The sequence below is a fragment of the Ipomoea nil genome, unplaced genomic scaffold (assembly GCF_001879475.1).
Source record: "Ipomoea nil cultivar Tokyo-kokei standard unplaced genomic scaffold, Asagao_1.1 scaffold2926, whole genome shotgun sequence".
Lineage (NCBI taxonomy): Eukaryota > Viridiplantae > Streptophyta > Magnoliopsida > Solanales > Convolvulaceae > Ipomoea > Ipomoea nil.
Genome location: NW_017619354.1, coordinates 78,095 through 146,812, shown reverse-complemented (window position 1 = coordinate 146,812; position 68,718 = coordinate 78,095). Strand labels below are relative to the sequence as shown.

Below are 68,718 nucleotides of genomic sequence, written 5' to 3'. Positions count from 1 at the left end.
CACTGGAAAGGAAAATGTTTTCCGGAAAATGACTCATTTTCCAGAAAACATTTTCCAGAAGTCATTTTCCAGCTTTCCAAACGGACCCTAAGAGTTAAACCATGTATATTATCTTTCAAAATATCCCATCTCTTGGTAGATTTAGAAAAAATTGTATATATGCGTTGTATAACTCCAAAAAAATCTTTGGCTTTACTACAAGCATTTGCCATATCACATAGGACTAAATTAAGACTATGGCAACCACATGGAGTATAAAAAGCTCTAGGATTTTCATCTAAAAGTCTTTTTTGCACACCTTGATGTTTACCTTTCATATTTGCCCCATTATCATAACCTTGTCCACGTATATCAAAAATATTAAGATCAAGTAGGCGCAATTCATTTTGCAAAGTATTAAAAAGACCTAATCCAGTTGAATCATTCACATTCAAAAATCCTAAAAAAGACTCCTCAATGTTAACTTGATGTGTAGAGACATTCACATATCTTATTATTAATGACATTTGTTCTGTGTGGCTAATATCAGGAGTACAATCAAGTGTAACACACAGGTCACAGGTACAGACTACAGAGCAAACACATTACACTGTACAATTAAAAATTTAAAGTAAAAAGATTGAAACAACCTGATTGGAAAGCCATTAATCCTTGAATCTTTGGAACAACCTGCTAGACTGCCAGACTGGTACAGTGCTATGGAATTATCCCAGACTGCAAAATCAAAGAATTATCCCAGACTGCAAAATTATCCCAGACTGCGATCGTGGCTTCGTGACTCGTCTGTCGGCTCCGTCCTGCTGCCCAAAGGGCCAAACTCAATCGGCTCCAAACTCCAAACTCCAAAGGGCAAAACCGCAAAAGCTTTAGATTAGAGGCTCTAAATTCTAATTTCTAAAATTCTAAAATCAAATATTTGATTCACTCATGACTCATTCGGTTGATTCCTATCAAGTATCAATCTATCAACCTATATATGTGGCTATGTCTACAGATTTAAGATTTTAGTGTAAATCTTCTACACTTCTACTGCTCTCAGAAGTCTCAGGTCAAAGAAATTCAAGGAAAACTAAAGCTTCTTTTTTTTTTTTGTTTATTTCGTATGATATGCTATATTTGTGGACGGTGGTTAATGATAACGTTGGGGATTTCGGGAAGCGGAAGAGTTTTGCATGATTAATTAATGGCGTTTAGAGAATTGATGCGTTAGTTTTAGATATTTAGCCGGTTAGTATTAATTGAATTTTTTTTTTTTAATTTCTTAAGTAAAAATTAAATATTAGGGCTTGGGCCCCCTAAAAATTAGGGGCCCTGTGCTGTTGGGCTGCTTGCACAGCCCAAAATCCGGCCCTGGACTCTCTAGCTTGGGCATTCGCACAGTTGGGTTGGATCGCCGGACCCATTTCTCTGTTGGCCTTCGCCATCATCACCTGCTATACTTCTATCTTACTCGTCGATTGTTACCGTTCCCCTGATACTACCAGAAACTACACTTACATGGCCGCCGTTACCACTTACCTAGGTACTCAAACTTTGCTTTCATTATCACAGAAGTTAGAAAGACCCTGACCACAATATGTGGTTTACACCAAAAAAAAAAAAATTTATTACAGAAATTAAAAGAAAATGTTGGGCGGATAAGGTTAAGTCTCGCACCATATAGCTAAGGGATTATTGGGCGAAAACCTGTAAAGGGTCAAGTCCAGCACCCTGCTGCCTCTCAAAAATATGATTGTGTCTTCATTCCATACTAGCTATAACTTTTGTTGGGTATCTAAGGTTATTGGTGTTAGTTGGCCCGGAAATGTCTAATGAATTGAAGCATATATGTGTTCATAATCTTTGATATGAGATTGACTCTGATTTCAAATTGAACAGGAGGACCAAACTCGAAGCTGTGTGGAATAGTTGGAATATTTATAATAAAATATGAAATAGTTGGAATAAATTATATATCATCGTTATTAATATTATATTCATAAATACTTTTAAATTTAATTAGATCAACTCTAAATATTTTATATTAATTTAAATATGATAATACACAATTGAAACGTTTAAATAATATTAACTACATAGTTCATAAAAAGGAAATTTTCCGTTAAAATATTAACTAAATAGTTCAAATTGGTCATTTGACTTTTAATTGCACCCAAAATAGTCCTTTGACTATAGTGAAGCCCCCTAAATTATCAGTTTTACCTCTCATTTTAACACCCACTTAACACCAAAACTAATGAATGACCATTTTAGCTTAAAATTCAATAGTCAGATGACCACTTTAGGTACAATTAAAGGTCAATGAACCAATTTGAGAAAAGACCATAGTCGGAGAATCATTTTGGGAATTAACTCTTTACTAAAATGTCAATTAATTTTTAAAATGCATAAGTATATATATACTATCAAGTGTAGGAATTTATACTATCAAGTGATCGAATAAGTATATATTATCAAGTGCATAAGCTTATATATGCTACAAAGTTTGAATTTTTTTTCCCTCATTTTTTAGAGTCATTGATCTGGAAAGATCAATGGTTCATAGCTCACCCCATATTTTTACTTGTGCTTCTAGTTTTTACATTCCAAAAGAAAAGTCTTAGGTTCGAATTGAACCTCATCCCAATCAAAATTACATAATTTTTGAACATATACTACTATGAATTTAATATGTTAAAGTGCATTAACATATATATGTACTGTTGGCATCACATGTTTTTTTTTTTTTTTTAATGCTCTTTTTCCATCTTCTCTCTCCCTCCTCTCTTTTCTAGTTGGCAACTCAAAAACTATCCCCAAAACTCAAGGTTGCAAAAAACTTTAGGCCCCAAGGGGGCGCCTCGGCACCTAGGCGCCGATTTTTAATTTTTTTTTAATTTTTTTTAAAAAAAATTAAAAATTAAAAATTGTGAAATTCACTAATAAAACATAAGGTTTCCATAGTTGTTTCTTACAAACTATTTACGTAAGTGGTTGTAAAAGTGTTCAAAAGATTGTTTAAACTATCTAAATACATTTAAAAAAAAATTAATATTAAGAGTAAAAGAAGCATTTTTTTTTTTGAGAAATTAGAAAGAGGTTGCTTTGTCAAGAATCTTGTGCATAGATGGCACTTGGGTTGGACTCCCATATGGCAAGTTGTGATTTCAAGCCTCATTGGAGGCGTTATTGGCTCTTTGTGTTTCACAGATACTACATTGTAATACAGTCTAGCTAGCATTCAAAATGACCTTTTTGTCCACATCTTAAAGGTGATTGGAAGAAAGACCACATTGGGTACACTTTAAAAAGTAAGAGGATTAAAGTATTAGCTCAAACTTACCATTTTAGGTATTAACTCTATTTTTTACACATTAATTTTATTTGTAAAGAAAAAAAAAATTAGTTAAAAATAAAAATATATTGGGTGCATATAACTACAAGCACCTTGGTGTATGATATAACTATTGTTCTTTGTCATGTAAGAAACATATATTCCAAGGCAGTTAATTGAAATTGTTTTGATTCATGATATCTTATACACTCGAATTAGACATAGCATTAATTCTTCCAAAAGGCTGAATCCCAACCTTAAGCAGACATAGCATTAATGTTAATAGCGTTAGGAGTTGTCTTTAACCGCTACAAATGTTGGGGATGTTATCAATAGTGTAATTTTGACACCTGGCCTCACAGGAGATCAGAACAAAGACGATACAAAAGCTTGAGATGTGGTAAATCTCTTATATGGGGTAGAGATTTTTTTTTTTTTTTTTGAAAGCAACCATATGGGTAGAGATTTCAATGTATTGCATCATGCTAAAATTACAAAATATGGGTAGAGATTTCAATGTATTGCATCATGCTAAAATTACAAAATATAGGAACTAAATTCATTATAATTTAATATAATTTCACAAGTCATTTTCTAGATTGTTCCATTATAATTACACGAATTTATGAACTAAATTCACTAAATGTAATTCATACATAATCCCTGCAATTCCGTAGGTAGGTTCCCTATATTTAATTCAGTGTATAATAATAAGAATTATGTTTGAAATTTTAGCTAGAATGACAAATTTAAGTGCTTTTTGGTGGTACAAATATATCTGGGGTTTATTTTTAATTTGGATTAATTTAAAGTGGATTTGAGTTTTTCGAAGTGAAACGAAACAATTGATATGTTGGGTGAATGAGAAATTGATTCTTAAAGTAAATCAATTTGAGTTGGAAAATGGGGATGAGAAGGCTTGGAAGTAACTTTTGTCTCACATTGGAAAGGGATGTGGGTTTGCACTAGTATAAAATTGTGAAGTCTTTTTAATGGTAATTTATATCGTGCATCAGGGCGCACATTGTGCATACATTGTGCGCCCTGGTGTAAAACGACGTAGTTTTGTACTTTTTTTTTTTTGGAAATTTTGATTTCTGTGTCGGCTGTTAACTTCTTAAAAAAAATCTCATGTTTCGAAAATGTATATAATTGTATAATAAAATGTACATAATTGTATAACAAAATACAAATACTCTTTTTTGAAAAGATAATACACATAATCTAACATAATTCATAATACACATAAACTCTTAACATAATACACATAAACTTTTAACTCTTAAAAAAAATCTATGTTTCGGATGTACACAATTGTATAAAAAATGTACATGATTGTATAACATAATGTACATAATTATATAACAGAATACACATACACTCTGTCGCGTCAACTTCCCACACAACTTAATAAAACGACGTCGACTTAATAAAACGACGTCGTTTTGTGAGACGTGAGACACACATTGCTATGTGCGCCATGGTGCACGGTATAACGATTGATTTTTAATAGCTCTCATATTAAACATACTTTAAAAAGGTTTCAAGCCAGGTCAGGCCAAATGTAAGCTTAGGCTTGAACCTAATAAAAGTCTACATACAGGTGCAGGCCTAGACCCAGGCCTTATATTTTCGTAATATGCACAGACCTAATTTTCTAAAGTTCGACTCGGCTCGACCTATTTCTATCTCTATCTAAGTGAGGTCATGTTCCATGTGGTCCTGCCCAAGTTAAGCCACAAGACACTACCTTGCCTCGAGCACAACCATGTAATTGTACCTTGCTGCTTGGGGCCACGTGTCCCATTTCTAACGGTGCATTTGGCCAATCTGAAATGTGTGCCTCTGATGTGTTTTGCGATAGGTGGCTGGTGTTTGATTATTTTGGGTCCCACTATTATATGGGAGTTTCGACAAGTGTAATGGCTTTCCTCGCCAATAAAAAGTAGGTTCCCCTCCCCCCAGTATTCAAGACATTGATGTCTTCTCAAATAATCATTAAACAACAACAATGGTTTAAGTTTATTAATGGTCATGTCATTGTCTGCGTAGTAGTAACAACCTTAGCACCTTGACGTAGCCCCCTGTTGGGCATGTGTTTGAACCTATTATCTTTGTACTTACCCTATGAAATTAAGGGACTTCCTTGTCGACCAATCTAACATCCATTATTTATTTTATCGCATCTAGTATCTGAATTGTAACCTAATTTATGGTGGACATACATGATCCAATAAAGTTATCACAATATAACCTCAAACATAATTTCATAAATTGTACCATCATATATATATATATATATATATATATATATATATATATATATATATATATATATATATATATATATATATATATTTGAATACTACAGACTCTATTACAATGTAGTATCTATTCATAACTATTTTCATTTTTCATTTTGGTTAATTTGGGTTTATTTTTAATTTCAGTCAATTATTAATATTCACTTCATCTTTCAATTGACCTAACATCCATACAATTTTTAATCTCGGTCAATTATTCTTTATATATATATATATATATATATATATATATATATATATATATATATATATATATATAAATACATATCAATTAATCAATTAGTTAATTATTAATAACTTATTCTTTTTTAAATATTTCCAGTAAATTATTAATAACAAAATACTTTACCAATTTACATATATTATTGTTGGGGCAGTCTGGCCTTTTTTGTTTTTTTTTTTTTTTTTTTTTGTTTTTTTTTGTTTTTGTTTTTGTTTTTTTGTTTTTTTGCAATTGAGTCAGTTTGGAATCATTATTAATTTTCAATCAATTATTAATATTCATTTCCTATTTCAATTGACATAAATTCCGTGCCGTTTTTATTCTCAATTAATAATTATTTTTTGTAAGTTATGCATTCCCAAACTTTTCCAACTTTACAACGCACAAAAAAAAAAATTAAAAAATACAAAATACAAATAATCGCCGAACCGGCCAGCTAGGCGGTCTAGGCAGCCGCCTAGCCGGCCGGCTGTGGAGGAGGCCGATTTCGGCCTTCCTCGCGGCGGCCGGCAGCCGCCTAGCGACTAGGCGCCGATTAATCGGCGCCTAGTCGCGATTTTTGCAACCATGCCAAAACCTCACAATTGAGAATGCCCTTATTTGATAATATACAAAATAATGTACATTCAATATTCAAATAATGTACTTGATGTACACAAATAATGTACTTTTTATTTATGGTCCACCAAATAATGCTCGGTCAATTAATTAGTCAGACTAATACATAGCGATAGCATTACAAATAAGAAAAACTCAAAAATCATTTTCTTGCATTTTTTTAAAAACAAATCTGAGTTAAGTTTTTTCGTTTAATTAATTTTCTTTTGATTATTTAGAACAAGGCTTAATATTTTAATTACACTTTTGTATTATTGGGAATGATTTAGGTCATTATGATATTAACAAATTTTGCGTGTATTTATATAATGGTACAATTGTACATTACTTTACAGATATTGTATTATTATTTTGTATTAGACAAAATTATTGTTAAGTCTCCCATGTAAAATGCAATGAGATCTGAGCCGTCGATCAAAACATTAATATAATTATATGGGACTAAAAACAAGTTTCTTTCCTTTCAAAAAATAAAAAATAAAAAAAAAAAAAAAAAAAAAACAAGTTTCTTCTAAAAAGTTTTCATATTATAATATCTTATGTCCGCTCTGTTAGGCATTAATCGCTGTAACTTCAAACTAATTTTGTAGTCGGCATAGAGGGAATTCATGGCATGCAGGATGGGTTTATGGCACCACATGTCCCATTCAGAAAAACTTCACTAATTTGTTCCCAACAAATTAAAAGACCTAATAAGTACTCCGTAGTTATTTACTCTCATAAATTGCAACAGGAAGCAAGTATTTTTTTTAAAGAGTAGTTCTAATTATATATGTTTGAAGTTTCAAAGTTAGGATTACATTCTGTGAAGATAGATGTTGCTAATTTCACTTGCTAACTTTAAATGAAACAATTCAACCTGTAAATTATATCTTGCTTTGAATTTGTTACAAAGAATCCAAAATGTATTCTATGTTTTAAAAATCTAGATTAAAAAGATATTGCGAGAGGCAAAGTTGAATTTGAAATGAAAAATTTCTCCATCATGTCGATCTATCGGTATAAGTAATTGGTAGTGATTGTTGGAAAAAATAGCTTAAAATGGCATGTTAAGTGGCTATTTTGTGGTACAATTATCAGTGGGGTTCACTTCTGATTTGGGTCGGGTCAAAGTGGATTCGAATTTTTCGTAGTGAGACGAAGAGATTGATATATTGTATGCTCAAAACGGATAATGGGTGAATGAGATATTGATTCTCAAAGTAGACCCATTTGAGTTGGAAAATGAAGGGAAAAGTGAGCTTTGTCTCACATTGGTTTGGAAAGAGGATTTGCCCCCCTTATATACAAGAGCTCTTTTGGAGCTTGTAGAATTGTATAGCATAGAGGCTCTCTCGCGCAGGGGGGGGGGGGGGTGTTGCAAATCAAATTCCAACTAAAAACGAGATCAAAAATACTTTCGGCCGAAACTGAACAGCAAGTCTGTTGGAAGTTAGTTTTTATCAAGAAGCAGATTTTTACACACAAGAGCACAAGCACTCTACACGAGCTTCAAAATTCTGCTTCTACTCCTTCTCTTTCTAAGCCTACTGTGTTCAAAACCTTGCCTTGTTCGCCGGATTCCTTGTTTGGGTGCTCAAACATTAATCACAAGCAAGTTTTATCCTGGGAAGCCTAGGTCACGAAGCTCCTAGCACTTTTGGGAGGTGGCAAATAAGATTTTAAGGAAAGAGTGATCGCTTGACTCTTGCAAAAACTCAACACCAAACACTAGCCAAATTCTCCATCTTTCCTTCCCTTAGTTTTCCAGAAAAATAATAATCTTATTTTCTATTTGATTATTATTTGTTTTTCACCAACGGTTCTGTTGGGTAATATGGTTGAAAATTCCCAAAAATAATAATCCTACGAAAAGATTAATATTATATGGGAAAACAGAAAAACTGGGAAGGAAAAGGTTGAGTGTTTGGGTATAGGTTTAGCACGAGTTTGAACACAAAGTTCTTTTCTTTAAAACCTTATTTGCTACCTCCCACAAGTGCTAGGAGCGTTGTAGCCTAGGTTTCCCAGGATAAAACGTGCTACGATTCCTTGTTTAAGCACCTAAACAAGGAACCCGGCAAACAAAGCAAAGCAGTGAACACAAGTTGGTAAAGAAGAGAGTAGAAGCAGAGTTTTGAGAAGCTAAAGCTACTGAAATTCCTTTCGTTTTCTGTGTTGTAAAATGTTATTGCTCTACTTCTCTTTATATAGGGATGTTGGAGTGCTAGCATTCAAACATGGCCATTAAATTGGTATTAAAACCAATTGTGTAACACCTGTAACAGCCACTCACTAAGTAGGATTAAACTCAGAATTTAAAACTGGAATTAAAACAGTATTAATTCCGTAACAGATGAGTTTAATCTGTACAACTGGCTGAACTTTCGGGTTTCAGACTGTTGGGGTGCAGGTTCACACAGACCAGGCAACACGAGAGTACATCTCTCGTGCGCACTGTGGTGCAACCCGAGAGTGCACCACGCCCGCAGGTGCTGGCGCACGCAAGCTCGGGCTTGAATCAAGCCTTTTCGATCTCCTCTAGTTGGATTTTGATTTGCACCCCCCCCCCCCCCACCCCGCCGCGCGCGAGAGAGCCTCTATGCTATACAATTCTACAAGCTTAAAAAGAGCTCATGTATATAAGGGGGGCAAATCTTGTTTCCAAACCAATGTGGGACAAAGTCCTACATTTTCCCTTCATTTCCCAACTTAAATGCGTCTACTTTGAGAATCAATATCTCATTCACCCATTATCCGTTTTGAGCGTACAATATATCAATCTCTTCGTCTCACTACGAAGAACCCGAATCCACTTTGACCCGACCCAAATCGAAAGTGGACCCCACTGATAATTCTACCACAAAATAGCCACTTAATATGCCATAATATGCCATTTTAAGCTAATTTTTCCAACAGGTTCCAACAGTGATGCCCGCATCGGTTGGTCACATACTCACAAGGGTGAACAATAACCAATCTCACCAGCGACAGTGTAGGAGCAACTTCTTAAAGTGAAGGGGCTCATTGTACGCAATAAGCAAATGTCTAGTCTCTATGTTCAACTGAGTTACTATGGTTTACATCCTTTCATATGCTCTGTCTGACCGGAGTGTAGGAGGTTCTTAGAGTTGAGGATTCAACATTTTGAGGAGAAAGTAATTGGTAGTGATGATTTCATTAGATTAAACTCATCATAAAATTGAGAACGAAATTTGGGATAAGGTTAATAAATAGCACAAATAATTACAATGTGGACGTACTGAGCCATAGATATTTGTTTGGTTCGTAAAAATTAATATAATTGGCAAATTGTATCGTGCATCAGGACGCACATTGCATTGTGCATCCTGAATGATTTTTTTTTTTTTGTTTTTTTGTTTTTTTGGAAATTTCATGTCATGTTTTTGCCGTTAACTTCTAAAAAAATAAATCAGGTTTCGTATGTCCAGAATGTATAGTATAATACACATAAACACATAAGTATTAAAAAAAAAAGAAGAAGATGTTAACAACATTAGATGGACGGAATGGTGTCTGTCGCGTCAACTCTCCATTAAAACGTTATCATTTTAGGTCAGGACACATAATGCATTGTGCGCCCTAGTGCACGATATAACGATTGAATATAATATGGTTGGGCTCAAAAATAGGCTCGTAAGTCTAGGCCCAATAGTGGGCTATTACAAAACTTGAGTAAAATGGTAAGGTTATCTTAAAGTGTAAGAACTATAGAAGAAAGTGAGAAGAGCTCTGAGACTACTTTGATGATGTTTGAGACACTATGATCATCGTTGACTGAAAATTAGGTTGAAGGATCAAATGTTATAAGATTTTAAAAGTTATTAGATTAAATGTGGAAAAGTTAATAATCAGTAATTAAATGTGGAAATGATCCAATAGTCGTGGGACAAAAAAAATAATAATAATTGAGAGCCAAATGTAAAAATGATTTAATAGTTGTGGGACCAAAAGTGAAAAAAAAAAAAAAAACTATAAATAAACATCTTTATTTTTATTTTTATCTTCTATATCTTTATATATATATGATAAAGTAGAATCTAGCCACAAAATTTTTCCTCGGTGTGAATGCATTTTGATAGAAACAAGATTAGCAAGTATGAATGTATTAATTGTGTGGGTAGATGTATTTATACATATTTTTTTGAAGTTATTATATGTCATATATTTAATATAATTTGTGTATATATTCATTTAAACCTCAATTATAATTAATTTGACTCCACATATATAAAGAAGAGAAATTAGATATAAAATAAATATAGTTCTTACATAAATAATCTTTTTCAAATGAATAAGTTTTTGGTGGAGATTTTCGACTAATATCGTCTGTTATTTTATTTACAAGTTTTATTTAAATTTATTGGTAAAGTTTAATATTTAATATAATTTGTGTATATATTTATTTAAACCTCAATTATAATTAATTTGACTCCACATATATAAAGAGGAGAAATTAGATATAAAATAAATATAGTTCTTACATAAATAATCTTTTTCTAATGAATAAGTTTTTTTTTGTGGAGATTTTCGACAAATATCACTTGTTATTTTATTTACAAGTTTTATTTAAATACGTTAGTTATTATATAATTAAAGTAGTTATTTCAAATTCAAATTCGTTTAAAAAAAATTCAAATTCAAATAATAATAATACAAGTAACAATAAACTTTAAAATCAACATAATAATAGCATAATTAAACTTTTAAAAATATTAGATATTACATTGTATAGTTATACTTACATTTTTAATCAAACTAATTTTGAGCTCAAGAACTCAAATACGTTTTTCTGTTTCCACAATCATTACTTTCTTTGCTAATTCAGAGAATGTCAAAATTTTAATTGGTAACTTTATGTACTTTTATGGTATCATTTAAAACATCTTAAATAAAACTCTTTAATAATATATTTTTAATTTTTTATAAATTAATTTTATTTGTAAAGAAAAATAAATTTTAGTTAAAAAATAAAAATATATTGGGTGCATATAACTACAAGCACCTTGGTGTGCGGTATAACTATTGTCGTTTGTCACGTAAGAGACATTCGAAGGCAGTTGAATTGAAATTATTTTGATTCATGAAATCTTATACACTCGGATTAGACATAGCATTAATGTCCATAGCGTTAGGAGTTGTCTTTAACCGTTACAAATGTTGGGGCTGTTATCAATAGTGTAATTATGACACCTGGTCTCACAGGAGAACAAAGACGATACAAAAGCTTGAGATGTGATAAATCTCTTATATAGGGTAGAGATTTTAATGTATTATTGCATCAGGCTAAAATTACAAAATTATAGGAACTAAATTCATTATAATTTAATATAATTTCACACGTCATTTTCTAGATTGTTCCATTATAATTACACGAATTTATGAACTAATTCACTAAATGTGTAATTCATACATAATCCCTGCAATTCCGTAGGTAGGTTTCCTATATTTAATTTCAGTGTATAATCATAAGAATTATGTGTGAAATTTTAGCTAGAATGACAAATTTAAGTGCTTTTTGTGGTACAAATATATCATATATGTGGAGTCTACTTTTAATTTGGATTAATTCAAAGTGGATTCGAGTTTTTCTAAATGAATCGAAACAATTGATATGTTGGGTGGATGAGAAATTGATTCTCAAAGTAAACCAATTTGAGTTGGAAAATGGGGATGAGAAGGCTTGAAAGTAGCTTTTGTCTCACATTGGAAAGGGATGTGGGTTTGCACTAGTATAAAATTGTAAAAATTCAGTATATAAATTGTGAACATTTAGTATATAAAAATTGTGAACATTCAATATATAAATTGTGTAACTTTTTAATCAGAGTTCAGAGAATAATTTGCCACCAAGGAGTGTGGTAGGATAAGTTGGACTAAGAAGACTAGATGGGGTCCAAAGTGCAAAGATGAGAAAAGATAAGGGAGTTGGAATATAAAGGCTAGATGGATGGAGTCCAAAGTGGGACAATGTGAAAAGTTTTAGGGATTGAAGTCCAAAGACTAGGGGATTGGGGTTTGAAGTGAGATATGAAATGAAGTGTATGGGGTTTGAGTGCAAAGGATGGGAGATAAGGTCAAAATGGAAAATTGAGGTATTGTAGTAGAGGATTGGGGTTTGAAGTGAGACATGGTATAACACCATTGCTAGGGTGATATAGTTATATAGTTGTGTATTAATTTTGTATTACGTATATATTTTTTAAATTATTAAGAAATATGTATTAAAGTTCTTAAAAAGACTTAATATGTAGGCTTTAAATAGATTCAAAGCAGGACTTATTTTGAAGTCTTTTTAATGGCAATTTATATCGTGCATCAGGGCGCACATTGTGCATGTATTGTGCGCCCTGGAGCAAAATGATGTCGTTTTGTACTCTTTTTTTTTTTTGGAAATCCCGATTTGATTGTCGGCGGTTAACTTCTTAAAAAAAATCTCATGTTTCGAAAATGTATATAATTGTATAATAAAATGTACATAATTGTATAATAGAATACACATACTCTTTTTTGAAAAGATAATACACATAATCTAACATAATTCATATTACACATAAACTCTTAACATAATACACATGAACTTTTAACTCTTAAAAAAAATCTATGTTTCGGATGTACACAATTGTATGAAAAATGTACATAATTGTATAACATAATGTACATAATTATATAACAGAATACACATACACTCTGTCGCGTCAACTTCCCACACAACTTAATAAAACAACATCATTTTGGAAGGCGCGGGGCACACATTGCTATGTGCGCGGTGGTGCACGGTATAACGATTGCTTTTTAATAGCTCCCATATTAAACAGACTTTAAAAAGGTTTCAAGCCAGGCCAGGCCAAATGTAAGCTCAGGCTTGAACTTAATAAAAGCCTACATACAGGTTCAGGCCTAGACCCAAGCCTTATATTTTCGTAATATGCACAGACCTAATTTTCTAAAGTTCGACTCGGCTCGACCTATTTCCATCCCTATCTAAGTGAGGTCATGTTCCATATGGCCCTGCCCAAGTTAAGCCACAAGACACTACCTCGCCTCGAGCACAACCCTGCAGTTATACCTTGCTGCTTGGGGCCACGTGTCCCATTTCTAACGGTGCATTTGGCCAATCTAAAATGTGTGGCTCTGATGTGTTTTGCGATAGGTGGCTAGTGTTGGATTATTAAGAGATACAGGGTCCCATTATTATATGGGAGTTTCGACAAGTGTAATGGCTTCCCTCGCCAATAAAATGCAGGTTCCCCTCCCCCTAGTATTCAAGACATTGACGTCTTCTCAAATAATCATTAAACAGCAACAACGGTTTAAGTTTATTAATGGTCATGTCATTGTCCGCGTAGTAGTAACAACCTTAGCACCCTGACGTAGCCCCATGTTGGACATGTGTTCGAACTTATTATCTTTGTACTTAGCCTATAAAATTAAAGGACTTTCTTGTCGACCAATCTAACATCCATTATTTATTTTATCACATCCAGTATCTGAATTGTAACCTAATTTAGGGTGGACATGATCCAATAAAGCCATCACAATATAATCTCAACCATAAGTGCTTTGTATTATTATTATTATTATTATTATTATTATTATTATTATTATTATTATTATTATTATTATTATTATTATTATATTATTTGTATTCTTATTGTTATTCATTTTTTTTATTATTATTGTTATTGCTATTTTTTTTGAAAGCTATTGTTATTATTATAAATTTTATTTTATTATTGTATTTGTATTCTTATTGTTATTCATTTTTTTTAATTATTATTGTTATTGCTATTTTTTTTGAAAGCTATTGTTATTATTATAAATTTTATTTTATTATTGTATAATAATAATAATAATAATAATAATAATAATAATAATAATAATAATATTATTATTATTATTATTATTATTATTATTATTATTATTATTATTATTATTATTATTATTATTATTATTATTACGAATGTCCTTATATGTCTTTTTTACATTTAACCGTTAATAGTAAAAAATTAATTTTACCAAACATCTTTTTACAAGCCGCTTTAAATAGGAAAAGGAATCCATTTTTATCCAAATAAATTAAGTAATTCATATTTACGCAAATAAATTGATAAAGGAATCTTCAAAAATTACTATTACGTAAAATTAGTATTCTGTTTGTAGAATTCAAATTATTATTATTATTATTATTAGTGTAAAATCAATATTCGAATTATTATTATTTGTGTAAATAATAGTTAATAAATTATTATTTCCTTATAAAATTACATAAAATTTTCAATGAATTTGTTCATTTATTACACAAAAATTGTTTCAATTATTCTCACAATTATAATGGTTTAATTATTCTTAGAATTTGGTAGCCATTTCCCATTTTAAGTATATACTGACTTTAATTTGTGGTAACAATTCATTAGATATTAATTAATTTTCATATAAAATTTTGTTACCAGCTAAACTTTATTAATTTTTTACCAATTAATTAACATTCATATTAGTTTGAACGGGAAAGTTGAAGATGGTGGTTTTTACTTTTATTAACAATATAGATTATTATTATTATTAAGATTAGTAATTTTAATCTAGAATTGTATTAAGAATAAGAAAGTAGGAAATAATATATTATATTAGGAATTGTATTTTACCATATTTTAATGTACAATTGTAGTACCAATATGAATTGTACTACCATATTTTTACAATATTGCACAAACCTTAGTAGTATAGAGTTTTTTTGGCGGAAAGTTAAATTGATGATTTTGTTTTTATATATATTATAGATATAGATAATAATCTATAATTTTCCCCGCAGCATTTGCGCAATAGTTATGCTGTGCAACCGAATGCACCATGCGCATGGTGCATACGATGCAAAACGACGTCGTTTTGACTAAAAACGCGCGTTCCACTTAAAAAAAAAAAAAAAAAAATTCAGGTTCGATTCTCGGCAAGCATTATTGTGGATATATAGTTATGAATTTCTGGATATATAGTTATGAATTTGTGGATATATAGTTATGAATTTATGGATATTTAGTTTATTCATTGTGGATATTTAGTTCATTCATTGTAGATATTTACTTCATTCATTCACTGTGGATATATAGTTATGAATTTCTGGATATATAGTTATGAATTTATGGATATTTAGTTCATTCATTGTGGATATTTAGTTCATTCATTCACTGTGGATATATAGTTATGAATTTGTGGATATATAGTTATGAATTTATGAATATATAAAAATACTATTGCCGGGAATCGAACCTGATTTCTTCTTTAAGTGGGACGCGCGTTTTTTAACCAAAACGACGTCGTTTTGCATCGAATGCACCATGTGCATGGTGCATTCGGTTGCACAGCATAATTTGCGGCATTTGCGTACGTATTCCCTATGTTCGCTAGCTGACTTTTTGTCGGATTTTAGTGCCAATAAATATAGCCTGCACTTTTCTTCTTCTTCAACACCCAACTATACACATCTCTCAGTGAAGAGATAGAGAGAGAGGGAGATGGAGATTGAGATGGAAGGAGGTTTAAGCTCTGGTACAGAAGAAGGGAGGGGTTATGGTGATGCAAAGTTTGACGACGATGGTCTTGAAAAAAGAACCGGTATGTATGTATTTATGTATAATTTTTTATATATGGAGTAGATGATGTTTGAGTTCGATCTGGTACGATGTAAAGTGTTGGTTTGAATTTGTAGGTACGATGATGACTGCTGGTGCACATATCATAACGGGAGTAATCGGGTCGGGCGTGCTGTCTCTAGCTTGGGCATTCGCACAGTTGGGTTGGATCGCCGGACCCATTTCTCTGTTGGCCTTCGCCATCATCACCTGCTATACTTCCATCTTACTCGTTGACTGTTACCGTTCCCCTGATACTACCAGAAACTACACTTACATGGCCGCCGTTACCACTTACCTAGGTACTCAAACTTTGCTTTCATTATCACAGAAATTAAAAGAAAATGTTGGGCGGATCGATCCGAGGCCGGTAAGGTCAAGTCCCGCACCATATAGCTAAGGGATTATTGGGCACAGACATGTAAAGGGTCAAGTCCGGCACCTTGCTACCTCTCAAAAGTAGTATTAGTAAGCACTTAATCCTAATAAGTGGTATTATAGTCCTGACTATTGGTGCTGATAGGGGATGTCTAATGAGTTGAAGTATGTGTTCATAACCTTTGACATGAGATTGACTCTGATACCAAATTGAACAGGAGGACCAAACGTGAAGCTGTGTGGAATAGCGCAGTACAGCAATCTTGTTGGTGCTGCCATTAGTTACACCATCACCACAACACTAAGCATGAGGTAAGAACGGAACGTATGCAATTAATAATTCTGCCTACGTCACGTCGTATTAATTATGTTTTAATTTATTTTTAAATTTTGTTGAATAATATAAGATAATGTTGATAAATATATATATAATATGTACATGCAGTGCCATCTCGAAATCCAACTGCTACCATAAGTATGGGCATGATGCTGCCTGCGGGCGGACCAACAATACCTACACAATCCTCTTCGGAGTTGCTCAAATTATTCTAAGCCAAATCCCAAACTTTCATAAGCTCTCCTTTCTGTCCATCGTTGCCGCTGTCATGTCTTTTGCTTACTCTTCCATTGGACTTGCCCTCTCCATAGACAAAATCGCAAGTACGTAACATGTTCAAAAAGTTAAAGATTATTAGACATTATACATTAATAAACTCAAAATTTAATGTTAATAAATTAGACAGTACAACCTAACATTTTCTCGTGTTCAAAAACTTTTAGGAGGAGGACATGTGAAGACTAGCTTAATTGGGCAGCCAATCAGAGCCGACTTGTCAAGTGCAGATAGGCTGTGGAAAATCTTTGCCGCACTCGGAGACATAGCGTTTGCCTATACTTTCTCCAATATTCTATTGTCAATTCAGGTAAACATATATTATTTATATTATAAATTCTTATTTTATTTAATAATACCCAATTTAATGATTCATTAGTAGGTGTACGTTGGTCAAATAATGACGATGATGTTGATGGTTATTATATTAATTATTACTCATAAATATATATATGCATCGCAGGATACCATAAAAGCTTCTTCCGATGAGAATATGGTTATGAAAAAAGCCACCTTTGCCGGAATATTCATATCCACCGTGTTTTACATGCTGTGCGGCGTGCTCGGATACGCCGCCTTCGGCCACCACGCGCCGTCGAATTTCTTGACCGGATTCGGTTTCTACGACCCCTTCTGGCTCGTCGACCTCGCCAACGTCTGCATCATCGTACACCTCCTGGGAGCCTACCAGGTGTTTACGCAGCCGGTATTTGCATTCGTGGAGGAGCGGTGCAAGAGGAGGTGGCCGGCGAGTAGATTCGTCAATCAAGAAACGGCGATTGAGGTTCCATGTCTTCCGAGGCTGAGATTCAGCGCGTTCCGATTAGTGTGGAGAAGCGCGTACGTTGTGGTGATAACCTTAATCTCTATGTTGTTGCCGTTTTTCAACGACTTCGTGGGTCTCATAGGGGCCGCCGCTTTCTGGCCCTTAACCGTTTACTTGCCGATTCAGATGTACATTGCGAGGGCAAAGGTTCGCAGGTTGTCTTTGGGTTGGATTTGGCTCCAGATTTTGAGTATGCTTTGCTTCGTCATCTCAGTCTTGGCTGCTGCGGGGTCTATAAGAGGTCTAATCAAATCTGTGAAGAGGTTTCAGCCGTTTCACGTGGAATCTTGAACTTCATGCATGCATGCAATAATAGTTCATATTTCTGTATTGTTGTTTGTTGTTTGTTGTTAGTTGTTGTTGTACCAACTTAATTTCGTGTGGTTAGGTAGTCAAAGTATATTTATCAATGTTTGTTTTTCAATTTTTATGAGTTTTTCTTCATATCTAAAAACTAAGCTTGCGTTTTTACATTAATGGAAGACATGATTTTTTCTCAAATTTTACTCCTACAAATATTAGCTTTTATGAGTCCCGTATGAGAGAGATTGCAAAAGGCTACTGCCTTTGTGCATGTTAGGCGCACATTCAGTGCACATTCAGTGCCCAGTCGGGCGCGTGCATGAGCTGGCGCGTCCTGTGCTCTTCTTTTTTTCTTTTTCTTTTTCGGGTTACACGGTAAAACATGTTCCATCCCTATCTAAGTGAGGTCATGTTCAGGGCCGTTCCTAAGAAAATTGGGGTCCTGTACGAAAATTAACATTGGCCCCCTTTTTGTATATAATTGTAAATATATAAAAGATATATTATATTGTACCAAAATATATAATAGTCTATAAAAAAAATTATTCAAAATTTCACTTGAAAAGTGACATTCTTCTTCTTATTCGGCCATTTAGATGTAAAATTATTCACAAATCCATTGAGTCTTTTTTACAAAATAGTTTATCATAAGTAAGATTTCAACAATTTTAAATTTAAAAAACTTCTTTATGTATAAACAACAGTAATGAAAATAGTCAAGACTAATTGATATTGCAATTGTAGTATCAAAATACAAGAAATTATATTGTTATTCACCAATCAAAAAAATTCCTAGCTAGGGTTAGTTATTGAATTAATAATTTTAAAATTTTGAATAAAATTAAAAAATTAAAATATTTAATTATTTACATACCTTCATCCTTTTATCGTGAAGAATAAAAAAATTTGAGGATGCCAAATGCACAAACAACACACTTCAAATTAATGATTACTGAGACCAAATTCTTGCGTGTATGCATTATAATAGGAATAAGAGTAATTTTTTACTCTTTATATATAATAACTTTTACAATAATCAAATAGGCCGCCTCAATTCCTATAAGTTATAAGACTATAACTCTATACGTAAATCAAGTCCTTAAGAATTAGGAATATAAATTTTTTAGAATTTTAAACCGTCTTGATTTCTTTATACATAAATTACACCTACACTAATATATAAAATATAATATAAAATAATAATTTTTTTTTAATAAAAGTGTCCCCAAAATTTGGGTGCACAATATGCACATATATACTACGTATGTAATATTTGGGGCCCCCAAAATTTGGGGGCACTGTGCGCTAGCCCTGTCCAGACATGGCCAGGGACGGCCCTGGTCATGTTCCATGTGGTCCTGCCCATGTTAAGCCACAAGACACTGCCTCGCCTCGAGCACAACCCCTGCAGTTGTACCTTGTTGCTGGGGGCCATGTGTCCCATTTCTAACTGTGCATTTGGCCAATCTAAAATGTGTGGCTCTGATGTGTTTTGCGATAGGTGGCTGGTGTTGGATTATTAAGAGATACATTATTATATGGAGTTTCCACAAGTGTAATGGCTTCCCTCGCCAATAAAGAACAGGTTCCCCTCCCCCCAGTATTCAAGACATTGACGTCTTCTCAAATAATCATTACACAGCAACAACGATTTAAGTTTATTAATGGTCATGTCATTGTCTGCATAGTAGTAACAACCTTAGCACCCTGACGTAGCCTCCTGTTGGGCATGTGTTCGAACCTATTATCTTTGTACTTACCCTCTTAAATTAAGGGATTTCCTTGTCGACTAATCTAACATACATTATTTATTTTATCGCATCCAGTATCTGAATTGTAACCTAATTTATTGTGGACATGATCCAATAAAAAAACCTCAAACATAATTTCATAAATTATAACATTATATATATATATATATATATATATATATATATATATATATATATATATATATATATATATATATATATATATATATATTTGAGTACTACTGACAGTATCTATTCATAACTACTTTCTCAACTTATTGAAACACAAAGTGTTAACCTCCCACATAAGGGAGCAACTTATATCATAAATTGTACCATTATATATAATCATACAAATTATGAGATAAATACATTTATATATAATTATTATTACTATAAATGTATTTGTTGGCCATACAATGTAATTTTATTATAGTCACATTAACTGCATTTAGGTATATATATATATATATATATATATATATATATATAAACTTTTACCAAACATCTTTTTACAAATAGTTTTAAATAGAAAAAGGAATCCATCTTTACGCAAATAAATTGAAAAAAAAAAATCTTCAAAAATTACTATTACGCAAAATTAGTATTCTGCGTGTGTAGAATTCAAATTATTATTATTATTATTATTGGTGTAAAATCAATATTCGAATTATTATTATTTGTGCAAAAAAAATTATTATTATTTGTGTAAATAATAATTAATAAATTATTATTTTCTTATAAAATTACACAGAATTTTTAATGAATTTTTTCATTTATTACGCAAAATCTATCAGTATTCCGCGTGTGTAGACTTCAAAAAAAAAAATTATTATTATTATTATTATTATTATTATTATCATTATTATTATTATTATTATTATTATTTCCATTATTTTCACAATTATAATGGTTTAATTATTCTTAGAATTGGGTAACCATTTTTCATTTTTAAGTATATATTGGTTTTAATTTGTGGTAACAATTCATTAGATATTAATTAATTTTCATATAAAATTTTGTTACTAATTAAACTTTATTAATTTTTTTACCAATTAATTAACATTTATATTAGTTTGAACGGGAAAGTTGAAGATGATGGTTTTTACTTTTATTAACAGTATAAGAATAAGAAAGTGGAAAGAATATATTATATTAGAATTTGTATTACCATATTTTTACAATATTGCGCAAATCTATAGGAGTTTTTTTGGACGGAAAGTTAAATTGAGAATTTTGTTTTTATATATATATAGTATAGATATAGATAATAATCTATAATTTTCCCCGCAGCATTTACGTACGTATTCCCTATGTTCGCTAGCTACTGACTTTTGGTCGGATTTTAGTGCCAATAAATATAGCCTGCACTTTTAATTCGTACACCTCCTGGGAGCCTACCAGGTGTTTACGCAGCCGGTATTTGCATTCGTGGAGGAGCGGTGCAAGAGGAGGTGGCCGGCGAGTAGATTCGTCAATCAAGAAACGGCGATTGAGGTTCCATGTCTTCCGAGGCTGAGATTCAGCGCGTTCCGATTAGTGTGGAGAAGCGCGTACGTTGTGGTGATAACCTTAATCTCTATGTTGTTGCCGTTTTTCAACGACTTCGTGGGTCTCATAGGGGCCGCCGCTTTCTGGCCCTTAACCGTTTACTTGCCGGTTCAGATGTACATTGCGAGGGCAAAGGTTCGCAGGTTGTCTTTCGGTTGGATTTGGCTCCAGATTTTGAGTATGCTTTGCTTTGTGTCTATAAGAGGTTTAATCAAATCTGTGAAGAGGTTCCAGCCGTTTCACGTGGAATCTTGAACTTCATGCATGCATGCAATAATAGTTCATATTTATGTATTGTTGTTTGTTGTTAGTTGTTGTTGTACCAACTTAATTTCGTGTGGTTAGGTCGTAAACCTTTAATAATCATCATGCATGATAATGCAAGTTGGCATCCATATATAGTCATATTTCTCCTTTAAATACTGCCAAAATTATTGCCTCATTCTTTGGTTCCATTTTACGATTTCTCAAATTTTTTTTCAATGGAAGGCATGATTTTTTCTCAAATTTTACTCCTGCAAATACTAGTTTTTTTTATGGGTCCCGCATGAGAGAGATTGCAAAAGACTACTGCCTTTGTGCACGTTAGGTGCACATTCAGTGCCCAGTCCGTCGCGTGCATGAGCTGGTGCGTCCTGGGTTTTTTTTTTTTTTTTTTTTTTTTTCGGGCTAGATGGTCAAACATGTTTTTTTTTTCCCTTTTTTTTTCTTTTTCTTTTTCACTCATCTCTCGCCTAGTTCACACCTAAAAAAAAAAAAAAAATCATTTTTGCTCTTAGAGGTAATCATAATAAAATGAGGCAATGCAATTATGCAACTAGCTAGAAAATTAAAGCAAAATCAACCCAATATTTGAGTCTAATTAATTGATTAATTCCTATACAATGCAAACACATTGATTCCCTAGCTAGCTAGAAAAAAGGAAAAAAAAAAATGAGCCATTAAATAAAAAATTTGCTTCATTCAAGATTCAGCTTGAAAGGGCTTGAACCTGGTGACAGCCTTGATTAGGCCACGAATAGATCCCGCAGCCGCTAATATGGAGAGTAATAAGCAAGCCACACACAAAACAGTGAGCCACATCCAAGTGAAAGACATCCTGCGAATATTGGTCCTCTTAATGTACATCTGAAACGGCAGGTAAATGGTTAGGGGCCAGTAGGAGATGGCTCCCAGAAGCCCCACGAAATCGTTGAAGAATGGGAACAGCATCGCCACTATGGTCGTGATTGCCACATACGCAGTCCTCCATGTCAGCTTGAACATACTCACATTCCATGTTTTGTTGGCAGAAATCTTAAAGCTCTTCCCGTTTATGAATCTGCTGTTTGGCCATCTGTTCTTGCACCGGTTTTCAACGAAGGCAAATATCGGTTGCGCGAAAACCTGTCGCAACCCAATTAAGTTTTAATCTCAATCCAGTTGAACATCCAATTTGTAAACTGCCCATAAATATTTATTGTTATTACTAGTTACAAACATATAAAACAAACACTTAATACATATTTTTATTCCAGTTAAAAAAAGGTCAGATTGGTAAGAAAATGTATAGGTATAGACAGTATAGTAAAAATAACATATAAATATGCATTACCCACCTGGTAAGCTCCAAGAAGGTGTACAATGATGCAGGCGTTAGCGAAGTCAATAAGCCAGAATGGATCGTAGAAACCAAACTCAGTCAAGAAGTTTGAAGGTGCATCGCTCCCAAATGCGGCGTATCCCAGGACGCCGCACAGCATGTAGAAGATGGAGGAAATACATATGCCACAGAAAGTGGCTTGTTTCATCACCTTAATCTCCCTTGGGGAGGCTTTTACTGTGTCCTTCAATGCAAATTAACATTAATTTTTTCAGTTAATCTACACCAAATAATATATCTCTGTATATATAAATAATCAAATACGAATTCATGCCTGTATTTCCACTAGAACATTAGAGAAAATATAGGCAAAACCAATGTCTCCTAGGGCAGCAAAGATCTTCCACATTTTCTCTGTGGTTGAGAAGTTTGGTCCAATTGGCTGTCCCGTTAAGCTAGTCTTCGCACACCCCCTTCCTAATAAACAATCAACAAAAAACCCATTAACTACATCTCATACAAATCCTGGCCTAAACTACATACACTCAAACTATATATATTAGCCTGGATTTTGATCAGTAAAGATTGGTCTAGTAGAAAGAACTTTGTTCACCCTTAGGTAAGATCTCGGGGTTCAGTCATGCCGGCCTTGTCAATAGACCAAGGCATTTAATTTGAAGAGCCCTCTCCCTAAATGGTATCTAATAGTAGCTTAACGTTAAATTAGTCCAAACCTAAGACTACAAGAGAACAGTAATAAGTTACCTATAAATTTAACAATGGATTAAATATGTACATTTTAAAGTACACCCCAAGAGAACAGTAATATAGTCATGAAAATTTGGAAGTGTATGAACACACATTTTGTAGGTAGGATTTAACTCACTTGCAATTCTATCTATGGAGAGGCCGAGGCCAATGGCAGAGTAAGTGAAAGACATGAGAGCAGCAAAAATGGAGAGATAAGCAAGCTCATGAAAGTTTGGAATTTGGCTGAGAACAACTTGTGCCATTCCATAAAGGATTGTGAAGTTCATGTTCTTCTGCCGGCAATTAGCATCATGCCCATTTTTATGATAACAGTTTGATTTCTCGATTGCCCTGTTAGTTAACCACACCAATAATCACTTTTCACCCAATCAAACTGCATTATTGAATTAACCAGTAGACCAAAAAAGAAAACAGAAGTGAAATATTCACTTGTACTAGTGTTGTAGTTCTGGATGGCGTACATTAAACTGAGTGAAGTGGTGATAGTGTATCCAATGGTAGTACCAATCAGATTGCTAAACTGAGCTATTCCACACAGCTTGACGTTATACCCTCCTAGAATTGAAATCAATTTTAAAATCCTGTAAGGAAGCTGCAGCATGCTTTAATTTAATTTGAATGAAGTAGTAAAATAAAAAGAAATAAAACCTATATATATATGGTTCAAATTAGTTTTAATGCATGCATACCTAGATGAGCTCTGACAACTTCCATGTAAGTGTGGTTTCTTTTACCATCTGGGGAGCGGTAACAATCAGCAAGTAAAGTAGCAGCGTAACAAGAAATGATTGCAAATGCCAAGAGAGTTGCCGGGCCTGCAATCCACCCCAGTTGTGCAGTAGCCCATGCCAGAGATAACACTCCTGACCCTATCACTGCTGTTATGATATGTGCAGTTGTTGTTATCAAAGTTCCTGTAATACCAAAGCCATCCATAATCAATACTCTTCCTCCATTTTTTTCTTTCAGTTAATGCCATTTGAAGTCGTTCTAATATAGTAGTTTTACAACGAGTTAAAATTTGAAAGTTGAAGGATCACGACTGGTTAAAATTTGAAAGTTTGAAGGACTGCATGGTTAATTTGAAAGTTTAATTAGAAGTAAATATGACAAAATCGCTATACTTGAAAGACTTAATCAGATGGGCGGGCATTAACTCTTGTTTCTTTATACAATCACAATAATCTACTTAACCAACAATCCTTACGAGCATGCATTAATAAATTTGAAAAACAATGAAAGGAATGTGCTTATAACCAAATGTCGAATACTTGGTGGGCATACATAGAATATATTTTATAAAGCTTACAGCGGAATGATTAAGCGGTAGAAATTGAAAGATTTCTTAGGATAATGCATTAGAGAATCAGATTTAAAAATGGAAGAAATTATGAATGAAAAGGATATATGTACCAGTTCTTTTGGGATGACCGTCATCGTCAACCTTGGGATCCTGGCCAGCTTCTATACCACTGCTCAAGCTTGTCTCCATTAATTATATTACTGCAAGTCTTGTGGATGGATCTGTGCGTGAAACTGTGAATTGAAGATCGGATAGATGATGATGATAGAGAGAGAGAGAGAGAGAGAGAGAGGGTTTTTAGAATTGTGATCGAATTGGGGCAAATTAAAATGTGTGTGAATAATGTATGTTGATCAAGTGTAGAAATCGTTAGAAATGTAGGCAGGTTTGCATGGATGCATACATATAGAGATGATGGATGGATAAACAAGCAATATTCTGGCAGGGAGCAATAACTAACTAACCGACTAATTGTCAATAACTAACTAACTACCCCTAGCCTGCTGGCTTAATTAATGGTGTATGTATATGCCGAGTATCTTGATCTGATATAGTGATGGATAGATACTGAATCCACCGGACCGATCGAAAATAACCGCCGTGCGTAATTTCTCTACTTCAACAAAATAAAAGAAAAGAAAAGAAAAGAGAGGAGTGAAATAGGGAGTGTGCGTGGGTTTAACTGTTTAAGTTACCTTTCCGATTTGAGAGCTTCAGCCTTAGGTTACACTTCTAATAAATGTATCATTCATTGATGTTGGCTCAGAGTAACAAGAAAAATTCACAGACATTATTTAAGGGTGTGGACTAGGTAAATTTTACTGACAAAAAATTAAAATGAGATAAATCAATTTAGGTTGTCCATAGGTCAATAGTTGAACTTGTAACCTTGTAATTAACAAGTTAAAAACCTAACCAATGTCGCCGAACTTGTAACCTTGTGATTATTAATTTAACACTAACTTGATCAAGTTACGCCCACAAGAACTATTTTTCACTACCAAAATTTATTATGTATATGCACGTGTGACATTTATACCTATTTGTTGAGAAAAAAATAATTTTAAAATAAATTTCACTTTTAATCATTGACGTTTATTATGGCACTTGAGAATTGAGATGTTCTTTCCCAAACTTGAGATGTACCTTGCAAAAGTCAATTGGATAGAATCTTTAAGTTCATGGACTCGGATACGGTACGCAGCAATGAACATTCAGACAGAATGCATTGGATCTGCACTTTTCCCCGTTCATATTCATATATGGAGCATATGTATCTGCATTTCCATCTGCTATAAAAAGCTGCTGATTCATTTGAAATCTTCTTTCAAGGGAATTGAGTACATACATATTTTACATTGGTAGATCAAAGAAAACTTTAACCTAGTAGTCGGAAATTCCTACCTACTTCCTAACTAGATCACAACATTAAGTCGAAGAGTATATATATGTGAAACAAACATGTACTTGACATTTGAAGCAGAGTTCTTCAGTTTAGACCAGGTGCAGTTTGGGATATCCTTTCGTCTTCGAGTAGTGCATAGGGATCAACATATTGCGGTGGAGTGATGCGAGCATTGCTTCCGTCATGGATAAATGTGGGTCCGAAATACTGTTGGTTAAAAATGAATAATGCACCCTTGTTAACTGGGTAGACAAGAGGTTCAATGTGGGTGGGAAAGGTATATGAAATTCCATGTTGTATTCATGAACTTCAACACTAATATGTTCAAGCTAAGCTAGAAAAACAATTGTTTGTAATGATGTATAACTCTTTGAAACAAGAGAGAGATCATAATATGAACTTACCAGGTACAAAGCAGAGAAAAATGCAACGGTTACTAGGATTAGTGGCCCGAATCCCAGAAAGAACGTCCCTCCAAGGGTCAGCAAAAGCTTAGCCCGTGGAATTAAGCCCTGAAGAAGGTAAAATTGAAATGAAAATCCAGTAACACATGTAATAGCATCTAGTGGGACAGTTTACAAAGAATAAAAGACAAGGACTGTTGCAAATTATGTACATTGCCTCTTGAATAGCTATCTTACATGTCTTACAAAAGAGCACAAAGCGCTCATGATATAATTGAGAAGAATCTGAGTTGAATATTTAGAGACTGATACAAAACAACCATTGAGAGGTAGAGATTATTAGGACTGTTTGTATTTGAGTCACATTATGACTCCCTACCCTAGTCTTCCTATGATTCTCTCTTGTACATATTCCCTCAATCTGTACAGTTGTAATTATTGTTCATCTAATACAGTTTATACAGTTCTCATCGAGATGAATTGAAAAAGGGGGTAGTGATGCAGTGTTGTAGGAAATACCACTATTCCATAAATTAAAAAGTTTACTAGTGACAAAATTCAATCAACTAAACAGAACTATCAAAAAAGAAAAAAATAAAAAGATGCAAACCTCAATGCCTTCACTATTAAGGGCCATGGACTGCTCTCTCTGATTAGTTAAGTTTCTTCCTGATTCCGTCGAGATGGCATTTCTACGAGAAAAGCCTCCATCTTCTTCCTTAATTTTTGTTTCTTCATCCTCCAAGATGCTTCTGTTGCTTTCTTCAAGTAATGAAGTAGGAGTCATGCCTCGTTTCTTCAATTCTTTCATAAACAACGACTCAGGAGGTTCTTCACCTGGTCCCAACAGTAAAATTAAAATCTGGGTTTAGGATTATCCAAGCTCAACGATAAAGTACTGAGTACACTAGCACAAGAAACATGATATTACCCAAAAAAAAAGAAAAACAAAACCCCTTTGTCCATCAGCTTTTGAGGTTTGAACATCATAAGTTACTAAAATTCTGTTTTTACTTCAACTGAAACAAAAGTTTGCTTTCTAAATTCCCCTTTCTTTTCTGGTGAACTCCATGTTTGGAGAATGCAACATAAACTACAACAGTGCATTTTCTTCAACTTGTATTCTAACCATCATACCAGTTTACACAATAACAAACTCTTTCATCTGCCTTTTCTCAACCTTAAACTCGGGTCCTCAAATTGTACAGCTATTTGATCTAGATGGTTTCTCTTGCACATACCATGCACAAGCCACAAATATAAACACAAACATGCATATACTGGATTACATAAACGCTGGAATCTAAAAATCAAAAGTTTAATCACAAAGGTAAATTAATTTTATTTTATTTTTTAAAAAGAAAAGGAATAGTTAGCTAATTTTACCATTGCTTGGAGTATCGTTGTCCTGAGTTCTGCATGAAACCCTAAGCTTCCGATCAATCAATAATCTGAAGCTCCGATTCCGCTTGCTTTGAAACCGAAAATTCCTTCTCCTTCTTCTATATCCTATGATCCCCGAGCTGAAATCCGAGCAACTGCACGCCAATTTTGTATGAGAACTCAAAAATGACGACACACTATATTTCAACAACTGGAGGTGAGCCATTATTCAAATTTCTCTCCAACCCAGTAGTAAACTTCAACCCGAGATTATATATATATATCCAATTCAGGGGGTGGGGGATCGGATTCCCTTAACCAGAAACAGAGGAAAGCGTGCTCGTGAATTAAACCAAGTTTCTAGAGAGAAAGAGAGAGAGAGAGAGAGAGAATGCAGACAAAACGGCGGGATTACTGATTAGTCTTCTCTGAGGTGGGGCATATACCCATCGGCGTAGTTTAGAAATTAAAGGCTGTGATTTTGTATTTGTGCGCGAGATGTCGTGGTTCCTTTTGTGGCCAGAACTCATTCTCTGCTTGACAAGTGACAACCAAGCCTCTGTTCTGCATTTCTGCTAACCTAACCGCCTTCCTTGGATAATGTTTTCATCTCCCACCATACAGTAACTTCATCAAATCACTGGAACGTACACAATTGTTCTACCTCAGAACGATTAACTCTGCTAAGACGTTGCATACATATGTGATTAAATAAATTTTTGATTTCAACTCAAACGAGTTTTGGTGTGATATTAAGTCAATTCGCAGAGTAAACTATAGAAAAGAAACTCTAGGAAGTTGAAGCTTAGAATCCAGCACTAGCAGCAGGAGATTTCCGTACGCAAGATTCACAAGTTTTCTTCTACATCTATATACGGTAATCCAATTCACTGTGGTTTGGGTCCGTTGAGATTGATGAGTACAAAAATCAATAACAATGATAGAAAATAAAAATAAAAAAAATAATAATAAAAAAAATAAAAAAAAAAAAAGAAGACAATATTCATGTAATTCCGACAACTTTTTATTAATGATAATAGTAGAACATCATGTTACAAGCAACATATTTATACAACCCAAACCTGTAAGGCTCTGTTGTGAAAATCAGCCTAGGCGGCTGACTAGGTGCTATATGCTCCAAAGTTGAGGCGATTTCAGCTCTAAGTCGTTTTTAGTTGATGAGTCGACTAGGCGTTGAGTTGGGCACCTAACTCGGTTGAGTCAGCGCCCAAATCGACCAAGTGATTTTTTTTTGCCTATTCAGTTGCTCCTCTGTCTATATTCCTCCATCATTATCAACTATCTAACATTTTTTTTTGCCTATTCAGTTGCTCCTCTTTCTATATTTCTCCAGTCATTATTCAACCATCTAACATATGTAGTTGACTAGTTTGGACGATTATAACAAACTAACATATGTAGTTGATTAGTTTGAGAGATTATAACAGTCTAACCGCTCATAGCCTTAAATGAAAAAAAGTTGAGAGGATATACTCAAATTACTTGGCCGCCTAGGTACTAAACACCCCCGGGACACCCGATTAGCACCTACTTTTGCAACATTGAAGGTTCTGTTTGACATACCTAACTTGTATAAGTTATTTTAAAGTTAAAAACTTAAAAGCTAGTAGCTACTAACTTATTTTAAAACGCATTTCAAAATAAACTATTATTTAAACTTTTAATATTTTATCGAGTTTATAACTTATTTGTAACTTAAAATGAGCTAAAGTATTACGTACTATACTATAGGGTGCTACTCCGCACTCCCAACCCACCTCACATTACGTGACTAAAGAAAACAAATGTAACCCGGATAAGTGTTGAATTCAACTCTGCTCTATTCCGTCCAACACCTATCATCCTCCAGTACATATGAGACATACAGAACAAGGTCAACTAAGATATTAATAGGATACAGATTTGGATAATTAAGAAACTCATGTTTATAGTAATCTATATATACTATATTCATACATCAAAACTGCCAAAACAAGAAAGAAAGCTTTCTACTGTGTAACTGTGTTATACTATATTCATACATCAAAACAGCCAAAACAAGAAAGAAAGCTTTCTGCTGTGTTTGAAAGGGAAAAAGATGGTACTGTTGAGGGAGCTAGACAATGGTTTTAACCTGGATTGATTGGAACACTGTTTGAGGTGTAGAAGTTGGAATAATATCAGAAACCACCAAAACTGCATCATCGCGCTTAATCAACCCCTTTGCTTTTACGAGATCAATGGTTTTCTCAATGTTTGCTTCCATGTCATCCGATAGGTCTACTAACACAGGTATTATCCCCCACTGCAGATTGAGAGCCATCCTCGTGCCACTGTCGTTCGTGAAGCCAAATATCGGAGGATTTGGACGGTTACGCGAGAGGAGAGACGCCATCTGCCCATTTCTTGTGTACACAAAGATAGCATCTACGCCTATGTTGTTAGCTGCAGATAAAGAAACTATCGGTCATGTACTGTAGAATGTTATGTTCAAAAGTTCTCGCTTGTAAAGATTTAGGCCCTGTCTGGTAAATGACTGTTAGCTGATTGGGTTAATTAGATGGTATAACTAGTCGATAATATTAGCTGATTGTAGAAAGGTGTTTGGTAAATTAGCTGTTAGCTGTATAATAACAGTGCTTGTTGGAAATAATGATGGTATGGAAATTTGGAAATGCGAGGATGAAGATATATACCCATTTCTACTGCACAATTACATATCTGCTCTGCGATTTTGTCGGGCAAAGAAACTCCAAGCGTGAGCTGATGTAAACTAGTTTGCCTGTTCTCTGCACGGCTCGATTGTTCCATGCAACTGCTTGCTGTACGCAAGACATCGAGCGCCTTCTGCCCGTACAATCCTATTGCTGATTCACCAGACAACATTAGCGCATCAGCATACTGTCGAACTGCTTCAGAAACATCGGCAACCTGCCACGTGAAATAAATTGTTCACGCAACAGCTAGGTATTTGGGATTTTAGGCATCAAATTTTCAAGACCACCTAAAGCCATATAATATTAGGATTTAGGATATATAAGCTCAACACTATATAGTATCAGAGCACGATGAGAAGGCTATTCTGGGTTTTTTTGGGTTAGACGACGAGGTGTCCTGAGCAGGCCCTAACTGTAGGAGGCACCTTTAAGCCCGTACCATACTCAGACTAATCCCTGTTCACACCGGGCCGGCCCAATTAAGGGGCAAAGTGCTAGCCAGATTGGTTTTTCCATACAAGAAGGGGTTTGAACTCCCAACCACTCTTAAGGGACAAGAGTACGCCAACCAAGTTGGTTAAGGCTATTCTGGGTTGTGCTGGTTTTATGATTCCCGTCCTTCTGCTTATGGGTTTGTTACAGTTTAGTAGTTGCCATCAATTGGTTATAGTGTGATATGTTCATGTTCTCGAACCCGTGACCTGACTCTGATACCACTTGTTAGAATCAAGCATTTACCATTACGCTAAAAGTTATAGCTAGTAGCAAAGGCGCCGCTACACATTTCCGAGAGGCTGGACTTGGCCCTCTAGGCCTCCGCCCAACAATTCCCTAGCCACCGGGTGCTGGACTTGGCACTTTACCAGCATCTGCCCAACAATTATCAATGTTAAGCCTATGGACACCGTGTGTTTTGAGTCAAAAGGTATGCTTTAGATTGTTGCAAGCGAAACACAAGCTTTAGTTTAGGAAAAGATACAATGGATCACCTCTGCTCGTGTAGGAGTGGGATACTCCACCATTGACTCCAAAAGTTGAGAAGCTACAATAACGGGCTTGTTGAGTTGCCGGCAAACATAAGTAATCTTCTCCTGCACGGTGGGAATCTGCGCGAGAGGGATTTCAACTCCAAGGTCTCCTCTTGCTATCATAATTCCATCACAAGCTTCGACAATTTCTTCCAACTTCCTCAAAGACTCCAAACTCTCGATCTTAGCCAAGGTTTTGATTGAGCTGGGAATTAAAGCAGGGAAGTAAACAAACGTTTTAGCTGCTTAATGGCATCAGCATCTTTCACAAACGACAAATATTGAGAGAACCGAAATTCTTGTTGAATCGAGGTTTTCATTTGGATGTGTCACTTAATACCACAACTTACTCAGAGGATTTAGTAGACAGATAGCTCTTTAGCTGCTTGATAGCTTCAGCATCTTTCACAAATGAAACCGCAACAAAATCAACACCTTCTGAAATTCCAAACTCAATGTCAGCCCAATCCTGTAAAAGATGAAATCTTAGTCACGAGATTAGAGATTTATGTTAATAAACTACGGAGTACTTATCAACACATCCTTTCTAGAGTTAAAGCCTTTAACTTTAGTAACCAGAAAACAGAACAAAATAGATATACGACCATTGAAAACTAAACCGGGAGGTTGAGGGATTCACCTTTGCTGATAGAGTTGGAAGCTCATTATTACCCCCGACGACCTTTCCATCTCTCCAAAAGCTGAGTTTAGCCCGGGGCAGCAGTAGACCAGGGTCGGTGCATTTGCATCGCAAATCATTTCCAATTTTCTCTATAACTTCAAACGTCGCCATTCCTCCATCAATAACAACTTCATCACCAATGTTTATACCTACACATTACCACAGAAGCACCTACTAATTCATCTAAAGCTTTCCCCTTCTATAGTTTTATCCATATACTAATAATTCACTCTTACTATACCTTCAGAAAAACCTTGAAAATGTGCTTGAACTGTTAATGGCCGCAAACCTTCAAACTTCTGAGCTGTGAAATTCCAAACTGAGCCCTCCTAATGGTCCAAGCAAACACAGAACTATTAAGATTGCATTTCAGATTTTCAGCTAAACCCAGAAATGAAATTATGAAGAATTAGCAATTTACCTCTGCCTTGATAGAAGAAGGAGCTCCATGGTCAACCACATGAATCTGACTGCCTTCAGTATCAATCATTACAGAGACACAAAACCCTTTTTCTTCATTAAGCTTCTTTATCTTCCTAATCACATCTTGGTGCCACTCCCTTGAGTTATGGCACATATTAAGCCTCGCCACATTCATCCCGCCCAGAGCCAAATCCTCCAGATCGTCTAAAGAGGAGCAAGCCGGGCCGATCGTGCATACGAGCTTCGTCTTCCTTAACCCTAAGAACCCTTTCTCCTTCAACTCCTCTTCTGACACCGCATCGATTCCCAGGGACCCTTTCAAGCTCTTCAATTTACTAGCATTCTCAGTGTTCTCAGCTCCCACTTGCATCGCCGCCATTGCTCTAAGGGTAGCTTTGTTAGTAGCAAAACTGAAATTGGGGTTAGGAATTGGAGGAACACCAAACACCCTGATGGGGTTCTTGAATCCGAGAATTGATCTGCTTGGGATGATCTTGGTACCCATGATAGCTGAATCACCAACCATGGCTAAGTTGTCAAAGATCAGAGCTAACCAGATTTTGGGTCAAGCATTCATATCCGAAAAATAAGCAAAGAAAATAACTTTGAAAATGGGTTCTTGAAGACTTTAATTGGAAACTCCGCCAGTGTAGTTTCAGAAACTGAGAAGAAAATAGGTTTACAGTGTCAAGACTAAACACCAAGACAAATCCTACTTTGAACTTTGAATGATATTCTGATGTGATGCCAACAGTGTCTGATAGTGATAGGATAGCAACTTGTTCATGAGTCGTTGCCTTTTGGAGTTGTTGGCAGACTAAATTTGAAACAGTGGACCTATAACTGAAAGGCAAGCCCCCCTGCCACCTTATTCACTGACAAAGTGACAATTCTATGAAATTTGTTTTGGAGTTCTACTTATACAGTTAGTGGTTAACAGTAGCGGATTGTATTAGCGGTTAACAAATAGCGGATTGTATAGCAGGTTTGACCAATGGATTGTATCAGCGGCTTGCAAAAGAATATTTGGTAAAATTAGCGGTTTACATTGACGGTTAACATGTAAAATGACCAAAAGGGTATAATAATAATAATAATAATAATAAGATGTGAGATTGTCCCACATCGAAAATCAAATTAAAAAAGGGGTGTTGGCTCCCTTATAAAAGGGAGCTCAACGCCCCTTCAATTTTTATGTTAATTTCTTGCCCATCCGATGCCCATCCCACATCGGATGGGCAAGAATAGAGAAGCCTGAGGCTTCTTTATGCAGCGTGTTGGATTTTAGCGGTTTGGAGCAATCTGCTGCTCCAAACCGCTGTTAACCAAACAATGAGTTTGGCGTTTTGACCATGGTCAAAACGCCAAAGTCAGCGGATTCGCTACTAACCAAACATGGCCAAACTCTCAAATTTTACTCCTTGCTTGTACTCCCTGAGGTGATAAACAAGAAAAGTGTCTACATCAAGAACATGTGAGAGGGAATAAAATTTAAAGGGAATAAAATTTAAGGAGTAAAATTATGGAGTACATGTAATAGAACTCTATTGAAAATACAATATTTGAATTCATTCTTCACACTCTAGGAGTATATTCTCTCACCTTTTTTTTTTCTTTTTATATATTCAACTTATGTTAGATTAATCCAAACCCCATAATTGTTACCCAAAGTTCATTGAATGAGTAAATTGGGAGTCCCCAAGTTTCCATCTATAAAATCTACACACAAGAAGTTAAGAGTGTCTTTCTTCTCTTATCAGTTAAAGTCTCCCAACTTTCTTCTAACTTATCAAGATTTTAAATTTGTAAAGGTTCAACTTAACAACTTGGACTCTTGGTGTAATTGATAAGTGGATTGCATAAGTAATTACAAGGTTAGTAGACACAAGAAGTTAAGAGTGTCTTTCTTCTCTTATCAGTTAAAGTCCCCCAACTTTCTTCTAACTTATCAAGATTTTAAATTTGTAAAGGTTCAACTTAACAACTTGGACTCTTGGTGTAATTGATAAGTGGATTGCATAAGTAATTACAAGGTTAGTAGTTTTGCGCTTACTGTTAGTATATTAGTCTCACAAAGATAGGTATACCAGATGATAAATTATTTTATAAATATCTAATGAGAAAATGCTACTTGGACTCTCAAAATTTACTTTCACTCTTTACTCCTTCACACAATTTTTTATGTAGACATCTTTTTTTGAATCCACATAATGAAAATAACTTATCATTGCTTGTCACATAAGGGAGTAAAAGTGATAGAGTAAAAATTGAGAGTCCATTTAATAAGAACTCACCCAATAAACCTTCTCATGTATGTTGACCATCAATGCTCTTATTCTCTTAATATTGGCTTTTGACTTTGAGTTTGTCCATCTTATTAACTCGTATCTTTTACTTCAACAAAAATCTCACAATTTTGATAAATCATGTTACATAAATAAAGTGCAATTATAATTAAACCATGTTGCTTTTAACTAAAGTGGATTAATTATACTCTACTAGTAAACCTTTAACATGCATACATAAATATAGGAATAAGGGTCAAATAGGCCATCGAACTGCACACAATAATTCAATTAGGCCATTGAACTCAAAAAAAGCAACAATTAAGTCCCTAAACTAACTCATTTTAAACAATTTGTCCAATTTACAGGTTTTCCCCTTTCTAACAGGTCACTTAGGGACTTAATTGTGACCTGTTAGAAAGGGAAAAACCTGCAAATTGGACAAATTGTTTGAAATGAGTTAGTTTAAGGACTTAATTGTTGCTTTTTTTAGTTCAATGGCCTAATTGCATTATTGTGTGCGGTTCAATGGCCTATTTGACCCTATTCACACATACCCTAACTCATTTACTTAGCTAGTCTCTTGTAATTTTATGAAGTCTCATGCATAGTGTATTGATATAGAAAATGCATATAGAAAGTGATTGGAGCCGAGTTAATGTCGTATGAAGCCTCCGAATATAAAATGCATTTAGAAAGTGATTGGAGCCGAGTTAATGTCGTATGAAGCCTCCGAATATAGTGGTTCTGCCACGTTTAGTCCTAAACTTTTAAATTGACCACATGTGGTTCTTGGACTTTCAAATTGTTACCATATGTGGTCCACATTAACCACTTATGGTCTTTTAACTTTACAAATTTAACCAGTTGTGGTCCTTCTAGAAGGATCATGAGTGGTTAAAATTTGATAGTTGAAGGACCATGAGTGGTTAACTTGGACCACGAATGATAACAATTTGAAAATTGAATAACTACGAGGGGTCAATTTGAAAGTTGACTAAACATGACAAAACTACTATACTCGAAGAATCCTAGATGGTATTAACTTGATTGGAGCCTATGGATAGAATATGAGTGTAAGTTGGGCCTAAGAGCCAAAGAGGGGTGAGGGAGATGATAGGACCTGAGCTTGAGGCTAAGGGGCAAGGCCTTGCACCTTAGGCTCAGGATCTTGTAAATAATTTATGACACTCCACGATTCAATGAGATATAATAAATAAACAAATATCCACATACTTTAATTTGTAATAGCTAGTGTTGACCCTCTAAGAATTTATAACTTGTGTAATACCAAATTGACATGGTGAGGATGAATAAGTATATTCCACTGAGGAGAGTGCTTATAAGAAGAAGCAAGCTCAACGCTAAAGCTTTGTAGGATTGCCGCCACGGTGACCTTCACTTCAACCAATGCAAAATTTTGTCCCATGCATACTCGTGGCCCACCACCAAATGGATAATAAGCTCCTGCAGGAATCTTGGACGCCTTTACAATCCCATCTTTGAACCTTTCTGGGTTAAACTCTAATGAATCATCACCCCACAAATCTTTGTCCACGTGTAATGAAAGCAATGGCACTATCACATCCACCCCTGCTGGTAACGTGATGTTCCCTAATTTTGAATCTGCATTCGTCACGCGATAAAGGACCGGAAGTGGCGGATACAACCTCAAAACTTCGAGAAATACCATGTTCATCTATGTAAGTGTAAGAGAATATAGGTGGGGATTAGCCATAATTTTATAAGTAGTGATAAATGATTGATTTTGACGATCAGATGAGACTTACGATTTTGAGTTGATTCAACTTGTGGAAGTTGTAAGGTTGGATGGTGGCGGATCCATAGACTTGGATTACTTCATCCCTAACTCGTTGTTGCCACTCCAAGTGTTTACCCAATAATATTAAGGTTCATGCAATCAAGTTTGTGGATGATTCTTGGCCTGCAAGATAGAACAGCTTGCACTCTTCTATCACATCATCGTCACTCAATCCCTTGTTCGTGTTTCCACTTTCGATTTCATTAAGGTTTGATTCTAACAAAATGCCTAATAGATCTGAGGATGATGTTGTACATGTGCCAGCAGCAACAGCTTCCTCTCCTCTCATCATCATCTCCTTCATCCTCTTCTCCACAACTCCTCGTACCAATGCTCTCACTTCCCTCGATGTCTCTTGTATCTTCCACTTCATTTTAGTTGGCAAACTCCTGCAATAATTAAGTGTCATATACACTTTGACCCGACTCAAATCAAAAATGAATTCCATATGTATTTGTACTACAAAATAGTCACTTAAAATGTTTTTTTTTTTTTTTCTAAAAAGATAAGTTTAATTACCAATATTGTGGGACGAATAGAAATGGTCCAAGCCCAGTGACAAGCTTGGTGAGCTTAGAAAGTTTGTCAAATATGTTTCTTCCTTCTTCAAAGTTGCTCCCAAAAGCAACTCTTGCAATTGCATCGCTGGTTAAGATGTCAACGTACGGCCATAAGTCCACCTCCGACCCCTCTGCCTTTACGATGTTGTCCAGTTTTTCTATCATCTCACGACTAGTTGCATAGAATGCAGGCACCATAGCCTATGTATGTATATATTATATGTATCAACGAAAATGTTCAGAAAAAAATTCAATATATATTTAGTAGATCGAGTTATATATATAACTAAATAACAACGTAACCTTCAACTTCTCCACGTGAAAAGCTGGATTGATGATCCTTCTATACATTGACCATCTGCTTGCTTCACAGACAACTAATCCTCGTACCATCTCCATCATTGCCGGGTTTTTTGGCCTTTCAAAATCCTGATAATTTGCGAGTATCTCCTTTATCATTTCAGGCTCCAAGATTAACACGGCTGGTTTTGGTCCAAGCCACAGAAACGACTTCTTGCCTGTACACATATATATGTTTTTCATAAATTCGTATTGAATCACTGTAATTAGTTGGTTTTTATTCATGTAAGATTTTTCAAATTTTAAAAGTGGCCGGAAAAATCGTTGCTTACTTTTCTTAAGGTTTCCATCTTTTTAAGGTGGTCAGAGAAAGCAAAATTTGTATAGATAATGTGTTGGGTGAAGGTTTATAAAGAGCTAAGTCTATCACTCCGTGTCTGTCAAATTATGTTGTGGAACCATGTTCACCTTGCAAATTATGTAAGGTGGACATGGTTTCAAAATTGTTCTATAATTATAAATATATACTTCTGTAATTATGAATATAGAGATTCAATAATTGTGAATATGAAATTTAAAAATTATGAATATATAGTTTTATAATTATGAACATATAGTTCAGTAATTATGAACATAGAGTTCTGTAATTGTGAATATAGAGTTCAATAATTATGAATATGAAGTTTATATAGCTTTATAATTATGAACATATAATTCAGTAATTATGAACATAGAACCGTGTCCACCTTATAATAAGTTGGACACAGTTCCACAACATAACGATTATCTGTGCCTAAGGAATGGTGAACGAAGGCCTGAAGAGTTAAGTTCATCACCTTGTCTCTCGAAAATGTCCTTGTATATATATAAGGAAATAAAGTTATGAGATGCTAGGGAATTGTTAGGCAAAGGCAAGTGAAATCTAGCTAGCAACATTCTGTCTCTTGAAAATATGGTGATATAATAGTAAGTGTTGGATCTTAATAGAATATCTTATTATTTAATCATTCAAAACATGTTAAATTGAAAATTTGTAAATTTGTAATTGAAATGGAACATACCATGGGCGGTGATGGTTTTATACAAGAAGGGGAGGATGCGAGGGGAGATGTGATTGGAGAGATTGTCCAAAGGTTCACTGCGGTTTGCTTCCATGAAGGAGTGAGCCACTACTTGTATCAAGTCTCCGATCAAAAGCTTGTAAGAGTTGCCAGAAAAGCCTTGCTGTCTAAGCACCTTTTCTACCCTCTTTGGTCTAAACCACACCCAATTCAGGATTTTGCATACCAATGTTGAAACTATGACGACTGCAAAGGAAACTGCAATGGTATTGTACAACATCTCCATCTCTTCCTCGCTTCAATTCTTTAAACTTCTAAACTACTGCACCTCTATATATATTTGCAAAAATCTCGTCTAGGCACCGATTAATCGCCGTCTAGGCGCTAAGCGTTGGTCAGCCGCCTAGCGTATCACCATAATCGGTGGTCTAGGCGGCCGACTAAGGCGCCTAAATGCTAGGCCGGCTAGGCGCTGACTAGACCTGCTAGGCATTGACTTGACTATCTTGGCACCGACTAGATTGCCTAGTCGGCCGATTAGCTATTGCCTATTGGTCATTTCTTTTTTAAATGGCTTATTGCGAAATAATTTTAAATTGTTCAAACTCTAAATGTTTTCTAGGTTAATATTTAATATTTTAGTATTAACTATTAAAGTATTAAATAGTTTATAATTATCAAATTTTTTTAAAAATTAAACAAATTTAAATAAATTTTTAAAGAATAAAAAATACATGGTCGCTTAGGCACGATTTTTTCAAATATATATATATATATATATATATATATATATATATATAGAGAGAGAGAGTTAAATCCACTTTTGGTCCTATATTTATTGCGCATTGGACACATTTTGTCCGCTTTTATTAATTTTGCCACATTTTGCCCATACTTTATAAAAGTTAGACACTTTTAGTCTGACGTTACTTTTGGCCTTAAACAACCGTGAAGTAGAAGGGCAATTCTGTCCTTTCATGTCAATTTCTTCATCAGCCATATTGTTTCTTGGTCTCCCCAGTCAAAGTCGAAGCTAAGAGACCATCAGATGGGCAATTCTGTCCTTTTAAATCCTTTCATTTTTGTCCTGCCTCTCCGATATCTCATTCGCCGTCACGCCCACGGCCGCCGCCGACAACAACCGTCGCTGCTCCCAAGCCTCACCACCGCTCACCATGCTGACCCTGTTTCTCCACCCGTTGATTCCTTTCCCCTTCCCTCCTCCAATTATCATTTATTGTTGGAAGGTCATGACCTTGTGACTTGAGAGAGAGCATGAATCTGAATAGATCCCGAAGAGTGAAAAGCTGAGTTTGATTGATATTTCTGTAAGAGAGAATTATTTGCCTAATCTCAACACTATTTCTGGAGAGATTGAAATCATCAACAACATGATCAAGCTCTAAGTAGCTCAGGGTTTGTATTGCTCTTTAATTTCATAATCATGCTCCATCACTCCGAAATATCCACGCCCAAATCTATATCCCCATATCTCCCTCTTCCCTGTTTATCATCTTCTTCCCTCTTCCTACCCGGCTCCACCTAGACAGTGTAGGCTGGTTTTGTTCATTAGAGCCAAAAAAAAAAAAAAACAAAAACAAAAAACCCCAAAAATGAAGCTTTAAAAATCCCCAATTTAATAAAAGTTCAAATTACTACATCTTTATTCACAATCTGACAACTTCTTGCTCTCTGAGGTTTCTTTCTCTTTTTTTCCCCCTCTCTCTCATCAAATGCATTTAATGGATTATACGTACCAAAATGGCTGCTAGCTTCCATCTCCACCAAAATGGCTGCTAGCTTCTATTTCTCGAACCACGAGTGACCGTATGCAACACTATAGAGTAGCCTCAGATCCATCGAGTGTTTCTTAAACATATCCTCAACAGAAATGTTTCTGGAACCCAAGAAAACTGTGAAAGCTTCAAGAATCGGTGGCGACATTTTTCGGGCTTCCGATTATGTGATTCAAGATTTAACAATTCTTAAAATATTTGCATGCAGAAAGAAGAAGACGATCTTAATTCGTAAATGGGTATTCGTATTTCCCACACGTCGCTGCCTCTTTCTTCGGCGAAAACCCCATTTGCGGATGCTCTAGGCCACCGTACGGAATGAGAGCGGTCGCTACAGAGGCAGAAGAAAAGGTTGTGAACAGGGTTCTTGAAGCTCAGGTTGAGAACGCGTTGTTCAAAGTGGAGCTCCATAAATGGCGATCAAAAGCCGTCGCAGAACAATTTCACGATTTCAAGAAAGGAATACGAAGCGGATGAGGAAGAATAGTACTGGAAAAGTCAAAAATGCCCTTCTATTTCACGGAGTATTAACGTCAATTGGACGTTAGACTAAAATTGTCTAACTTTTATTAAGTTTAGGTTAAATGTGGCCAAAAATTAATAAAAGCGGGCAAAATGTGTCCAATGCGCAATAAATGTAGGACCAAAAGTGGATTTAACTCATATATATATATATATATATGGCTACTCAAAAAATAAAAAGAGAGCCATAGCCCTGCCATATCCCCTATGTGTACCGTGTACGAATCATTAAGAAATTCCCATTATTATTGTTAGGCATTGCAAGGCTGGCTTTAGTACCACAATATTAAGGGCACAACGGTAATGAATTAAAGTTGTGGCTCATTATACTATAACAAAAGGGTTCAAATAATTTCTTGAAGAAGCCATCATATGTTTTTTATTTTTATTTTTTAAATACAATGAAAAAAAAGCCATATAAAAAATTGGCTGCCCTTTAAGCCCACATTTTTTCCGCCCGTTCTGCTAGCCCGCTTTGAAAGTTCTCATTTTGTTAAATAATTTTTCATCTATTTCATTTTACATGTCAAACCAATTATTTATTTTTTAGTATTTTTCAAGTATTTTAATTTTAATTTTTTGTTAATAGCATTTTAATGTAATTTTAAACATATAAATTTTATATACAAATAACAAACTTAATATTATATAAAATAAAATTGTAAGTAATTCTCATTAAACAAATCAACCACATAAAATTACAGGTGTTTATTCGTTTAATTTGGTTGTTAACAGGATCAAATTAACCAAATTTTCAAAATGCTTTAATCATTAACCGAATGAAAATTCATATTTTTGAATTAAGTCAATTAACCAAATTATTTTTTTTAATTAATCGTTCAATTAAATTTTAGTCCAATTTTAAAAACCCTAAAATCTATAAATAAAGTTTGTAAATTCATAGTTTCACATCACAAAACAGTCATTACATTTTAATATATAAATGATAAAAAAAAACACGCGCGCACACACACACACACACACATATATATATATATATATATATATATATATATATATATATATAGATAGATTAACCAATCATTTAATTCGGTTAACTTATACTTTCAAATTAAATTAGCGTTAATCAAAATTCTAAAAAATTAACTAAATTAAAATATTTTGGTAAAAAAAATGATTGATTGAAATTCGTCAATTTGATCATTTAATCAATTTTCATTATAGGCAGATGCTTGGATCTTGGGACGGTCACAAACAATTATGGATCGTTATGTTGTGAGCACGTGCCCACCTCGCAAAATGAGCACGGTTTCATATCCATAATTTATATACTGTAGATTCATAATTTTTATATTGTAAATTCATAATTTTTATATTGTAAATTTATAAAATTTATACTTTAGACTCGTAATTTCTAAATCGTAGATTAATAATTTAAATACAGTAGATTCATAATTTCTATATTGTAAATTCATAATTTCTAAACTGTATAATTATCAATTATGAACATATAGTTCTTTGATTTGTGAAAACAGAGTTCAACAATTGGAATCTAAAGTATAAAAAATATGGATCTACAGTATAAAAATTATGAATATAAAACCGTGCCCACCTTGTGCTCACAACATAATTTGCCAATAATTATTATGCTGTAAAATTGTGTCCACCTTGCAAGGTAGAAACAATTCTATATTTATAATTATTGAATTCTATGTTTATAATTTTTAAACTTTATATTAATAATTATTGAATTTTATATTCACAATTACATAATTCTATATATGTTCATTATTATAAAACTTTATGTTCATAATTTTTGAATTTTACATTCACAATTATTAAATTTTATATTCACAAATACAAAATTCTATAATCATAATTACAGAATTCTATATTTATAATTATAAAATTCTATATTCATAATTTTAGAAGTGTATCTACCTTTCCACAGCATAATTTGCCCGTCACAAACATTGCAAAATTGTTGAAAACTAGGGCACGATGATGTGTACATTTAGCATTTCTGATTGTATGTTGCTTCTGTTTCATTTAGATTTCGTACTAACATATGCCTCGTTTGGGAAGCCCTTCTGGTCTTCGAAAGTTTGAACAGTAAACGGGAAATCTCAGAACGGAAGAAACCAGAAAAGCTAAGGCAAAGCCATGATAAGGTTGAAGATGATTAGGGAGAGATCGCTGAAGTTCGTCGTTTCAGCATCTTTGCTTCTTCTAGCAACTTGTGTCTACAGTGCGATATTGTCTGATGCTTCCAGCGACGGTGCGGCTTCAACGGCTACCACAATGCACACTAACAACTGGGCTGTTTTGGTCTGCACCTCTCGCTTTTGGTACTTTCAATCTCTCCGTCAATCAATGTTTAGTTTCGACTGTCTCTTGAGAAAATTGATTGGAAATTTTGATTTTGGGGGAACTGTAGGAAGTTTGTTAGATTGTGTGATAAGTTCAGTGAGCTGAGGAACTTGTGATACAAAATTATGCTATTTATTAATGTATTCCGATTCTGTTTTTATTGAATTTAGTTAAAATATGCTTTTGATTTGTGTCTTATGAGAATGCATTGATCAATTTATCTTATTTTTATTTGTTTTTATATATTTTGATTCTAATTCTAATATGATAATGTGTAGTTGAGCTCCTTGATACTATGCATACCCCGGTCAATATGTATCTTTATCACTTATGTGGGGAAAATTATAAACTGTCCACTATTTTATGCACTCCTTTCGAAACTCCTATATGTAATATATGCTTTTATGTTCATATATTTATTGTAGAATGTTTTACTGTATCTACTGCAGTTTTACTCTGTAGTTTTTCCAAGTAATTCGTTTGGTTGAGTAGTTGAGTGTATAGCTAAGAAGATGAAATTAATTTTACTAGTATATTTGTTTGTGTATAGGTGTGAATAGTTACTCCAAAAGTTCAATGTTTAGTGGCATCACTAATTTGACATGTTTATTCTTTTGCCTTGTGAAAATTGGTCATTAGATTAGCCTTAATATGGAATTTCCAACTTGCTAAAATTTGTTATGGGTACTCAGGTTTAACTACCGTCACATGGCAAACACTTTGTCTTTATACAGGTAAAAAAGCTTTCTTTTCAGTTAAAAGCTTAATTCTTCATATTCTTGTCTGGAAGTTCATTTCTGTATTCTCAGAGTTACTTGACTGTTTTGTGAATACTAATCTGTGTTTTGCATGCAGAACTGTAAAACGGTTGGGCATACCAGACGAAAGAATTATTCTGATGTTGGCTGATGATATGGCTTGCAATGCACGGAACAAATACCCTGCTCAAGTCTTTAATAATGAAAACCATAGGCTTAACTTGTATGGAGATAATGTCGAGGTCAGTAGTTTTGATCATCCTTCTAACAATCACTTAGGATTTTTTTTTTTCCTATCATATACAACACTCAATTTAATTGAAACTGGATTTAGTGATATGTTGTTATCATGATTGTTTGAAATTTTCACCATTCTGCTAAATGTCTATTAAGGGTTGCAATGGGTATACCTAGTAAAGTATGTTTTGAACTATGCATGGTCTTAAGTTTGAATACCTAATGCTCTTACTTCTTATTTGGTTATTTTGCAAGTGGATCTCTAGTAGGGCGTCTATCTGTTAGCCTGATTTACAGTAATTTGGACTTAGATTAGTTTTCATTCATTTACAATTTCTAACTTTTACATGCTTCTGTAAGTCAGGTAGATTATCGAGGGTATGAAGTAACTGTTGAGAACTTCTTCAGAGTCTTAACGGGCCGTCATGAAGCTGCTGTTCCCCGGTCAAAACGTCTTTTAAGTGATGAAGGAAGCCACATACTGGTTTATATGACAGGGCATGGTGGAGATGAGTTCTTAAAATTTCAGGATGCAGAGGAGCTTCAGAGTCATGATTTAGCTGATGCAGTGAAACAAATGAAAGAAAAGCGTAGGTGAGAATCTTTTTTTTTTTTTTTTCCTGCTGGACTTAACTGCATCATTCCTTAAGAGTGGGACTGCTTTGATACACTTGAAATGATGGCTCACACCTCTCAATTGTGTTCAACTTTCAGATTCAAGGAGCTGTTAATAATGGTTGATACTTGCCAAGCTGCTACACTTTTCTCTCAGGTGAGCTATTCTTTTCCTAGGGGTTAGGTAATAGGTTGACATTTTATATACCGCTCCATGATAACTTAACTGAGTATTTATTAGTGTATGTACAATGGGATCAACCATTCAGTCCTTGTTTGATGAGGCCTATAAGAATTCATTGTAATTTAAGAGTTTTCTCTCATATTTTATTCTACTAGAAGTAACAAACATATTTCAAAAAAGAAGTAACACATAATCTCTGCTGCATTTTTGTTGTTTCAGAACTTTGGGTTCTCCACTTGTGTGGAGTATGTGCTCTTTGTGTAATTAGTAGCATAGATAGTTATTGCTATTGCCTCTGTCAAAAATGTGATACTGAGCCTTTTATGCATGATTTTCTATCTGAAATGAAATATATCCTTCCCATGTAGCTTCATTCACCTGGTGTTTTGGCTATTGGAAGTAGCAAGAAAGGAGAAAATTCCTATTCACACCACCTAGACTCTAATGTAAGTATATTTGCTCCACAACCCTGCTATCTTTTGGTAATTTTCTTCATTAATAATTTCTTTGTTCCAGGTTGGTGTCTCAGTTATAGATCGATTCACATTTTATACCCTTGCCTTTTTTGAGAGGGTAAATATGTATAGCAATGCCTCATTAAGCAGGTAAGTAGGTAACTGTGAACTTCAAAAATATTACTTTGACCACCACTGCTAGTTAATGAGTGGGAAACAGTCCTAATCTCATATTTTTTAAACTCTAGATCTTTGCTCTCTTACTCCTTTTTTATTTACTCCTTTCTGTAAATAATTTTTTCTTGGATAAACTAATTCATCATAGGTTATTACAGAAGATTTGCTTTTCAGAAAACTCATCTTGTGCATTGTTAATTTGTTATTTCTATCAACTTCCAACTTCATATGAATCTCTTAGGCTTTGCTGTTAATTTGCAGTCTCTTCAATTCATATAACCCAAATTTATTGATGTCAACGGCATATTATCGAACTGATCTATACCCGCGTCTACTGGAGGAGGTATAATAAAAACATTTCCGTTAAATTATGTTTAAGTGGCTTTTTGTCAATATGTTTAGATAGTCTGACTTGCACTCCCCTTGTGCCCTTGCAGGTGCCCGTGACAAACTTTTTTGGTTCAGTCATGGAGACAATCCACACCGATTCTGCATACAAAACTTTCTCTACTGAAAGAGCTACTATCAAGAAGCCAGTCGATCAATCCGACCATTACATACGAAGAACACTATCCAGTTTTGATGATCAAGAGCAAACTAGTGACTCAAATACCAAGGTGAGTACACATAGTTGCCTAATGTTTGCCACTAGAAAGGGGTATAGTTGAAACTTTTTGTGCATATGCTGCAGGGTCGACCAGTAAATTGTCCTTTCACACGGTTTTGGAGTTCTATCCACATCAAGATGGAAAGGATCAAGGATGTGGATAGCCTGATGTCGTATGGCTTGGCATTAATGCTCCCCTTGGTGGCGATTTCCTCTTGGGTCTCACATTGATGATTGTAAGTAGCTTATTTCCATTCCGTTTGATCTTTCCATTCCTTTTCCCCAGCTTTTTGTGGTCCTCATTTATTTATTTTTATCATAAATTGTTGTAATATTGATCCACTTTAGGAAAAGGATGACCCAAGAGAAGCACCAAAAAGCTGTCGTTTCCATGAAGAATGAAAATCCCGAGCCTTATCAGAAACCGTTTGCAATGGAAGAACTGAATTCTCAAATGCAACTGCTGTCAATCGGTTGATTGAAGGAGATGAGATTGTATTTAGCCATGAACACCCTTGTACGAGTTAGTCCCTCAGATAGGGTATAGGACTTCTCTTTATTTTTTCTCTAATCTGTAAAATTGCATTTTATTCTCTGATTTAGTGCCTGTAAATTTGGTATTGTTGTATGTTCGTTTTGTATTGATGTAAGACTACATCATTGAGTACTTCCACACTTGAATTGCATGGATATAGAGAGAAACAAAAACTTATACGGAGTATAACTAACATCTAGTACAAGTTGTGGTTTTTTGACTATTTTCGATTTGGTTCTTATGAATATATGAACTTGAATGAAATGTTTTAGGTAAAACATTTATATTTGTGGATTAAAAAAAAGGGTTGCACTTCTATAAAATCGTTAAAAATAAATTTTAAAAAATTATTTTTTATATAGTAATATATTTGTTTGAATTTAAAATAATTTCAGTCAAATATAGTTGATTGAATATGGATATAGGTCTTGTTTGGTAAAATAGTTAGCCTATCACTATTGGCTGTTTAATTTGGTTAAATAATCAATATGAGTGTTTAATTAATTAGTTTTTTGTAATAATTTATTGCTCTAAAATACTAAAATTTAAAAAGTTGTTATTTTGGATTAATTTTTTAAAAAAGTTATTTTGTGATATAGTGAAAAGTAGGAAGAAGAAATAGCAAATTCTTAGGAGTAGTCGAGTAGATAAAACCTGCAAAACCTCTCACTGCTCATCAGCACCCTCTCATCAGAAAATGCTATCTTCAATTCATCACACTCCGCGGCTCCTCCGCTTCCCTCTGAAGGTCAAATGCCTCCACACCTCTCAAACCATACCCCTCTCCTCCGCCGCTACAGCCACCCTACCACCGGCCTCCCAAATCCTCACCATCCGCAAATCCCTCCTGGCCGGCGAGACTTCCGCCGTGGAGCTAGCGCAGACCTTCCTCTCCCGCCTCCGACGCACCGAGCCCCACCTCAAGAGCTTCCTCCACGTCTCCGACACGGTGCTGAGAGAGGCCGAGGAGATCGATAGGAAGATTTCCAACCATGAGGAGGTGGGCCCCCTCGCCGGTGTCTTTGTTGCTGTGAAGGATAATATTTGTACTGCGGATATGCCATCAACTGCCGGGTCGAAGATTCTGGAGAATTATCGACCGGCTTTCGATGCGACGGCAGTGAGGAATGTGAGACAATGCGGCGGCATTGTGATTGGGAAGACTAATTTGGATGAGTTTGGTATGGGGAGTACTACTGAAGGCTCTGCTTATCAGGTCTGGTTTTTGTCATTCCTTGTAGAATTTGAAGTTTCTGCTAGTAGAAATTATTATGCACGTGCACTTTATTGGAAGGTTTCAAGCTTTGGGTCCCTGCTCAATATGAACTGACTCTATTGAATTCAAATTGCATGTTTTCTACTATTGGTCAGATGAGTGATGCTATCAAAGTGAGTGGCCAATATATTAGTAAATTCTCAAATGAAAAGAATGTAAAAATAAGAAATTATATGGTTTGATAACTCCAACTTGTAACTGAACATGGTTTACTCAGGTGATCCATATTGGTGTTAATAGGTGACAGCAAATCCTTGGGATTTGACACGGGTGCCTGGTGGATCATCAGGTGGTTCAGCTGCTGCTGTTTCTGCTAGGCAGTGCACAGTATCACTAGGAAGTGATACAGGCGGGAGTGTTAGACAACCAGCATCTTTCTGTGGTGTTGTTGGTTTGAAACCAACATATGGGCGTGTCTCAAGATATGGGCTTGTAGCATATGCGTCTTCTCTTGATGTCATTGGATGCTTTGGCTCATCAGTAGCTGACGCAGGGCTTCTACTCCAGGCAATTTCTGGTCATGATAAGTTTGATGCAACAAGTAGCAAGCGAGTAAGTCTCTTGTGCTTATATTTCTCACTCGCCTTGTGAAATTTATTCTTTATATTTTCTATGGTCATGGTTTTGTTAATTCACAACATGATAAGTTTAAACGTATCCAATTGTTTTGACAATTGTTTACTATAACATACTCAATATCTTTGTTTAGAATAATAAGTATTTAGGAATTAGTGTATCTTCCAAGAAAATATGGTGTTCTGTTAACTTCTTGGTGGAATTCATGCTAATTTCCTATCAATGCAAAAATAAAGACTTGAGACTGTTTTCCAATTCATTTGTGTATGCTAGTTTTTGCTTTAATTTTGTGAATGTTCTTTCAGGAAATTCCTGACTTTACTTCCCAATTTATTTCCCAAGATAATCTCGAATCAAAACCTCTTAAAGGGTTGAGAGTTGGTGTGATCCGAGAAACCATTGAAGAAGGAGTTGACCCTGAAGTAATTTCCTCAATCCGTGGTGCTGCTAGTCATCTTGAGGAACTAGGATGCACTGTGACAGAGGTATTCTTTTCTCATAGGTTCCCGTATTTATGCATTTGTACTTCTGCAGTTGCAATGTTCAGGTACTCCTTTTCTAGCTCATTTTTTCCCTTTTTCATTTTCTATTTTCTATTTTCAGGTCTCCTTGCCATCTTTCTCTCTTGGATTACCAGCTTACTACATACTTGCATCATCTGAATCTTCTTCAAATTTATCACGTTATGATTCTATCAGGTCATATGGAGTATAGCTTTGCTTCAGTTATTAGAGCAGATTGACCATGGATTTGTTCTAAAACAAAACAAAATAAAAATGATTTACTTGGATGGATAAGACTTGTACTTTTTTGGATATTAAATAGTGATTCTGAAATGTTTGTGTGTAAATACATATGAAAATGATGATAGTTCCTAAACATAACACTCCCATAATTGGCTTCATCATAAGCCTAAGAGAAGTTTGGGAATGCAACTATAAATATTTATAGAGGCTACAGTTTTCTTACTGCCATTGGATGTCAATGTGTAGGTATGGGAATCAAGTTGTTGCAGATGAGCTTAATTCCCTTTATGGGGGATCCCGTGCTAAAGGCTTTGGTTCTGAGGTATGAACAATTTAGGGGATGAGTCATGAGTCATAAGTTTAAGCTTTGTGGTGATTTTGGAGTGTCATTTGTGCAACACTCTTACAGGTCAAAATGAGAATTCTAATGGGAACATATGCCCTGTCAGCTGGTTATTATGATGCATACTACAAACGAGCTCAGCAGGTACTGCAACTTACATGCCAATTATTTTGTTGACTACAGAATCTGGCCTAGTGCAAGCTCACTCATCTTTTCTGGGAAAGATGATGTATATGTGCAAGACCTTACATCTATTTCTAGAGAAGTTGTTTATGATGCTTTTACTCATGACATAACAGTCAATACATAGCACTTTGCCACTGTTAATAGTTACAAGTATGAGTTCAAATGATGAACTCCGTAAAACCACTTCAGAACGCCTATAATTTTGAGTTTATATTTCATTTTCAATGGAAACTGAAATGGTGATAGTGTTTTAGGTGAGGGCCTTGGTAAGGGAAAGCTTTAGGGAAGCACTGGAAAATAATGATATCCTGATTTCACCAGCAGCGCCATCAGCAGCTTATAAAATTGGTTGAGCACTTATCTGTTCTAGTCTATACCTTTTCTGAAATTCTGAAGTTGCACACTGGCTAAATTTTCAAATCTTCAGGTGAGAAGAAGGATGATCCATTGGCAATGTATGCAGGTGATATCATGACGGTATGTTATTTATATGACTCCCAAAGTTCTGCTTCTCAAGTTATATGTTCTCTATTGCTTAATAACCCAATATTTATTTAGTGTCAAGAGTTGTTTTTTTCCCATCTGCGACAGGTGAATGTTAACCTGGCTGGTCTTCCTGCACTGGTTCTGCCCTGTGGATTTGTTGACGGTGGTTCTGTAGGGCTACCTGTTGGCGTTCAAATGATTGGCGCTGCATTTGACGAGGTGGGCACTTCATTCTCTTTTTCGTTTTCTTTCATGTGGAAATTGCTGAAGCCACCTGTTTGGTTCTCTCCATATTCAATAAAGTTACAAATGCAATTGCAGGGAAAACTTCTTAGAATGGGTCACATCTTCGAGCAAACACTTCAGGGCTGCAGTTTTATTCCTCCCCTCGTGGCAGATGAATTTTCAAGCTAGTCACTAATTTTTGCAGCTAACAACCATAATTATCCTAATGGAGATGAGGGAGAAATCTCCACCTGGGAAGCTTTGTGCAGCAATGGCTTCAAGCTCTACCTTTTATAACACTATCATCTATCAAAGGGACAATGGCATCTGCGCGATACTAAACTGGATGGAACTAAGAATGGTAATGCGCCTGGTTTTATGTATCTTCACATAGCTACATAAGTCTTGTGAATGTCCTTTCAAAGTGAGCATATTTGATTCGAATATTGTGATACAAAATATTTAGCTTAAATTTAATGAACAACCATTCGAGAATGTGTAATTTCACTAGATGGATGAGTTGGACTTATATTATATTTAAGTCAGGTTTTTAATACTTTATATTTTATTTCTTTGAGTTTCAACAAAATGAAGCAATTTATTATTCAACTACACAAAATTATATAAAACTGCATTTTTAGTTCATAGATTGTTCTTTGCCAACCATTTTAGCCCTTAACTTCTATCCTTATAATATATTTACTCACTCTTCAAAAAATTACTCTCTCCGTCTCTAATTGATTGTCTCATTTGCTTTTTACACGATTTTTAATACAACATAACAAATGGTACTAACTTTTCAATTTTGCCCCTCAAAAGTAGGTGTTGTTTGTACAAAGTACAATTGTATTTACCACTAAAAATTTGAAAAGTCAAAAAGGTAAATTGGGAAATGTAGAGTGATAGTTATGTTCAATTTTGAAAAGATGACACTATTTTGGGACAAACTAAGGGTCCGTTTGGAAAGCAGGAAAATGACTTCTGGAAAATGATTTCTGGAAAATGAGTCATTTTCCGGAAAACATTTTCCGTTTCCAGTGTTTGGTTACATTTGGAAAACTGTTTTGGTGTGTTTGGTACATTTTCTGGAAAATGAGTAGAATGGTATTATTAAATATTTTAATTATTTTATTTTAAATTAAAAATTCATTTTAAATCTTAAAAAAAAAAAAAAATTGATTTCCGGCGGAACTGGTTTCCGCCAGAAACCAGAGCTATGGTTTCTGGCGGAACCCAGTTCCGCCGGAAACCATAGCTCTGGTTTCTGGCGGAACAGTTCCGCCAGATTTTTTTTAAAAAAAAAAAAAAAAAATTGAAAGAGAAAGGCGGAAAACGACTTCCGCCCAAATTTGGCGGAAGTCATTTTCCGCCAAATTGGGCTCATTTTCCCCAGTCAACGGAAAATGGATTCCGTTGACTGGATTTTCCAGGTGTAGCCAAACACCAAAAACTCGGAAAATGACTTCCAGAAGTCATTTTCCGGGTTTTCAAACACAGCCTAAAAAGGAAAGTAAGATACATAAAATGGGACGGATGGAGTACAATTTTAGCCCATAAAGAAATAAAACTAATAAATTTAGTATATTTTCTACCATGTAGTGTGATGTGACGACACCCCAATTACCATTCCAAATGGGTGGTCATAACTCCGGTGGTGGGGTTTAAATTCTTTAGGCTAAAAATGCTTGAGAAAGTATAGAACAAATACTACCTTGTAAAAAATTATGAATATCTCAACAAAAGAACTAATAAACTTTATTAAAATTTTATTTTAGTACATAGTATTTTAGTACTTTTTAATTTTTTTTAATTATTATAATCTTCCTTAGTCTCGAGTCTCGATATTTCTTTGTAGAATAAAAAAACTTGATTTTAACTTGTTTGTATAAGAAAAATAGGGACAATGTACCACAATTGAAGATAGCCAACTTTAAGAAAGAAGGTCATCAACATCAATTATATATTTTGCATATCAAATACCAAAATTGAAAAAGTCGTAAAGAATAAAGATAAAAAAAATTATGTAATACCATTTACTAAGTAAAGTTTTAATCAAGTTTAATAGTTTTGTTTTCTCATGAGTTAAAATTGTAACTTTTTTGAAGACTTAGGTTAGTATATTACAACGGTAAAAGTTATGGGCTAAAACAACGTAACTATCAATAAACAATTGAGGGACTAAAAATAAATTTTCTCAAATAGTGCAACTTGTTGAATGTTGACTAAGTAGGATTGATGATGATATCAATTACTTAATGTATTATACGAATATTTTGTTTGAATAAACTAAATTAAATAGAAATAAATGATGAATTAATTATCAAATTTATGTGAAATTTTAGTAATTTTTATTTATCAAGTATCTTGTGCTCAGATGATATAAAATGACTTTTTTCATATGAGAGGTCATGAGGTTGAATTTTAATGGAGGCGTAATTAACTTTTTGTGCTTCAATATGTAAATTGTATATCTTGAATCTGGATTTACTTTATAAGGTGGACGCAGGTCCATGGTATAACTATTGGGGACATAGAGTAAGTAACGTATGTCAGCACAGCACCGCGTGACATTCCCGTTCCCCGTTTCCGTATCTACTATCAAATATTGATTATATCATCTTCGTCGTCACACCGAACAACAGTTCTATTTATGTTCTGCAATTTCCCTATGTCTTTCAAGCTTGCCAATTCTATGTTTCTTCTTTCGATTTTTGAATTCTGATTTATCAGCCCGCTGGTTTCCTGCTCCGATCACCGTCTGTAAGATTCTAATTTTTTTTTAATCGATCGGATTTGTTAAATTTGTAGCTGTAAGAAGCTTTAATCTGTGCATTTATTTTCGTTTCTTGTCACAAATTTAATTTTTTTTAATTTTTTTTTTAAATTTGAACCTTTTCTGTTTAGAATTGTGTGGAATTTGTGCTAGATACAGGTGCTAGGAGATAATTTATGGAAGCAAACTTCTGTTAAGTACTGTCGGTACTGAGATTGGTGTTTCTTGAAAAAGAATCGTTTATTTGTTAGAAGATTTAGGTGTGCGAATTTGAATTATGATTGTTATGTTGAGAGTTGATAAGATTTAGTTGACTTTGTTGTCTGCAAATTAAGAACATCTATGGATCAATGATGCTACAATTTCTGGTGCCATTTGAAATGAATAACCTGAGATTTTTGTGTGGCTGAGTGTTTGCAGAAATCTAAATTAAGGGGATGGTTGTGATTATGATCAGATAAAAGTTGTGTTGATTTTTAGCTAATTGCAATTAAGGTTCATTCTCTTGTTATTAAATAGCTAGTTGTTTCAGGTGTTAGTGGAGAAAACAGATCGGAGCACAGAATGAGAAGTGCTGTAGGGAATCGTAAAGCTCCTTCCCTTGTGGATTTGTGCGTTCAGGTTGCAATAGATCATGTTAGATACATTGGGGATGTTGGTGCAACAGACTTTCATCTTCTTGAGCGCTTTCTACCTCACTGTACTGTTGACCAGTTGGCACTCATTGAGAAGTCAACACAAGTAAGAAATTGTTCATCTTGCCCTCTCCTTGTGGAAAGTTACAACCTAGGTTGGACTTTGAAATTTTAACTTTTCTTTATTATTCAAGGGAAGAGATCTTAGCCCTGTGACTGATAAAATCTGGAAGCAATTTTATGAGCGGGAATTTGGTAAAAAGAGCGCCAGTCTGGTTATTGAGAGAATGAAGCAGAAGAAAGTAACTTTTAAGTGGAATCAATTGTATGAGGTATTCATCTCATTTTCATTTTACACACTCTCTTATAATTGTTGAATGGTTTCTAAGTTCTCAAAATTAGGATAGAATATGCTAAATATTATGTCCGAAAATAATTGTATTGTTTTGAGTAGTTCAAGTTACTTGCAGGCAAAGTTGAAGGAGGTTGAGGAAACCCAACAAAAGTCCTTTGACAGAATCAGGGATCTATACAAAAAACACGATGCTGGTAAGTGCTATTATATCTTATCCCTCCGTATATTTGTTACTTCCTGGGTCTCTTAAAGAAAAGTAATTGTTTAACATCAACTATACGTTCCAAGTCACCAAGTGGCTTATAATCAATTAAACATGATACTGAATTATATTCTTGCAGAGAAACAAAGCCGGCAAATTAAGCTCTGCACAAAGGTTCCACCTTCTAGCAGTAAAAGAAGCTTTTATGGAGGTATGATTTGTATTTATGTCAGGGTCCTCCTCTTCAAACACAATTTAATTCCTTCTGTTTAATAAGGGTCAGGTTACTTTGGTGCGACCTCTACATTTATGGGTTTAAGATATAGCAACTGCCTCAAGAGGAATTATCTAATATATGCCAAATTTAGAAGCAATTTAAGAAAATGTGTTGATTTCTAAATTTGAAGAATGAGATATATAGTTGTTTTTTAAAATTTGAATCTGTAATTTTTATTTACAATATTGACATGATGTCTTTTGTAAAAAGTGAGACATCATGGCACAATTGCCCTTCTTTCTTCAAGATGGATGGCAAGGTTGTTAAGCTAACAAAGGGGCAGTGATTTTTCTCCTCAAACTCGTCTCTAGAACCTCATTTTCTCTCTAGTTTTCGAGTACTAGTGTCATTGATTGTGAAAGAAAGGTTTATGTGGTTGGACTATTGACCAGTGGCTAGAGCAATTTATTTCATTTTGGGTTGAATTATAATTTTAAAATGTTAACCGACTCAACACCCCCCCACCCCACCCCCCCCCCCTCTCCCCCAATGTCATGGCAACCATTAGTTCTATTTTAAACTTCATGTGTGAGTTTCCTTTTCCACCTTTTAGCAACAATGATATATCTCACAACTTGGAATAGCAATTTAAGATCTCATTTGCATAATAAGATATTAAGTCTCTTTTCTATTTTGAAAAGCTGATTTTGACATTAAAAATCAGCACAGTTTTGTCTCTAGTCATGCCCATGATACAAATGCAGGAGGGAACCTTGGGTAAGGAGTTATGTAACATTTTTTAACACCATACTATGTTGCGTTTGGAATAGTGATATTTTATAACCCATTTTCTGAATGAGATTTAATTCTTATTTTTCTAAATTATACCTCTTAAAATAAACACATTTCGGTCTCAAATCATTATTAGACTCCCATGATACCAATGCATGAGAGCTCATTAGGTAAGGAGTGATGTCACATGTATTAGTAGCAATTTTGTATTGCATTTAGCAGTAGCAATATTATATTGCAATTTGGAATAGTGATTTTAGAACTCGTTCCTTGAATGCGAATTTAAGTGGCGCGTACAATGAATTGCTCTAAATTGGTAGTACCATGTTCTTTTTCGGAGGTTCAATATTGCAGTTGAGGACAAAGAATAATGACAAGGCATCACAAGGATAGGTTTGTTGTTGAGGCATTACAAGAGGTAACCTATGCTTCAAAGCACAAATTTGTGTTCCAAGAGTTTGTAGGCCAAAGGAGGAAGAATTCTATGTTGTTTACAATTTCAGATGTAAAAAATGTCAAGTTGATTACCCAAGCTTTGAAGCAATGAGAGAACAGCATGCTATCTGAAAATGATTCTCATAATGGTCTTCCTACAGATTAATAAATGCCAATTTTATTTTAGTCTTGTTTTGATGGCTGCCATGTGTTCTAATTGGTAGTTTCTTTTTGAGTTTATTACCTACTACATGAGGGTAACTAGTATCATAAGAAATTATTAAGTGGTCATTAAGAAAGGGACTGAAGAGCAAGTGTACTTTTGCAGAGAATGTTTGAGAACATGTAATAGCTTGAAGCTTGATTAAAACATCTTTGAAGCTCCTAGATTTAAGAGAATTTTTTTGAAATTTCTTTACAAAAAGTAGATTACTTCTTTTATTACAATATCACCACCTTTGGCATGTCTTGTGTTTTTGTCAAGGTTTCAACCTTCATTTCAAGGCTTTGAGTCTGGGTAGGTCAAACATATTTTGGGCTTTTGTTGTGGATCTTGCATGGGTTTGTGTCGTTAAGTCTCATCATTCTAATTTGATAAACCTACTTTGGTATACATATGAAAATCAACACATTTTGGTCTCAATCCATGAGATTTACCATTATAACTATGCAGGAGGTAAGAAGTCATGTCAAATTTACTACAAGCTACTGCTATTGTTTGCAACAGCAAACTGATTTTCAGTTTCATTCCCTAAATATGATTTTTGGTCAAAAAACATTTTCCAGTATCCGTTTTATATAAACACATTTTGGTAAATTGTTCAAATTTGGCACATTTTACAAAATTCCTTCCTTCCAATGTGTGGGCGAATATGCTCTTATTTGCTGACCTTTACTGCATTTTGTCTTGCACGAGGTTTACTGTTGTTGGCATTCTCATTAGAATGTATGCATTACAAGTTCCTTTTCCTACCTAATTACAGTTTTTTTTTTTTTATTATTATTTTTTTAATAGGCAGTAGCAATATTTACAACACAAAGAGTACTGTGATGAAGAAAGCAAAAATGGATTTCTTAAGAAGGTAAGTTCTTCTATCCATTGAAAGCATATGAAACTTCTGGATCTGCATGGCATATTTTTACCTTAACCTCGTACGTATGCATATATGTGCTTACTGTCTAGCTGTATTGAAGTTTGTAGGTCAACTAACTTTCTCTACCCAGAATATCTGATTTTATAATATTCATTACAGTCCAGAGGTTAAAAATTTAGCTGCCATAAAGAATAAGGCTGTGCAGAGAACAAATAGGTAATATTTCTACGACTTTTGCCTTTTTAACATATATATATACACCAGTACTTGCAATTAGCGTTATTGATGAATCTATCGTTTCTCTAGCAGTGTAAGTGTTTCCTCCCCAAAGAAACCAGGTGGACCTTCTGCGCTGGCTGCTTCTTCAAGACCCAAACCTATGAATCCGCCAATGAAGAGATTCTAGAGCTCCTGGAGTTAATGTTGTAAAAGAAACACAATTACTCCACCCGTCTCATTTTACATGTCTTATTTTTCTTTTTAGTTTGTCCCAAAATGTTCTCCTCTCTTCAAAATTGAACATCACCATCATTCTATTTTTTTCAGTGTACCCTTATTAGTTTTGCTTTCTTTTGTCTTTTTTGCTTTTATTTTTAAATAAAAGCGAGAAAAGTGAGAGGTATAATTGGAAAACATGTATTGTATCATTTACTTTAATTTTTAAAAAAGCGTGTAAAAAGCAAAGATGACAATTTGGAATGGAGGGAGTAACTGTTATGTTTTATAGGTTTTTTTTTTTTTTTTTTCATGAATGTTGGATTTCTTCAGTGCTTTTTTCAATTGATGTTCTGTTGTAACATTTCAATAAACTGTATAAATTTTTAGAAAATTTGAATTCCCATTGTTGGGGCATAAATACAAAAGAAATTTCCGCTTAGTGGATCGCTATAATAAGTTTGGCACTGACAAATTTTTTGCCTCACCAGCTGCCTAGTAATCTAGTATGAAGAAAATGATATTGGGAATCATTATAATGTAGAATAGTGATAGATGTTTATTTTTAATATATTAAATGTTAATTTTTAATTTAATATTAGGTTTATTTTTGGATAGTATATTAAAAATGAGTATATATGGTAGTAGTCCACCCTGCAATGTGAATAATGGTCTATAATATAATGATTTTTGATAAAGGGTTTTTTTTTTTAGTTTGTATATGGAATTTTTAAATAATTCCCTAAATACTTTGGAAGAGTTTTTTTTTCTCTCTCTTCTCAATTATTTTTTACACTAAAAAACATGCTATATTAGTTTTTAGGAAAAAATAAATTTTACTAACTCATGTTATTATGTGTATCGATTGACAAAAATTGAACTCATAGCTTTTAGGAATGTCTCACAAATTTTATTACTTTTTTGGGTAATAATTTCACTTTTAGTTCAAGTTAAGAGGGAATATGGTACAAATTTCAAATGGAGAATAAAATATATCCTAAGAAACCATGAAAGGTTCTAAAATGAGTAAAATTAATAGTTACTGGGTATTACTTATTACCAAACTACAAACCGGATTTAATATGTTTCTAAAAGGAGCTATAATACATATAAACTCATTTTACTCAATATGTCTTAATTAATGACTCTTTTTTTAATTATAAAAAGGGTAATATATATAAAGCAATACGAAATAAATGCCGAATACAAGTAAGAATAATAGAGTTTCAAACTGAAAAATCAGACTAAGAATTTACCGCCCTAGTAAGAGAATGAGCTAACACTGATCTACAGTTAAACCGAAAGGGCACTGATCCAAAGTGCCCACTAATCCAAAGTGCCTAACAAGAGAACGACATCCCTTACTAATACAGCCAACATAAGAAAATTCTGGGGATGGAGTGTCATAGATGGCAAACATTAAGACATTCCATCTCAACCTGAAAGGCAACTGTCTCAGATTGTGCTCTCAGGTTTCACATCTCTCTCCAGAAAAAGCTCATTCAATAAATTCATGTCCTAACCCTTAGGGAATGTTAGATTAACTTAGGAAATGTTAGATTGCTGGGAATGTTAGATTACTAGAAATGTTAGATTCCTGTGTTTAGTTTAAAATTAAGATATGTAAATAAGACAACGGTAATAAGATAAATTGATTAAAATGTCCAAAGCGCAACATTAGTAGTAAGACAAGGGAATGTGAGATTACCTAAGAAATTGGAGAGTATCTCACATTCCCTTCCAATAGCTAAAAACTTAATGCGGAGGTTATCTGACATTCCCTGAGAAAGTTACATAATTGGAACTAAACATGGGAATCTTATATTACCAAGCAAATATAACATTGGTTATCTTATATAATCTGAACCAAACGCCCGTGTTGGGTTTGATTAAACCTGGGACAGTTGCCTCACCATGATGTTGAGAAACCTCACTCTCAATAAACGGATTCACCATATCTAGAAGCTAAGGTTGGTTCCAGATTTCCATACCCTTTATGTTCCTAATTATATGAACACACCCCTATGCTAATAATTGTTGCCCTGCCAGGATGGACCTCCAACAAAAGTTTGGCTCCGAGTTGTGCTTTAAGAAAGGTACCATTTGGGTAATATCTAGCTCTCATAAACCGAGCTACCATTGCATTTGTATTTGTATTTGTCATCAATCTCCAATCTTTTCTCTATCTTTTCTTACCTTCCCATTAGATCAATGAGGCCACATGACATCAATAAATTTTTTCTCTATCTTTTCTTACCTTCTCATTAGATCAATGAGGCCGCATGACATAAATAAAAATTTTTTTCAAAGAAATAAAAATTTTATTTACTTTTCTTTAATTCGAAAACAAAATTTCTCAATTGTTATAAACTTTGAAAAAGAGACATGTCCTCCAATTTAGAGAGGAGAGAAATGGTTTGCCACCTTCTTAGACTTTCTCTCATTTAAATCCTTGTTTGTAATTATCAAAAGTCAAGTCTTAAAAATAAATTTATAAAAATGAAAAGATGTAGTGAATAGGTTTCATTAATATTTTATCTTATATTAAAATATATACTAAAAGTCAACATAGTAAAAATTTAGCAGGAATAAAAATTGTATTGGTATTTTTCACTTTCAAAAACGAATCCTACAATCATATTATATCACATTTACAATTTATTACTCCATGTGTATACAACTTCTAACTCACTTTCAAACTTTACAACAACAACAACAACAATAATAATAATAAAACAAAACACTATAACAGAACAACACAAAAAGTACATTTACATGCTTGCAAATAAAAAATGAAAAAGAAAATAATCACTGATTTATTGCATGTCACTTGCCACCTAAATTTACAATCCACACCATTTCATGGGTGTGGATAACCCTTATTTTCAAGCAATATATGTTTAATCATTACATTGGCATCACATAATGAGTTTTGTCACACACTCACACATACGGCTGCAATTTATTGATACTTAAAGTTTCCTAAATACAAACTGCATAATTCTAGGCACCACAACCAGCCAACCGACGCTTAGTGGCATTGGAAATGGAAACTTGACCAAGTTTATCTACTGCTGCATCAGTCGATGGATTGCGTTCTCCAACTGGCATGTAATGCCGCAACCAAACTCCGGTGTACGCCTGAATCAATCAACATTCAAATCAGGGTGTATCAACACAACTATGATGCATGTACCAAACAGTTACAAGTTTATGGACCAAAAACATATAAAATAGAAATGACAATATGGATGACTATTTGCATTTACATCAAAGGTTGTTTTGAGATTTTTTGCACAGTTGGAGGAGAGAGAGCATGAGTTGTGGACTGTTGGAGGGGAAAGAAAGAAAAAAAAAAAAAAAAAAAAAAAAGTTCGGATGAAGATTTTTTGTAGAGTGCTCAAAAGTTGGGAAAAAAACAAAGACCACTCTCTCGCCTGGTGGGCATGCGGGGCGGTGCACTAGGCACTCGGGCATTAATAATGCTTTTTTCCCCTCTTTTTCTCACCCCTCTCCTTCTACGTAGCATGACAAAAATGAAAACCTGAACAAAAACTTGGTTTGACAAGGATGCTCTAAGCCATGTGAGTTGGCATGGGCCCAGTCCACATAGACTAGTTCACGCATGGCCCACGTACTATCGTACTCAAACGAGCACGACATGATCCGTACATGAGGTCATGTTGGGTTAACCCTCTTTGTGTTGTGCTTATAATATATGAAATTGTACAGGCAGAATATCTTCAATTTGGTATCAATGCAAACGCATGCAAAAGGTCAGGAGTAGTGGTTTAAATTTCTTTAATCTAACATATCATGCATTGTTATATCTTATACAAAAGATATTAGTATGATCGGCACCTTAGAAAAATTCATAGAAAAAAAATAAATAAATAAAAAAATGCAAACACTAACCTGCGCAGGTCTCATTATCTTCGTATCAGGATCATCCAAGGATTCTCGCCAGTGAGATAAGTAGCCAGCCATCCGGGGAATTGCAAAAAGAACAGTGAAGAACTCTGGGGGGAAGCCCATAGCCCTGATGCATAACAATGATATGGTTTTTCATAATTGTAATTGATAAAGATAGTCACATCAAATATTTTAAGGAATATTCATTCGAACCTATAGATTAAACCAGAATAGAAGTCGACGTTTGGATACAACTTTCTCTTAACAAAGTACTCGTCTGCGAGGGCAGCCTTTTCCAAGGCAACAGCCACCTGAAGATCCAAGAATATACTCATCAACTTCTATGCTATCACGGCAGTGTGTCACAATACTTGCAGAAAAGAGGGGATAGAATGCGATTATTTAAGAAAACAGAGAAACCATACCTCAATCAATGGATCCCGTCCAACGATGGAAAACACTTCTTCAGATAGCTTTTTTATGACTCGAGCTCTGGGGTCATAATTTTTGTACACACGATGTCCAAAGCCAGACATCTTGCGCTTCCTAAGAAGCCAAAAGACAAATCAACATCTAACAAAAAAATACACCAACAGATCCTGAAAAACGAGAGGTGGTTACCAAGGAAAGAATATTACCTGTTCTTAACACCCTCAAGAAACTCAGGAATATTGTCAACACTACCTATCTCACCGAGCATCTTAAGCACAGCCTAAAAACCAAGTGATACAATATTATATATTAACTATACATAACAGAGAAAAGCATCCAGCCCTGGACAAATTAGTAAATAAAGCTCAATGCACCTCATTTGCTCCTCCATGAAGAGGACCATACAAAGCTCCAACTGCTCCAGCAAGAGCTGTGTACACATCAACACCACTGCAGGTGCAGAAGTATGTAAGTCACACAACATTCATGAACAATTAATCAAAGACATTAAAACCTCTACCTTGAGGCAAGATGCCGTGCAGCAGCTGTAGAGCAGTTCATTTCATGCTCGGCATGCAATATGAAAAGAATGTCAAGTGCTCGAGCAAGTCGAGGGTTGGGTTTGTAAGACCTGTTACCTCTGCATTTTGCAAAACACTGGCAATTTAGAACCAAAAAGACTCTTTTACCAAAGTAGACCATAATTCTTCAACATAAAATGAGAAAACATAAATAACACTAGCATGCAACTGTAAAAGCTTTATTTATCTTTGATTGTCAACCATGGAAAGAAGACTAAGAAACATTCTAGACCAATTCAAGAAACACCCTTGAATTTGTTGAACATTATACTGAAAGAACAAGGCAACATAACTTACAATGAATCTAGCATGTACAAGAAATTTTCTGCGTAAGATAGAGTGTTGGAAGGAAGAACAGGTGGCCTCCCTGCCAACCTTAAATATGCAGCTGCAGCAATTGTTGGTGCCTGTAAATGCAATTGCATGTAATTTAAGGGGGGGTTGAACTTAAACAACTCAATTCATCTATAGCTTTTAAAGCCAATAAAATTATATATGAAAATTAAAAGGAAAGCAAAGGAAATAACCTTCCCAAGGATGCGGACTATTTGTTTATCTCTTACTTGTTTAGACTTGTATATATCTTGGCCCTGTAACAAAACAAATAAAGAGGAACAATAGGAAAGAGTATAATCATCACTCAAGCAATAATTTGCAAAGCCAGACAGCCTAAACAGAGAATCAGGAAGAACTCAGCATTCTACTATAGAGGAGTGACTTCAACTTCATGATACCAAATAAGTATGGAGTACTTTTTATTAAACATAGGTGAACTATTATCAAGTAAAAGGATCAAATGGAAAAAACACAAATGTCAAGTTCAATCACCCATCACACTCGAGTATAATCAGCCACCTTAAGTCCTAGGAGTGCAATGATAATTATTATTGTAGGAGCAAAACAGAACCTCTGTGCAGAATAGTTAGGGATTTTTAAAACCTATGAGATATTTATATGGTTTAAAACCCATAAGGCTTATAACAAGTGACTTCACTTTCTTGATACCAAATAGGCACTTTTTATTCAAGAAAAAAACATAGGTGACTTGTTATCAAATAAAGGAGTCAAAATGGCAAAAGGCATATGTCGAGTTCAATCAAGTATAAAAAGCCACCCTAAGACCTAGCAATGCAATGAAAATTATTGTAGGAACAAGACAGAAACTCTCCATGAGAAATTTTCATCATTTACATAATACAGACACCTAAGACTTATTACAAACTTGTGCTACCATCCTACAGGGTAATAGACTGTCCAATTGTGGATGAGAAGTTAACAGTTTACTTACTCTAAGAGCTGGATTAGCATCAGGATGGAAGACAGAAAGAGCACTCAAAGCACTCACAAGAACACCCATTGGGTGAGCATCATGAGGCATTGCCTGTATGATATCCTGCACATGCAAAATATAATGTTATCATAAAAATGTCGAATATACCTAAAATATAGACTTTGAACACTTCATAGAATTAGGTAGATAAAAGTGATAAACATTGGATAATCATTTCACAAGTAGGAGTGATACCTAAAATATAGACTTTGAACACTTCATAGAATTAGGTAGATAAAAGTGATAAACATTGGATAATCATTTCACAAGTAGGAGTTACTATAATACTAGGCTAATGAAGAAAAGGGAAGCATTTCTTGCACCCCTTTTTATCACACCCTTAGTTATTTCATTTTCTCCTTCAGGAAAGTACTTGCATTGATGCAAATTAAAAAAACCAAAAATATTTTGAACATCTTAGAAAACTCAAAATCAAGACACAGCCCAATCATCCAAGAACCAATCTTACTATAACACTTTTCATTGATGACAAACTAATTCTTTTAATAAACTTATTTTTAAAAAATTCTTAGAGAACGCATTGCAGCTAGAAGCAGATAAAAATCTGAAAATTCTTTACTCAATTTAGCAAGCATGAAAGCTGACTTAGAGAAAAGTGAAACATACTCAAAACTTTAACCGAACCATAATCAGTTGACAAAATGTGTGCATGTTAGAAAGAAGGATAAAGAAATTATATGCAATCAGAAATCTGAATAGATAAATCACTACATGAAGTGGAATATATTTGGTTATAGATCTGTTGTGATTTTAGTGAAGGAAATGAAGTTGCACATACACAATATCAAAATTGGAAGTTGAGATCATTTTATACATTAAAAAGAAAAGGGGAATCATTAATCTTGCACCAAAAAAAAATAAAAATGGAAGCAGTGTACCAAGACTCCTTCAGGCACAGCTGAATGCTGTGAAACAGCAAACTCCCAATCTGCTAATTGATGCTGGGATGGTAAATTACCATACACTGAGAAAAAAAAATCAATTAATCAAATTTTAGAAGTTAAAGAGTTAAATAATTGGTCATTACATTAATAATAATTTCTAAATTAAGTTGGAAGAATCCCAATACACAGAAATACTCACACAAAAGATAAGCCACTTCCAAGAAGGAACTTTTCTCAGCCAATTCCTCAATTGGGTAACCCCTATATCTAAGAATCCCTGCATCACCATCTATATAGGATATTGATGACCGTACTGGAGCTGTATTAAGGTAGCCCGGATCATATAGTTTGAGACCTTTATCATTCTTGCCTGTTGTTATCTGCAAATTAATTACACATGAAAAAATTGCGAAAAGTCAACAGATTCCCGATCAAAACAAGAACACGATTATCTTAAGACAATATTTCTTCTTTTTTTTTTTTTTTTTTCTTGTATAGTTTAATACCATAACTATATCTACAATTTTTATTAAAATATAAAACACCAGAAACTTTACCTCTTTTATTTATGTAAACGCGATCTGCCCCATTCTTAAAAGAAAGCTAAAAATTAAAAGGTGTATACCTATTTTATTCATTTACAATCGTCGTTGCAAATCATACGAGCAAAATAATTATCACGAATAGACTAATAGCAATCGAAGTTGAAAGCTTTTACGTTCCTATTAGATTTGGTTCTCACCTTCTTCAAATCAGTGGCTTTAACAGTGCCTTCCTCGGAAACCTGAACTTGATATCTCTGACCAGTCCGCTCATCGATTATTGTCAAGAAGCCTCTGAGATTCGGCGGTGGCGCCAAACCAGTCGCTGATACAACCGAGGCTTCGAGAGCAGGGGCGTGGTGATTAATGGAAGCCGACGCAGCAAGGTGAGCCGAAAGCACCGCCAAGCGGCCGCGAGCCACGGTTGAGCAATCTCCACTCTCCATATCTAATCGAGTATTCTCTCTCCCTCTCTCTCTCTCTCTCTCTCTCTCTCTCTCTCTGAGATAGTTTTTGGTAGTTGTAGAGTATGGAAACGGTAATGGCGAATAGCTTTTGGAGATGGGAAGTAAAAGACGATTATGTTTTCGCTTTTTATTTTGTGTCCAACGTACACGTTTTTCGCCTTCCCAAATCCCAATTCCATACAAATATGAAATATTCAAACCGCATAACTTTTATGAAATAATAGCCTAAATTTCTTTTCGGGAAAATGGCACTTTTCCCCCTGAGTTATATACTTATAGCACTTTTTCCCCTTGAATTATTCATGTAAGCACATTAGCCCCATCAATTATTTTAAAAGTGGCGGTTTTCCCCCCTAATATATTTTATTGACATTTCTACCCTTAAAATAAACATTTTATTTATTTTTCCTTTTCAATAAATTATTGCGTATACATAGGGATGACCACGGTTCGATTCGAATTGAACCAGACACTATAGCAATCGAATTAAAAGTTTCCGGTTATGATTCAGATCCAGAACCCAATATTTTAATTTCAATTCATTAAAATTATGAATCGAAAAAATTGGATCCTGAACCGTGAACCGGCGGTTCTAGATCCGGTTAGCGATTTTGAACCGTCTTTATTTTTAAAATTTTAATTTTTTATTTTAAAATAGTCTAAATTCAACAATAAATGTATTTTATTTTTTTCAGTTTGGACCATGAACCGGTCGTCCCGGTTCACGATTTTAATAAAATCTAAATATCGAGTTTCGATTTTAAATTGTAATTAGAATATTTCGGTTTGATTTATATAGTGTCTGTTTGGTTTGAACCAACTTGTGATCACAATTTGTTAGAGAAAAAAATAAATGAAATATTTATTTTAAGGGTAAATATGTCCATTTAACATTTTAGGGAGAAAAACAACCACTTGAATAATTCAAGGGGGAAAAGTGCTATATGTATATAACTTAGGGGGAAAAAGTGCCATTTTCCCTTTCTTTTCCAACTTTTAAAAAACTCTTTTCTTTTCAAATTAGGAAGTATATTCAATTGAGACTTATAAATTTTTAAATTTTTTTAAGGGAAAATGACACATTTTCCTTCTGAGTTATATACTTATAGCCATTTTTTCCTCTCAATTATTTAGATAAGCACATTAGCCTCCTCAATTATTCTAAAAGTGGTGGTTTTTCCCCCTGATATATTAAATTGATATTTCTACCCTTAAAGTAAACATTTTATTTATTTTACTTCTCCAACAAATTATCGCGTATATGTAGGGATGACCACGGTTCAGATCAAACTGAACCGGACACTATAGCAATTGAATTAAAAGTTTCTGGTTATGATTCAAATCTAGAACCTAATATTTGGATTTCAATTTATTACAATTATGAATAAAAAAAATTAGATCTTGAACCGTGAATCAGCGGTTCTGGATCCGGTTCGCAATTTTGAACCGTCTTTATTTTAAAATTTTATTTTTTATTTTAAATAGTCTAAATTCAATAATAAATATATTTTATTTTTTCAGTTCGGTACATGAATCATCCGTTCCGGTTCGCGATTTTAATAAACTCTAAATATCGAGTTTCGATTCTAAATTGTAATTGGAATATTTCGGTTTGGTTGCTATAGTGTTTGTTTGATTTGAACCAAATTATTGTCATAATTTGTTGGAGAAGGAAAATAAATGAAATATTTATTTTAAATATTTATTTTAAGGGTAAATATGTCCATTTAACATTTCAGGGGGAAAAACAGCCACTTGAATAATTCAGGGGGAGAAAGTGCTATAAGTATATAACTTATGGGGAAGAAGTGCCATTTTCCCTTTTTTAATAACATTAAAAGTTTGTATGTATTTAATTTAAATTTTTAAAGATTCTTTAATAGTTTACAAGTATTCGATTCATACTGATATTCAATTTGAACTTTTCTAAACTCTTTAAAATTTTACTGTTACTCAAAAATTTATTAATTTTTATATACTTTACTAGTATTTTATATATGCGATGTGCAAAAATATATATGCCCAATATTAACACTAAATGTTAAAATCTTAGTTATATTAAAATATTTTTTAAATAATGGTCTGTGTGTGTATTTATTTATTTATTTATAATTGTAGAATTCATATCTATATTATTGAAGTAAGAATTACAGAAATGATAAATTAGTAAATATAACTTTAGTAACATTTAATTAAAATCTAAATAAAATTAAACTTACCATCGAAAAATGTAAGAAAAAAATATTGTGTATGCATGTGCATGCTAATAATAATGTCAAAAGATAACAGAAGTTATAACGA

The 68,718-nt window shown here is 34.2% G+C and overlaps 9 protein-coding genes and 1 long non-coding RNA gene across 14 annotated transcripts; 5 read left to right on the top strand and 5 right to left on the bottom strand.

Annotated features, from left to right (window-relative positions):
* The first annotated feature begins 15,990 nt into the window (after positions 1-15,990).
* LOC109161645 (amino acid permease 6-like) lies at positions 15,991-18,220 on the top strand. The gene is made up of 6 exons (XM_019310137.1): positions 15,991-16,090; positions 16,185-16,409; positions 16,704-16,797; positions 16,931-17,145; positions 17,266-17,408; positions 17,562-18,220. Exons 1-6 carry the CDS (start codon positions 15,991-15,993, stop codon positions 18,213-18,215), a joined length of 1,431 nt encoding a protein of 476 aa, XP_019165682.1. The 3' UTR covers positions 18,216-18,220.
* A 2,168-nt stretch (positions 18,221-20,388) lies between these two features.
* LOC109162101 lies at positions 20,389-41,532 on the top strand. The gene is made up of 4 exons (XR_002051018.1): positions 20,389-20,399; positions 36,613-36,616; positions 37,161-37,168; positions 41,403-41,532. It is a non-coding gene; the product is annotated as an uncharacterized LOC109162101 (long non-coding RNA).
* Positions 22,459-25,756, bottom strand: LOC109162098 (amino acid permease 6-like). Its single transcript, XM_019310789.1, has 7 exons — positions 25,296-25,756; positions 24,572-24,796; positions 24,344-24,437; positions 23,998-24,212; positions 23,446-23,588; positions 23,128-23,355; positions 22,459-22,915 (listed from the first exon to the last, which is right to left on the bottom strand). Exons 1-7 carry the CDS (start codon positions 25,372-25,374, stop codon positions 22,493-22,495), a joined length of 1,407 nt encoding a protein of 468 aa, XP_019166334.1. The 5' UTR covers positions 25,375-25,756; the 3' UTR covers positions 22,459-22,492.
* LOC109162100 lies at positions 26,476-29,057 on the bottom strand. Its single transcript, XM_019310791.1, has 4 exons — positions 28,381-29,057; positions 27,605-27,831; positions 26,995-27,102; positions 26,476-26,797 (listed from the first exon to the last, which is right to left on the bottom strand). Exons 1-4 carry the CDS (start codon positions 28,601-28,603, stop codon positions 26,675-26,677), a joined length of 681 nt encoding a protein of 226 aa, XP_019166336.1. The 5' UTR covers positions 28,604-29,057; the 3' UTR covers positions 26,476-26,674.
* LOC109162097 (pyruvate kinase isozyme A, chloroplastic-like) lies at positions 30,273-33,915 on the bottom strand. Of its 2 annotated transcripts, none has more exons than XM_019310787.1 (7): positions 33,226-33,911; positions 33,046-33,133; positions 32,763-32,953; positions 32,473-32,591; positions 32,084-32,327; positions 31,074-31,308; positions 30,273-30,822 (listed from the first exon to the last, which is right to left on the bottom strand). In XM_019310787.1, the coding sequence occupies exons 1-7, from the start codon at positions 33,751-33,753 to the stop codon at positions 30,494-30,496; spliced, it is 1,734 nt and encodes a 577-aa protein (XP_019166332.1). In that variant the 5' UTR covers positions 33,754-33,911; the 3' UTR covers positions 30,273-30,493. The 2 variants fall into 2 exon arrangements, with proteins under 2 accessions (XP_019166332.1, XP_019166333.1); XM_019310788.1 differs by lacking the exon at positions 30,273-30,822 and adding an exon at positions 30,832-30,895 and having other exon boundaries at positions 31,013-31,308; positions 33,226-33,915.
* On the bottom strand, positions 36,778-39,542 carry LOC109162099 (cytochrome P450 CYP72A219-like). Of its 2 annotated transcripts, XR_002051017.1 has the most exons (5): positions 39,256-39,542; positions 38,198-38,412; positions 37,854-38,095; positions 37,303-37,723; positions 36,778-37,211 (listed from the first exon to the last, which is right to left on the bottom strand). XR_002051017.1 is itself a non-coding variant. In XM_019310790.1 (4 exons), the coding sequence occupies exons 1-4, from the start codon at positions 39,539-39,541 to the stop codon at positions 37,426-37,428; spliced, it is 1,041 nt and encodes a 346-aa protein (XP_019166335.1). In that variant the 5' UTR covers position 39,542; the 3' UTR covers positions 37,249-37,425. The 2 variants fall into 2 exon arrangements, 1 of the variants encoding a protein (XP_019166335.1); XM_019310790.1 differs by lacking the exon at positions 36,778-37,211 and having other exon boundaries at positions 37,249-37,723.
* A 2,045-nt stretch (positions 41,533-43,577) lies between the features above and the next one.
* On the top strand, positions 43,578-47,623 carry LOC109161602 (putative GPI-anchor transamidase). 2 transcript variants are annotated; one of them, XR_002050939.1, is made up of 11 exons: positions 43,578-43,882; positions 44,597-44,638; positions 44,760-44,904; positions 45,264-45,493; positions 45,614-45,671; positions 46,067-46,144; positions 46,215-46,303; positions 46,592-46,673; positions 46,768-46,947; positions 47,022-47,229; positions 47,308-47,623. XR_002050939.1 is itself a non-coding variant. In XM_019310076.1 (11 exons), the coding sequence occupies exons 1-10, from the start codon at positions 43,698-43,700 to the stop codon at positions 47,166-47,168; spliced, it is 1,236 nt and encodes a 411-aa protein (XP_019165621.1). In that variant the 5' UTR covers positions 43,579-43,697; the 3' UTR covers positions 47,169-47,173; positions 47,286-47,623. The 2 variants fall into 2 exon arrangements, 1 of the variants encoding a protein (XP_019165621.1); XM_019310076.1 differs by having other exon boundaries at positions 43,579-43,882; positions 47,022-47,173; positions 47,286-47,623.
* A 461-nt stretch (positions 47,624-48,084) lies between these two features.
* Positions 48,085-51,814, top strand: LOC109162065 (glutamyl-tRNA(Gln) amidotransferase subunit A, chloroplastic/mitochondrial). Its single transcript, XM_019310719.1, has 10 exons — positions 48,085-48,688; positions 48,989-49,300; positions 49,630-49,809; positions 49,928-50,022; positions 50,317-50,392; positions 50,480-50,557; positions 50,854-50,947; positions 51,027-51,076; positions 51,191-51,304; positions 51,407-51,814. The coding sequence occupies exons 1-10, from the start codon at positions 48,170-48,172 to the stop codon at positions 51,497-51,499; spliced, it is 1,611 nt and encodes a 536-aa protein (XP_019166264.1). The 5' UTR covers positions 48,085-48,169; the 3' UTR covers positions 51,500-51,814.
* Positions 51,815-53,887: 2,073 nt separating this feature from the next.
* On the top strand, positions 53,888-58,506 carry LOC109162066. 2 transcript variants are annotated; one of them, XM_019310720.1, is made up of 8 exons: positions 53,888-54,070; positions 54,616-54,824; positions 54,913-55,050; positions 55,189-55,267; positions 55,415-55,486; positions 57,735-57,801; positions 57,973-58,029; positions 58,120-58,506. In XM_019310720.1, exons 2-8 carry the CDS (start codon positions 54,648-54,650, stop codon positions 58,217-58,219), a joined length of 690 nt encoding a protein of 229 aa, XP_019166265.1. In that variant the 5' UTR covers positions 53,888-54,070; positions 54,616-54,647; the 3' UTR covers positions 58,220-58,506. The 2 variants fall into 2 exon arrangements, with proteins under 2 accessions (XP_019166265.1, XP_019166266.1); XM_019310721.1 differs by having other exon boundaries at positions 58,123-58,383.
* Positions 58,507-61,034: 2,528 nt separating this feature from the next.
* On the bottom strand, positions 61,035-66,525 carry LOC109162141 (citrate synthase, glyoxysomal-like). Its single transcript, XM_019310851.1, has 13 exons — positions 66,151-66,525; positions 65,608-65,788; positions 65,403-65,488; positions 64,462-64,566; positions 63,701-63,763; positions 63,471-63,580; positions 63,113-63,232; positions 62,967-63,042; positions 62,799-62,872; positions 62,586-62,706; positions 62,374-62,471; positions 62,164-62,287; positions 61,035-61,389 (listed from the first exon to the last, which is right to left on the bottom strand). Exons 1-13 carry the CDS (start codon positions 66,394-66,396, stop codon positions 61,252-61,254), a joined length of 1,542 nt encoding a protein of 513 aa, XP_019166396.1. The 5' UTR covers positions 66,397-66,525; the 3' UTR covers positions 61,035-61,251.
* Positions 66,526-68,718: the final 2,193 nt, after the last annotated feature.

Coding starts and splice junctions, on each gene's coding strand:
- LOC109162097 (XM_019310787.1), bottom strand. CDS start 33,753: ATGGTTGGTGATTCAGCTATCATGGGTACCAAGATCATCCCAAGCAGA. Junction 32,592..32,762: donor TTCCAACTCTATCAGCAAAG/GTGAATCCCTCA, acceptor CATCTTTTACAG/GATTGGGCTGACATTGAGTT. Junction 30,823..31,073: donor TAATTGTGCAGTAGAAATGG/GTATATATCTTC, acceptor CTTTATCTGCAG/CTAACAACATAGGCGTAGAT.
- LOC109162099 (XM_019310790.1), bottom strand. CDS start 39,541: ATGGAGATGTTGTACAATACCATTGCAGTTTCCTTTGCAGTCGTCATA. Junction 38,096..38,197: donor TTCACGTGGAGAAGTTGAAG/GTTACGTTGTTA, acceptor ATACATACATAG/GCTATGGTGCCTGCATTCTA. Junction 37,724..37,853: donor CTATTCGTCCCACAATATTG/GTAATTAAACTT, acceptor TAATTATTGCAG/GAGTTTGCCAACTAAAATGA.
- LOC109162100 (XM_019310791.1), bottom strand. CDS start 28,603: ATGGCTCACCTCCAGTTGTTGAAATATAGTGTGTCGTCATTTTTGAGT. Junction 27,832..28,380: donor CAACGATACTCCAAGCAATG/GTAAAATTAGCT, acceptor TGTTGGGACCAG/GTGAAGAACCTCCTGAGTCG. Junction 27,103..27,604: donor TTAATAGTGAAGGCATTGAG/GTTTGCATCTTT, acceptor TACCTTCTTCAG/GGCTTAATTCCACGGGCTAA.
- LOC109162098 (XM_019310789.1), bottom strand. CDS start 25,374: ATGGAGACAAGCTTGAGCAGTGGTATAGAAGCTGGCCAGGATCCCAAG. Junction 24,213..24,343: donor ACCACTTCACTCAGTTTAAT/GTACGCCATCCA, acceptor GTTAACTAACAG/GGCAATCGAGAAATCAAACT. Junction 23,589..23,997: donor CTCCATAGATAGAATTGCAA/GTGAGTTAAATC, acceptor ATTGTTTATTAG/GAAGGGGGTGTGCGAAGACT.
- LOC109161602 (XM_019310076.1), top strand. CDS start 43,698: ATGATAAGGTTGAAGATGATTAGGGAGAGATCGCTGAAGTTCGTCGTT. Junction 45,672..46,066: donor CTGCTACACTTTTCTCTCAG/GTGAGCTATTCT, acceptor CTTCCCATGTAG/CTTCATTCACCTGGTGTTTT. Junction 46,145..46,214: donor CACACCACCTAGACTCTAAT/GTAAGTATATTT, acceptor TCTTTGTTCCAG/GTTGGTGTCTCAGTTATAGA.
- LOC109162066 (XM_019310720.1), top strand. CDS start 54,648: ATGAGAAGTGCTGTAGGGAATCGTAAAGCTCCTTCCCTTGTGGATTTG. Junction 54,825..54,912: donor TCATTGAGAAGTCAACACAA/GTAAGAAATTGT, acceptor TTATTATTCAAG/GGAAGAGATCTTAGCCCTGT. Junction 55,487..57,734: donor TAAAAGAAGCTTTTATGGAG/GTATGATTTGTA, acceptor TTTTTTTAATAG/GCAGTAGCAATATTTACAAC.
- LOC109162141 (XM_019310851.1), bottom strand. CDS start 66,396: ATGGAGAGTGGAGATTGCTCAACCGTGGCTCGCGGCCGCTTGGCGGTG. Junction 65,789..66,150: donor AAGCCACTGATTTGAAGAAG/GTGAGAACCAAA, acceptor ATTAATTTGCAG/ATAACAACAGGCAAGAATGA. Junction 62,288..62,373: donor TATTCTGGTTTAATCTATAG/GTTCGAATGAAT, acceptor GTTATGCATCAG/GGCTATGGGCTTCCCCCCAG.
- LOC109162065 (XM_019310719.1), top strand. CDS start 48,170: ATGCTATCTTCAATTCATCACACTCCGCGGCTCCTCCGCTTCCCTCTG. Junction 48,689..48,988: donor CTGAAGGCTCTGCTTATCAG/GTCTGGTTTTTG, acceptor TGGTGTTAATAG/GTGACAGCAAATCCTTGGGA. Junction 50,558..50,853: donor ACTACAAACGAGCTCAGCAG/GTACTGCAACTT, acceptor ATAGTGTTTTAG/GTGAGGGCCTTGGTAAGGGA.
- LOC109161645 (XM_019310137.1), top strand. CDS start 15,991: ATGGAGATTGAGATGGAAGGAGGTTTAAGCTCTGGTACAGAAGAAGGG. Junction 16,798..16,930: donor ACCACAACACTAAGCATGAG/GTAAGAACGGAA, acceptor ATGTACATGCAG/TGCCATCTCGAAATCCAACT. Junction 17,409..17,561: donor ATATTCTATTGTCAATTCAG/GTAAACATATAT, acceptor TATGCATCGCAG/GATACCATAAAAGCTTCTTC.